At 41.7% G+C, this 71,007-nt stretch overlaps 6 protein-coding genes across 9 annotated transcripts in view; 1 reads left to right on the top strand and 5 right to left on the bottom strand.

The window, feature by feature from the left end:
- The window catches only part of LOC134184398 (uncharacterized), a 28,756-nt gene extending 12,258 nt beyond the window's left edge, over positions 1 to 16,498 (bottom strand). The window contains exons 1-14 of the mRNA XM_062652073.1: positions 16,475 to 16,498; positions 16,103 to 16,182; positions 15,899 to 16,049; positions 15,572 to 15,838; positions 15,311 to 15,519; positions 15,112 to 15,247; positions 6,998 to 7,041; positions 6,319 to 6,409; positions 5,293 to 5,342; positions 5,173 to 5,238; positions 4,804 to 5,112; positions 4,637 to 4,750; positions 4,499 to 4,574; positions 4,406 to 4,431 (exon numbers count right to left, since the gene is read on the bottom strand). Of these exons, the coding sequence (XP_062508057.1) occupies positions 4,406 to 4,431; positions 4,499 to 4,574; positions 4,637 to 4,750; positions 4,804 to 5,112; positions 5,173 to 5,238; positions 5,293 to 5,342; positions 6,319 to 6,409; positions 6,998 to 7,041; positions 15,112 to 15,247; positions 15,311 to 15,519; positions 15,572 to 15,838; positions 15,899 to 16,049; positions 16,103 to 16,147 (1,584 nt within the window). The 5' untranslated portion in view covers positions 16,148 to 16,182; positions 16,475 to 16,498. The remainder of the gene's footprint in view (positions 1 to 4,405; positions 4,432 to 4,498; positions 4,575 to 4,636; positions 4,751 to 4,803; positions 5,113 to 5,172; positions 5,239 to 5,292; positions 5,343 to 6,318; positions 6,410 to 6,997; positions 7,042 to 15,111; positions 15,248 to 15,310; positions 15,520 to 15,571; positions 15,839 to 15,898; positions 16,050 to 16,102; positions 16,183 to 16,474) is intronic.
- A 5,715-nt stretch (positions 16,499 to 22,213) lies between these two features.
- On the bottom strand, positions 22,214 to 31,231 carry LOC134184960 (uncharacterized). 3 transcript variants are annotated; one of them, XM_062652735.1, is made up of 8 exons: positions 30,723 to 31,231; positions 30,598 to 30,651; positions 30,486 to 30,543; positions 30,280 to 30,425; positions 29,999 to 30,211; positions 29,682 to 29,945; positions 29,480 to 29,611; positions 22,214 to 22,739 (listed from the first exon to the last, which is right to left on the bottom strand). In XM_062652735.1, exons 1-8 carry the CDS (start codon positions 30,843 to 30,845, stop codon positions 22,467 to 22,469), a joined length of 1,263 nt encoding a protein of 420 aa, XP_062508719.1. In that variant the 5' UTR covers positions 30,846 to 31,231; the 3' UTR covers positions 22,214 to 22,466. The 3 variants fall into 3 exon arrangements, with proteins under 3 accessions (XP_062508719.1, XP_062508720.1, XP_062508721.1); XM_062652736.1 differs by having other exon boundaries at positions 30,598 to 30,648; XM_062652737.1 differs by lacking the exon at positions 30,723 to 31,231 and having other exon boundaries at positions 30,486 to 30,544.
- A 14,814-nt stretch (positions 31,232 to 46,045) lies between these two features.
- Positions 46,046 to 47,579, bottom strand: LOC134184903 (uncharacterized). The gene is made up of 4 exons (XM_062652671.1): positions 47,285 to 47,579; positions 46,885 to 47,041; positions 46,552 to 46,824; positions 46,046 to 46,490 (listed from the first exon to the last, which is right to left on the bottom strand). Exons 1-4 carry the CDS (start codon positions 47,321 to 47,323, stop codon positions 46,054 to 46,056), a joined length of 906 nt encoding a protein of 301 aa, XP_062508655.1. The 5' UTR covers positions 47,324 to 47,579; the 3' UTR covers positions 46,046 to 46,053.
- Positions 47,580 to 48,203: 624 nt separating this feature from the next.
- On the top strand, positions 48,204 to 49,044 carry LOC134184405 (uncharacterized). The gene is made up of 2 exons (XM_062652084.1): positions 48,204 to 48,605; positions 48,671 to 49,044. The coding sequence occupies exons 1-2, from the start codon at positions 48,331 to 48,333 to the stop codon at positions 48,849 to 48,851; spliced, it is 456 nt and encodes a 151-aa protein (XP_062508068.1). The 5' UTR covers positions 48,204 to 48,330; the 3' UTR covers positions 48,852 to 49,044.
- A 1,399-nt stretch (positions 49,045 to 50,443) lies between these two features.
- On the bottom strand, positions 50,444 to 52,609 carry LOC134184760 (THAP domain-containing protein 1-like). Its single transcript, XM_062652503.1, has 2 exons — positions 52,382 to 52,609; positions 50,444 to 50,758 (listed from the first exon to the last, which is right to left on the bottom strand). The coding sequence occupies exons 1-2, from the start codon at positions 52,607 to 52,609 to the stop codon at positions 50,444 to 50,446; spliced, it is 543 nt and encodes a 180-aa protein (XP_062508487.1).
- A 13,010-nt stretch (positions 52,610 to 65,619) lies between these two features.
- LOC134185089 (aconitate hydratase, mitochondrial-like) overlaps positions 65,620 to 71,007 on the bottom strand; it is a 27,316-nt gene continuing 21,928 nt past the window's right edge. Inside the window, exons 14-23 of one of the 2 annotated variants that reach the window (XM_062652877.1) lie at positions 68,970 to 68,999; positions 68,866 to 68,915; positions 68,740 to 68,815; positions 68,586 to 68,683; positions 67,525 to 67,618; positions 66,455 to 66,587; positions 66,367 to 66,387; positions 66,027 to 66,127; positions 65,807 to 65,964; positions 65,620 to 65,754 (exon numbers count right to left, since the gene is read on the bottom strand). In XM_062652877.1, coding sequence (XP_062508861.1) covers positions 65,827 to 65,964; positions 66,027 to 66,127; positions 66,367 to 66,387; positions 66,455 to 66,587; positions 67,525 to 67,618; positions 68,586 to 68,683; positions 68,740 to 68,815; positions 68,866 to 68,915; positions 68,970 to 68,999 — 741 coding nt within the window. In that variant the 3' untranslated portion in view covers positions 65,620 to 65,754; positions 65,807 to 65,826. Of the gene's footprint in view, positions 65,965 to 66,026; positions 66,128 to 66,366; positions 66,388 to 66,454; positions 66,588 to 67,524; positions 67,619 to 68,585; positions 68,684 to 68,739; positions 68,816 to 68,865; positions 68,916 to 68,969; positions 69,000 to 71,007 lie in introns of both variants that reach the window. The other variant, XM_062652879.1, reaches the window with a different exon arrangement.

The following is a 71,007-nucleotide window of genomic DNA, read 5'->3' as shown; positions in this document are numbered from 1 at the left end:
ATACCGATCGATTTGTCTTCGTAAGATCTACTCATACAAGTTAAGTTCATTTTTGTTGGACTTCCCCTTTAAATACATCTGATTTCTGGTCTAATAAAGCTTGTCAACCATACCTAAATTTCTTTGATAGCAAATCCGATCTCTTTTTCATTTACCTATTGGTTACTATGGAAACATTTTTAATTTAAGAAAATGCTGTTTTAGTCAACTTAGGACACTCTGATGCTAATGAAACATCATTTTCGTAATCACCACAAAAATTACATAGGACAGGCTAGAAAGAAATGGTTTGCCAAGGGTGCACGGAAAAGTCACAATTCTGGACTTGGTCCACGGCCTATAGTCAAATTTTTGTTAAACACAGCTAGCCAACAGAACAGAGTGTGTTTAAATTCCATCAGTGCATCTCATGCAGAAGCTTGGTTGCGGGCTACACCAAACTCTAATCTTGGCCTCTCCATGTCTCCTCATGAGTTTGTTATTGCTATACGGCTCTCTCTAGGAATCAAAATGTTTCCTTCTCCTCCGGCATCTGTATGGTGCAGTTGTGGCCAGCACATTGATGCTTTTGGAGATCACATAGTTGGTAGTGGTTTTGGCCCAGAACACACACGTAGTCACAATGCTCTGGCAGAAGATAATTTCAAGCTTTATTGAATGAGAATAAAGACGTTATGAGAGAGATGAGGTGCAGTGGTTCTAATGAAGGCCACCCTGGTGATGTCTATCACCCTGATTTTGGAGGGTATAGGTCTGCCTATTTTGAAATAACAGTCAAGAACTCATTATATAGCTATTGTATGTGAAAAAAGCAGCAGTAAGAGCCACAGCCGCAGCAGAAGCAGTGAAGAACAAAACTATATTTACCATGAATACAAACTCCTTGCTCTGGGTGGTCTGTTTTACCCCTTGGTGATGGGGCTCTGGTCTTCATTCAGCATTAAAACTATGAAAGCCATTGCTTCTAAAACATCAGCAGTCAGTGGCCTTAAAAGTAACCAAGCTTTCAAATGTGACGGAATAACTGTAAATTCAACTGTGAGAACCTAATGCAAGAATGCTTCACAAGAGAATCAAGCTTCAAGTACAGGATGTTGATAGTTGGGATGTACCTACTTACTATAGTAGTGTAGTGTAAGACGTTGTTGGTTTGGAGATGTCAGGGAGATTGTGTTTGGGGGATCGGTGGTATTTGATGATATTGCATATATATATATATATATATATATATATATATATATATATATATATATATATATATATACCATCAGGTGTGTGTGTGGTGGTGTGGTGGTGGTGGTGGTAGTGTGTGTGTGTGTGTGTGTGTGTGTGTGTGTGTGTGTGTGTGTGTGTGTGTGTGTGTGTGTGTGTGTGTGTGTGTGTGTGTGTGTGTGTGTGTGTGTGTGTGTGTGTGTGACACTGGCTAAAGCTGGTTGGAGCCTTGAAGTCTTTTGATCTTGAGTACAGGGTGTCGAATGTTGGCATCACTCAGTTCATGCCAAGGTTTAGCAACCCTTTCCTGGGCGAGAAATCAAATGATGCACATAGAGCAAATTAGATGCGTGGAAACTGTGCATACCATTTTTTAAACAGTGTGTGTGTGTGTGTGTGTGTGTGTGTGTGTGTGTGTGTGTGTGTGTGTGTGCATGCACGTATGTATTAAATGTACCTTGCTTCTGAACAGCAACTTTTGTGGGTGACAGTTTGACATTCGCTCTACATGGCCAAGCCAAAGTAGCCTCTGATGTTTAGTAGTATTTTCATCAGCTCTCTTCAAGTTGGGACACTTCATATGAATGTATTCGATTTGAATACCTTTTTGGGTCACTGCCCAAGTCAACCATAAAGTAAAGGCTGGTTCACAATATTGATGCTGACGCATCAAAGACACCACCTTAACACAGACGGCATCTTTTGCTGTTGACGCTGACGATGACATAGAATTCATTTCTATGCCAGTGTCAGCATCAGCGTCAATGTCAGCGTCAATATTGTGAACCAAGCACAACACTTCACCAATGCAAGCATGCGCAGTAGATGATGGCCTTGAGCTGTAGACCGAACGCCTGTTGTGTTGCACAGTGTATTGGTTTGGCCTTGCTTCCCGAGGCCAGCTAGTAGCATGGCAGACCGACATGAGAGACGGATCTAGATGTTTCCGGTGACTTTGACAGCGAAAGAAAACATGCCACATCGATAGTTTCACATTTAGTAGACTACTAAGATCGAAGACAGCAATTCTTACTTGCAAGACCAAGAGATCGTCCCCCTGGATTGTCAGCGAGTGATCATATCCAGCATCTATGAACTCCATGTCCAGATCATCTTTCGAATGACTCAGTCGTTCCTAGATGTTGTGGACTCCACGTGGATCGTCTTGAACAACCTCCAGTCCCTTGAGCCTTTGCTGTGTTTTCCTTCATGTTTCTTTCTACGAAAGGAGGCCGGAAGAAAACAACAGTAAAGCACAAAATTGCTTGCGCGATGCAAAAAACACGGAAATGTGCTTCACTGCGCATAATCACGTGACACAAAGTGCCTTCATTCTACATTCAAACTATCGCCGTATGTGTGCTTTTAGCCATAGATTGCAGGTGAGTTAGTAATGTGAAGGCATGTTTTACTTTTACCTAAGCAAATATCAAAGTCTACACAAAGCGGTGAAACAAAACCCACAGCTAGTGGATGTTATTAGGAAAACAGTTTGTAGAATTTGTTTTTGGACGATCATGATGCTCAGCTATCAAGTTAGCTCAGAGAAAGTGCCAAACTTTCCAACTTAATGTGTGACCAGAAACGATTAGTGGTGAGAGCGGAGCCAGGAGCTGCGCGTGCCAGTGAAATGTTCCTCTAACGTTTTTGCTGAAACTCCTGTTGGTACACACTTTGTTTCCATAATCCAGATATTGGCCCAGATCCAGATAATTTGTTAGGCCTTTGGATACGATCCACAACATCTAAATGACAAGCTCCCAACTTTCTCATAATGCTGCAGGAAAAGCAGAAGAAACATTTTCTAAAATGTGACCATCAATGAGATGGATGCTTTTTCAAAACCAATACTTACAACTTAGGTTTAGTCTGTGTTGATTAGAATGCCCCATACAGCTATCATGATATGTATTTACCAGTTCTTGTAGATCTGTATTTGATATAGCCAAGTCACAGCGTGCACGGGACATTGACATTTATCATTTACCATCTTGAGATAGCTTGTAGTTGAGCGACAAAGCACTTTCTCAATCGTTTTCTAGTTGCACGTGACCCAGAAATGGGTAGAGCACAGAGCATCATGTGATGGCATCCAAAACTTGGTAGCTGAAAGAAGCCATGGAAAGGTGCAGGACGCCAGGTAACGCAGATGGCACATCTATCTTGACATAATAGCTACAAGAGCTGGCAAGAATTGATGAATAGCCTACCCTTAGCAACAGACAATGGACCAGTAGCAGTGTTTCTTCTACAGAAATTCAACAACTGCAAGTCAAATATATGCGTTGGTACTGATAAGCTAGCCTACAACTTAATCCATGATAGATGTCTGTCCGGATGCCATCGCTTTAGTGTGCGCTCTGTGATACACCCATTATTGGGTCACGTGCAACAAGGAAAACATCGAGAAATTGTTTTGTCGTTCAACAGCAAGCTATCTCAAACTGGTAAATGGATAAATAAAATGTGTGCATAGAGGCACGATTTCAAGTTTGCGTGAGTGTGTCTGCACGTGCGCGGTATATCATGAGCAGGCACCTTTAAATAACTTTGGTTACAGCAAACCTAGGCACCAAATGAAATGCTTTGAAAGATCAACAAAGCAGATATGTAAAGGTCTTGTGCTCCATCCTTTCTCAATGACTTGACTAAGCAACCATATCTAATCCATTGTACCCCTCTGTCGTCAAAAGCCACACTGTTCTTCTAAAACACAGTGTTCAATCACCTGTTTCAGCTAAATTAACAAAACATATTGGCTCAGCATTTGCCTGAAACACTGAGCAACAAAAATTCTTTCATAATTATCACACAGTAAACGATTTTTCTTCTTAAACAATGGAGGCAGAAACGAATCTTTCCATTCCTAAGAAACTTAATTTGTCAGTCCTTCCAACTAACTGAATAATTTCAATCAACCAAGAGGTAAGCATAGTCATCCAGCTTTAAGAAAATTTGCTAAAATACTGTCTTGTCCAGGTGCTACCCCATTCTGAGTGCCACTAATATTTCATTATCAGTAAAAGGAGTCCCAGGAATTGAACAAGACGAATCAAAAAAAGTCCAACATAATGGACCGAGACACATAACACACACACACACGTGCGCGTGTGCATGTGTGTACGCACGCACACACACACACGTATGTATACACGTATGTGTGTGCGCGCACACACACACACACACACCATACCTGGTCACTACTGCCAACCTCCAGACCTGCAACACAAAACACATAGCAACACTACACAGATGTATGTCTAACGGCATCAAAAAATCTTCACACCAGGTTCAAACTCAGCATATTCAATCTCAGGTATTTCATCCATTCTGATGGTCATTCCTTGATCTAACTCATAGAGCTACAAAATATAATTCTGTATTTTACTTCCTTTATAGACAGCAGTTATCTTTAAAGGCTGACTTCTTCATTAATGTTAATTGCAGATCTCATCACACAGCCATTTCTCCCATCAACAATAGCTTTCAGCCAACCTCCAGTACTCGATGTCTCAAGTAAATTTACCTGTTGCCCCCTCTACACACCAAATGTGATGTCACTTCACATAGTTGTCAATGAAAAAGACATACTTTAAGTTGCAGTGAATCTGGCGGGTCTTCAGGTCCTGGATTATAGCTTATATGAGAAACTGCTCTTGCCACCACATGCTCCATGTAGTGAGATGTCGACTGTGGTTCACGTTTCTGTTGCTTGTAACCAGTTCCAAATAACCCCTTCTTGTCTTTAAGGCGTCCATTTCTGTGTGGTAGTTCAATGTCTTCATAGGCACACTCATCATCATGATCATCACCATCATCATCATCATCATAATCCATGTCACAATAGTTAGCTGGGTTCCTCTCATCTGGAGTTGGTATTGGGGGCAAACGACGAGATGCCTATGATAATTCTTAGTAAGCTCTAACCATAATATAAACAAAAACTTCATCTGTGTGTACCATTCTCAAAGAATCTCTGCTGCCTGAGCGGGCCAAATTACCATGAAGAGCATTATCCTCAGAATCCTTCCACATCAAATTTACAAAAACTACATAAACACCTACATAAATTAATAATACCTTTGATGTCATCTTCCGTATCTTGTTCATAGTCTTTGCACCAACTTTACCTTAAACAGTCACCAGCACCATATCAGTTTAATAAGTGACAAATTGTCTTAAGACTACTACATAACTACTGCCAACCAAGTGTAGCTCTCATAAAAATTACAATGGATTCAGTAAAATATGACCACTCATTGGACTCTGCCCTCAGCTGTGCTTAGTGTTCCAGTGGCTTAATTGTCAGGTTGACTTTTGTGAATGCTGCCATACACACACTGTGCCCATATGCAACACAGTGGTATATAATGCAACTATTATTTTTAATATGTAAAGACACTGCATTTAATCAGTACACGAATTATCAAGTCTTCATTGAACGTGAGTCACTTGAAAAACATCTTAATAGTCGACTGCTTCAACATACCCCTGTTCTAAACAATGGCCTCTCCACTTCAGAGAAAGCTGAAGCCATGTGTAAATGCAACTTTCCTATGTTGATTCTGTCAGTGTCAACTGTTGAGCATAATGCAAGCATCTTCTTTAACTCTTTTTTGTTCTGCACTTTGCATGCACATGCTCAAGGTACTATTACACTAGTACTGCACTGTAGATGTGCCAAATGCACTGTGACAAGCCAAGCATCGGCTCTGTTTTATGATCATCACATGTCTCTGCGTTTCATAGGTCAAAATGCATCCTCAAGCCATAAAAATGTGTCCACAATTCATAATTCACAAGTGCCCCCTTTGTCAGATTCGAAATGCATGCAAATGCATAAATTGTTAAAGAACTGTTGCCAACTGTCTGCTATGTAGAGGTGCTCGCATTTGTTGGGTGGTCGTAAGGCAAGGTTCCACAGTAGTCTCATATTCATATCATTAATAGCTACAAAACAACCACAAAACAGATTAAGTTCTTCATTGGTTACCACATTTAAAACTCTGTTTGAGAGGACTAAATAACAAGGTAACATACACTTAAACGATTAAGTCATTAGAACAAGCATAAATCAATATGCATCATGTAGAACATGGCATATACCTATGTTCTTCTTAAGCTGATGAAGATCGAGTCGAGAAAACAAAGACTTTTGTTTAGTTCCACTCTCTTTGCTCTTTGGTTTCTTCCCTTCCTACAACAATGCCATAACCATAACATATTATTCTGCATTAATTAACAACTATAAAGCTACACTGAAAACTTGTCAGATTGGAGTAACATTCCAGACCAAAAAGTGGGGCAGGTGACTAGGCAAAATTTCTTTTCACTATCAGATAATTAATATCAACCGCACCTAAGATGTCTCAGCAACTGATGCTTTCAATATCTATGCGAGAAACAATGAACTATACCACATAAATCACTATCTTTGCTTCCCTTGTCCACAGTCTTTGTCTGCAAAATGCTGCACATTTCCATCTAACTCACCACCTTGTTTGAAAAACGTGGCAGTAGTGGTAGTTTCCAAGCTAATGGCTGCATGATGACAGGTACTGTACAGAGGATGACGGCACGAGAGAGTCTAATACAAGGAAAGACTTCACAAGACTGCAGTCTGCACAAAGCAAATCCTTTCCATTCTTCCCTTTCAAAAGACTAGCGCTCTCGCTTTTATAAAGCAACAAACATGTTCATTGCCAAGAAAACCAATGAGTGGTCTTCCAAGTTTGTGAGTTAACCAATCTAACATATTTTCCGTTCGACTTAATTAAACAATCACCTTTAATAATGATTTTCTCTCATTCACAATTTTAGCAAGCAGACCTAACACAAAAACATATTAGATGCAACTTACGCCTTTCTTGTCTCCGTTGAAAATCATAAAAGGTCAAGTTTTTCTCAAGTGCTTTAATTAAAAAGATTAAATGTAGCATAACATGTCCAGTTTTTCAACCCTGCACAAAATAATTGGAAGTCGGGTCATAAGAACAGTAGTAGTAGTAGTAGTGGTAGCAAAAAACAAGAAAAAGAAAAGAAGAGAAAATATGAAGAAAGCATTAGAAGGGTTGAGCAAGCATCATCTACTCCTCTGATTCTGTCTTGCACTGGAGGTGCCAGCCAATTGACAACAACATTCATCAAACATTGGCCTCATACTTTCTGAAAGAACGACACAACGTACAGCAATACAATCTGTTGGATAGAAGCCGGCTTGCTTTTGCCCTTTTGAGGTCGTCCATTATGTGCATATGTGGTTACAGAATACGAAGACGACATAAATTGAACATTCAAGACAACATTCTCTCAGCAACAGCAGAGAGCCGATTATTCCATTAGAAAACTAAAACTGTTTCAGTAGATAAATCTGAGTCTTTATTAGAGTGTTATTTACAGAGTAAGAAGTTGATTGCTGCCATGTTAGCTACTTAGCTATTATTGCATACTTAGTCTATTGTTGCATTTATCAAATACACCATGTCTTTCAGTAGTGGTAGGAGTAGTTAGAAAGTTTCCAAACATTTGAAATCTTCTTTGCTTCGACTGAGAGTCGCATGCTTTCCTCAACAGTGACTTGATGACATCGATTTAGCTATTTGTTATACAGATACTCTAATTAATACTGTTACAGTTGTAGTTACAGTAGCAGTAAGTGGATATTACATGCATAGGCGTTTAGCATAGTACTGTAGTAGTAGTTTTATTGTCAAACATGCCATGTGTTACATTTAAACAATACAAGAGCCAAGTAGGTAGTATAAATTGTTTCTAGAAACTTTTCCTATTAATTAATAGTCAACTAGAGTCTATGCATGTGGGATGTGTTGCAGTAGTCTCCGATGTTCTAAATAAAGCAGGTTTTGACATCATAATGCCAGCTAAACATGGTCGCAGCAGGAACATGACTCGCTGTACACTTTGGACGTTGATCTCAGAAATATAGTGCATCTATATTTCCCATAAGCTAAATTCAGAACCAAGTACACTGTATTGAGGTAGGATTTATGTCAGGTGTACTTAGTTTAAAAGCCCAGAGTTGCTACATTTGCACACTATTACATCAGTTAGGAGTGTATTTCTCTATTCCTTTTCTATTCTTCTTGAAGAGGTAGAGGAAAGAATCTGAGGAGCCACTCCCCTCAGAAAAGGTCAGAAGGTCAGAAGGACAAGAAATAAAGAAACAATCACAAGAGATACAATTTAAAATTGAATTTTACTTGTGGAGTCCGTTGGAGGGAAACCTTCATCAACAGCAGCATGGGTAACTAAGAGTACACCCTTAACGGATCTCCAGAGCAGTTTGATTGTGTTCCAATTGGATTTCACATCTGTGGCAAAGAGAGGCTCCAGTCAACGTTTCTACGAGCCTTTCCACAGCTTTGCTGCATCCTGCCACCATCTGCATTAAAGAAAGTGCCAATGTGCCACCTCTACCTCTGCTGCTCTTCCAAGTTTCTACCAGAAGAGCACAAGGGGTCTCATGACCTCTTGTGTCAACTTTAGCATGGAATAAAGAGACGGCCAAATCTCCTAACCTCTTCTGGAAGGGCAGAAAAATAAGACAAAGGCAAAGTTTAAAAAATTCTTTTATAGATAACTTGACAAACAACATGCAAGGCCGTGTGTTTGTGGTCCCTAACTATACTGAGGTCATTGGAAAACCTGAAAACCAGCAGATTTTCAAAGCCTAGTCGTCCATGAAGTTAGTGACCCAGTAGTACTAACATGTGACTGAGCAGCTGAAATGTTCACTTCACAGACGCAATAGAAACTTTCATAAGCAGTAGGGCTGTTGCATCAGTTGCACAAATTCAGTTGGCTGACCGTGTAAAACAAAGGAGACAAACAAATGAAGGCAAGAGTGGCACAGAACTAAAAAAAGTCCGTCCCAGATAACTTCAACCCTAGACAAATTGCAATAAAAACTCCCGTTACAAAGCCACAGCAACATGCTATGAACATCATTTTGAAGCTCTTGATGGTGCCGTTCTTGTCAGATAGATACCGTGGTAATTTGTGTATGTTAATTATTGCAACAAGGAGCTGACCTATGGACAGTCCGTATATGATTAGAGGTAACAACACCTTGAAACGCTTAGCTATCTGAGGAGTAACAACTGTTAAACGTAGCTGGTAATGTTATTGATAATAGTCTAAACAAGTCAAAAGCTTTGGGAAACCTTCTCCTACAGAGAAAAAACTCCCCAATTCTTGACTTTAGTCCATCAGTGTGTCATGTAGTCAATGCTGATGGTGGTTTCTACTTCTATGTAGTCTCTAGAAAAGCAGCCATGCTATTGGCACGCTAAACTGTTTGTTGATAATGCTCTCAGTGTACTACGTCTTAATCTAGTTACAAACTGCCCGTCCACAAGTAGCTTCCGGGGTTGAAGTCAGCTGGGACGAACTTTAAAAAGTTTAAGCCAGAGTTGTCTGAATAATAGTGCTGCACAGAGCTAATACTGACAAGATGTTGCTATTTATTACACAAACTAATATAAGACATTGTGATTTTGCCTGAGTTGCTTAATGCTTGTGAAACCAATCTCCAACTACTAAATTTCTACCCTATTCCATAACAAATTCTACAACATCAAAAAGTTATTCTATTATTAAACTATGACATCATCAAACATGTGACATCATTGTTGGCAGGTGGTAAAATTAGTAGTTAGGACACGGAGACTCAATCTGTGTCACATATTCATGAGTAAACTCCAAAATTAACAAGTATTCCTTCCTAGACATGTAGAGACAAGGAGAGACATAAATGCGAAAACTTTAGTTTCCTCAATCACTGATTTGTTTCAATACAAACTCAAATAAAGAAGCACTAAAGTGCTGAACCCTCAGCTGCTAGCTTTGGTTACGGAACATGCACCTGCTGCACACTTATAGCACTTAATAAAAACCGTTTATGGTGCAATTGTTTGTGCATCTCACCCCTTTTGTCTTTCCCGTAAAGTTTGTGTGTAGCCTGAATTTTCGCAAAGCGAGAGAAATTGCAAAACGTATTGTAATAGATTTACTTGCACATTTAGCAGCAGCAGACACGTTCCTGAACAATTGGCAAACAATCAACCTATGCCGGATTTGACAATGAATGAACGTGTCTAAATGCACGTGAACTATACTCTTGCTAAGATCTGTGCTGGTACGACGCCATTCAAGCACATTTTGGCTGTATTCATCAGCCATCAGTCTGTTTCTTGTGTGAGGAAATACCAACCAGATCGGTAACACATTTGCAAATCAGCACACTAGAAAAAAGATACGGACTATGACATGCACAGCATAATTTGACATATCCATGCAACTACTCTGTCTTGTAACTTCGGGTTGAGTCTGCGAAACAATGAAGCAGCTGTATTTGTTTAGAAACAACTAACTACTAGGATAACAGAGGCGTCCCCTCTTGTGGACAATTTACTATTTAAATTAGCACATACAACAGCGGACCTATGCACATACGCTGAGTAAACATGACCTACTACTGTAACCAGAGGCTCTGCCTCGGGTTAATTACACACATGCAACAAATCATTCAGATATTTGAAAAAAGCTTCTCTATTGAGACAGTATTTTCTATATACAATATAAAACCTCAAACAATTGCAAGACATAAATGTGCTGTATCTTAATTAACAAAAATAACTTAAACTACATGATTTCTGAACACAAAACAACCACTCTTCTGACTATACAACTTAAAATGCTCAGCTGAGCTATCATTAACTTATTAGTAACTCGGTCAAATGTTTACTGTATCCCCACACACTCTATAACAAGAATGACAGAAGTGCATACGTCCTGCCATTAACTATGCCGACCTCTTGGGACTACGCAGTAAAGTAGTACATTTCTGGTTTTGTTACAAAGCTATCAAATACGCTTGCTCAATGAGCAACAAGCAAGGATACGTAAAGACACAAGGAAAGAAACAGCTAATGCGACAGGTGTCCCTCCATCATGGAAGTTGTGCCATTCCATAAATACAGGAAGTAGAGATCTAGGGTCAGCTGACGTCGTCACAGAAGTTGCATCATTCTCTATATTCAACATGCATATGCTTGAATAACATTATTATATATAGTACTAGAATGAATAGTACTAGAATTAAAAGAGATGTAGAGCAGTGTTTGAAATTTTGCAACTGGCATAGCTTGACAACATCAAAAAAATTTTAGTCGTCAATGTTGCAAGGTCCTGGATGTGCTGAATATGCTGAATGAATTCGAATCTTGGCCTTCACGCTTCCTTCGATAGAGATCGACACACTCCTCATGTAGTGGTACAGAAAACGCATAGGTTGGATTCGATGCAAATGCAATCAGAATTTGGAGAAAAACAAAAGCGCTAGAAGAGTAGCTTCAGTTGGCAAGAAATAGTTGATCGCTTGAAGCTTTGCGAAGGACAATGACAAGTACAATCTACACAGGACTGCTGTGGGTGTGTGTTGAAATGAACTGGAATGTGTAGCATTTGCATCATCAAGAAATTTTACGCAGAGGTCAATCGCTGGAGAGAGGACCCTGTGCAGCTTTGATTTTATGCAAACCGTCACAATTAAGATTGTTGCTGTGATGTAGTTGGTAAGATATATACATATACATATATATATATATATATATATATATATATATATATATATATATATATATATATATATATATATATATATATGTAGATGGGGTTGTATAAGTACACGGGAAATATATATACAGTACTGGACAAAAGTTTTGAGCCACCCTGCAAATTAGTCTATTTTTGTGTGTATTACGCCATACTAATTATTAGGCGTAATCTGTTCTATTAAACACACTGAAATGATACAGTTTTGTGTTTTTGACTCTATTGATAGTGGTATTGTCTACTTTACTCATAAGTAAATGATTTTAAGGCCAAAGAAAAGGATTGTTGAAGGGTGGCTCAAAACTTTTGTCCAGTACTGTATAATTCGATTGACTGGACTACCTGCTACATGGTACCAGGAGATGGCGGTCAATCTAGCTATGATCCTCACCGGTTTGCCTGCCCTATGCCCAGCGACGGCGACAGAGCGACAGCATGGCGTCATAAGTGGCGTAAACAGTTTACTATTTTTTTTATCTCAAGGATACGAGCCAACTAGGGGAAGGAACGACTGACAAGGTCCAGACATCACTTCTTTTACACACACTGGAAAGCAAAGGCCAGGAGGTTTACAATTCCCTTCACTTTGAGATGAAGACCGACAAAGGAAAGATTGATATCGTTCTTGCTAAACTCGAAGCCTACTACATTTAAAACCCAATGTCATGTGTGAGCGGTATTGATTCTTCACTCGATGTAGAGACAGGACATATGGTGGGACAATCGACCATTACTATAACGCACTGAGAAAGTTATCAGAGACATGCCAGTTTGGAGATATCCAAGACTCACTTATCAGAGATCAGATTGTGTTGGAAGAGGAGGATGCAAGGCTAACAAAACGCTTACTTGCCGTGGGAGATCCAACTTCAGAAAAGGCTCTGGACAATTGTAGGGCAGAAGAAGTTGCGACAGAGCAGCAAATGCGTACGGAAGAGACTGCTCGCAAGTTTGAGACAGCCGCAACTACTGTCAGCACAGAGAGCAGAGAAAAAGGGGAAGAATGGAAACTGGCAGCAGTACAGAGCCAATCGTTCAAATTTGGTAAATGCGGAAGCAAACACGCCCCAAGAAGATGTCTGGCATGGAGAAAGACCTGCCAGAAATGTCAATCACATAACCATTTCTCAAATATGTGCAACACTAAGAGTCAACGTAATCGCAGTACAACATGAGCCATGGGCAAATGAGAGGAAAGAAAGGAGGCTGTCAGCCGACACCCTGTCATCGCAGCAAGGAATAATCAAGAGAGACATCAGTGTCGTCTGATACCTTCTCTACACTAAGCCAACTCCAATCCGGACAACCAGGACGGAAGATGGGCATGAGCCACTAATGACAAACAACACACTAGTGACATATAAGGTGGAGACAGGAGCCCAGGTTAGTGTGATACTGTAGTATATACATCTGGGAACTTGTATTGTATTACATTTCAGTCATTGATCGGCATTTATGACTAGCCAGTCATTCTTGAAATAGATCAACTTGAGATAACAGCAAGACCGGCTGAGCGCATGCTAAAGATGCAGTTACTTGTGACATCTGGCGACGAGGATGATGGCAATATTTGACAAAATAGCGGAGTTTGACGAATCAAAGGAAGAATGGCCACTTTACGCAGAAAGGTTAGAATACTTCACAGAGAACGACATAGACAACGCTGATAGACAAAAGAGCTATTCTTTAAGCGTGTTTGAAGCTCGTACGTATCAAACTCTACAAGTTTAGTGGCTCTGTTGAAGCCTAGAGAGAAGTCAGTCGACGAAATACTACAGACGTTGACAGAACATTTCGACCCAAAGCCATCAGTAATAGTACAAAGATTTAGATTTAACAGTCGATCGTGTCAGGAAGGTGAGTCAGTCGCTAAATTCACGGCTGAACTGCAGCGACTCAGTGAACATGCAAATTTAGGGCGGTGCTTAGTGATATGCTATAACACAGACTAGTCATAGGAATACTGAATGACCGTATACAGCGACGGCTGTTAGCAGAAAAAAGAGCTGACATTCAAGAGAACGTATGAATTAGCGATAAGACAAGAAACAGCCAAAAAATACTGCAAAGCTAAAGCACAAGGAAGCAATGAGTACGCTTTGCAACCCAGAAGGAGGGTCTGTATACCAGTTACAGAAGTAGCATGTACACCAGTTACAGAAGCAACGAGTACTCAAAGCAGGTAACAGACCGACTTGACAAGATATCTGGTTGTGGAAAAGCTACACCATGGAAAAGAAACGATCAATAATAGCAAAGCAAGGTTCAAAAAACCGGTCAACAAGTCCCCAACTGATAATCTCTGTCACAGGAATGGTGACTAGTCAAGCCTAGGAAGTCACCATGCCGTAGAAATGGTTCCAGATTTCCAAGTTTAGTAGGAGCTTGAAACTAGTACGACGTCATCTGGGTACACAAAAACCTCAACTTTGCCATCTACATGAACGTAAACTGTCCACACGTGTTCCACGATCTTAATGCACTGAAGCACGTGCACAAGGAATGACACTTACCTGCACCTGGGAAACACTTAGGTAATTAATTAATTAACGAAAATGCACAATAGGCTCAATTGTGACTGGCTTCCCGCACAATGGCGTGCATTCAGCACTTGCGAAACTTGAAATGTGCAACAGAAGTTGAAGCTAGAGCAATTCTAGCCAAGATCGGCGAATACCAATATTCCCGGAAGCCAGGTACTAGTTTCTTGTCTTGATGCCAATTACATTTGCTGGCTAGGGATCTGATACCAGACAATGCTCCAGCAAATCTGCTTCTAGTAGCTGTGGGCGCAGACGAAAACTGCCTCTATCAGGCCATTTCTTGCTTTTTGAGGGAAAGGAAAATTGCCATAAAGAACTACAGCTTTGCACTGTTCTTGAGCTCATGCTCAATTACGTCAGTTGCTGCAAGGAACGCGCTGACAAGGTGTCAATGGAGTCTGGCTTCTCTCTGCCTCACAATCTATTTGTCTAGTGTTACTTACAACTTCAAGTATGAGATAACGGAATAATTAGTAAGGTTCATGTGCATGATGCTTGCACAAAGAGACCATGGCCTGAAAACACATTCTTCGAACCCTGATTATGCATACTGCATAGTATATAAATGTCCAGTGTGTCACAGGCCTTACTTACTCTTGAGTGATACTACTATTCTAGCTGAACACATTCTATATTCATCTTGTGTGTGTAGCCTTGTAAAGAGCCAGCCTGCACCATTAGCAAAACCAACAAACTTTCCTAACATCAACATTTTTCTTACTTGTCTTTTTCTGTTTGGTGTCTTTAGAAGGTATGGATGAACTTGGTTTGGGTTCCACCTTCAAGTAGTCTGAACCCATCAGCTCTTGTAGATTGCTATATTCAACCAATGGTACTGCATTTTCTGCTGCAACATCCTGTAAATCAAACATCGCAGTTAGTACTACAAGGCAAAGTTACTATTGGTTAGTTGAGTGTACTTCAAAGTCAGCAAAGAGCCGCATCATCTCAACGTCTTCTTGTCGAGTAGCTATCTCTGCAGGAGTGAGACCCTCTCTGTTCTTTGTAGTAAGCGATTCCCATGCTCCTCCACTGGCAGCTAGAAGGTGACCAGCAAATTTAGTCATTCCTCGTTCAGCAGCAAAGTGCAACAATGTTCCTTGGCTACCCATCTTCTCATCAATATCACCTACCGAATCAACAATGTAAAATAGGATAAACAATCGATTCATGTCAAGTACTTCCAAAGAAATGCTTGAATGTCAAATCAACAGGCATGCTTCTCAGGCAGAAATCTGCCAGTTCATCATCATCAGCCCGAGTGTTCTCTATATCAACTGGTAGACATCGAGCAACTGCAACGGGTGCCTGCAGCAAGACATCCTCAGGAAAAAAGCTGCAGATCAGCTGAAATCGACTAAGAAACGTCATGGTGAATGGTTGAACTTTACTGCCACCTCTATTAATCCCCACTATCTCAACCTTCACTTCTTCTGATATGCCATAACCTACATCACAATACACTAACAGCTCAGACATATTACATACCGTAAATACACACTGCAAACCTCCAACTTCTCCAATAAGAGTCTTAGAGTCCACTGCCAATGCAGTTCCACAGATTCTGTTTCCAGTCTGCGTACCCTCAAAAATCAGAGAAAACTCTGCAACATCTGAGGGCAGCTGTTTCGAAAGCACCACCGCGAAGGCACCGCCAGTCTACAAACGGAAATTTGAGAAGTAAGCACAATCACACATCAATCAGATCCTACATCGCACGGCAGTTTATCTGGATAAACGTGAACAGCACTTGTCATGCCGCAGAACAGAACAGTCACGTATAGAATTTGACCTGTATATACATCAAGACATTAGACTATACATATACGTAGTTAGAGGTAGAGTCCACACCGAAACAAGACTTGTCTACCATTTATACATTAGATTATGCCAAACCCAAGATCGATTTCACTCTTTCCATTCCCGCAACTCGTTCAACAGACTACGTATTCACTGTGCCCCGAACACAATTCATGCAATTGCCGCTTTTTCACTGGCTGAAACAGCTAGACGCAGCGAGACTGTCTACTTCCAGACTGCCTGCGTACTAGCTGGCACTTACAAAACACTACCTAGTGTCTTACCTTGGACTTCCGGGGTTAGTGAAGGTAGACTCATGCGCACGAGCATTGTAGGCGGAACTCCCGGATAAACATCGTTTTTTTTACAGACGCTCGTGTGCACACACGCACACGCACACGCACACGCACGCACGCAGGCAGGCACGCTCGCACGCACACAGGCAGGCACGCTCGCACGCACGCACGCGCACCACATACACACACACACACACACACACACACACACACACACACACACACACACACACACACACACACACACACAGTCACTCTATGTACCTGTTGCTGTATTATTTATCTTTGCTGATATATATGTATATATATTTAGATCTAGCAGTGCAAAGCTGTTGTTCGCTATGTCCCTTTGGACCTTGAGTACTAACGACACAGGAATTAGTGGAGACCGGCCTTCAATGCTTCAATTAATTAGATTAAGTTCAGTGTATATTTATATATCTTTATCTATATGGGCGATCCGGTGTGTGTGTGTGTGTGTGTGTGTGTGTGTGTGTGTGTGTGTGTGTGTGTGTGTGTGTGTGTGTGTGTGTGTGTGTGTGTGTGTGTGTGTGTGTGTGTGTGTGTGTGTGTGTGTGTGTGTGTGTGTGTGTGTGTGTGTGTGTGTGTGTGTGTGTGTGGTGCAATAGCTTAGTTGGTTGGAGACTGCATTTGGAGAATAAAAACATCCGGGACCTTGCAGGGTTACAGGTTCAAGTCACAGTGATGGCGAGCTATGGCATAATTTCCTTAAGCAAGAAACTTACACACAATTGCTTTTCTCGACTCAGGAGTATAAATAAGTATCTGGTCATTGACTGGGGTGGACATGACCGCTCGCTTGACCATAACATCATGCAGCAGACGGGTACTTGTGGGCCTTGGTGCCCAGTCCCAAAGCTGCGCCATAGTCTGGCCAAGCTCCAGGTGGATTGCAGCGCTGGCCCTAAGCCTCCATGTAGCGCATGGAGGCCCTGTCTCTAGAGGCAGGGAACTATCTCCGCAACTGACCCTAGAGTTAACGTCATTCACGAATGACATGGAGGGCTTGACATTTGTCCATTTTATTGTGTGTGTGTGTGTGTGTGTGTGTGTGTGTGTGTGTGTGTGCGTGTGTGTGTGTGTGTGTGTGTGTGCGTGTGTGTGTGTCTGTGTGTGTGTGTGTGTGTGTGTGTGTGTGTGTGTGTGTCTGGTGTGTGTGTGTGTGTCTGGTGTGTGTGTGTGTGTGTGTGTGTGTGTGTGTGTGTGTGTGTGTGTGTGTGTGTGTGTGTCTGTCTTCTGTCTGTGTCTGTCTTCTGTCTGTGTCTGTCTTCTGTCTGTGTTGTGTGTGTGTGTGTGTGTGTGTGTGTGTGTGTGTGTGTGTGTGTGTGTGTGTGTGTGTGTGTCTGTCTGTCTGTCTGTGTCTGTCTGTGTGTCTGTCTGTGTGTCTCTCTGTTTGTGCCGGTGTGTCCGTGTGTGTGTGTGTGTGTGTGTGTGTGTGTGTGTGTGTGTGTGTGTGTGTCTGTCTGTCTTCTGTCTGTGTCTGTCTTCTGTCTGTGTCTGTCTTCTGTCTGTGTTGTGTGTGTGTGTGTGTGTGTGTGTGTGTGTGTGTGTGTGTGTGTGTGTGTGTGTGTGTGTGTGTGTGTGTGTGTGTGCCTCTGTGTGTGTGCCTGTGTCTGTCTGTCTGTCTGTCTAATGTGAAGGAGAGAGACACCACACCGTGAAGAGAACAAAAGTTGATGGTAAAGATATATAATGAGCAACGTTTCAGTAAAAACCTTCTTCTGGCTCAATGTATGGCTAAGATGTTTAAAAATTTCAAACGATAGGTGTTAATATTGATATCGATGATGTTGATATCAAAACCAGCTATTTACTGAAGTATGTCTGATTTTATATTTAATCCATATGGGTCGAAGGTCACCAGTTTCCTGATCCATTCGGATTCTCTGCACTTGCGGGATAGGTCGTCTTTCAATCCCAGATAGTCAATGATGGTGACTTTCATATCCTCTACAGCGTGCTGTGGTTTGTTGAAATGTCGTCCTACCGGTTTGCCTTCCAGTCGTCTGTTTGTTACGTCTGCTCTGTGATTGTTCATTCGTTGATGGAGACATTGTCTCGTCTCTCCGATATATTGCATGCCACACTTCGTACACTGTATCAAGTATATCACGTTGCTTGTTTTACAGTTGTACGAGCCTTTGATTTTGTAGGTCTTCTTTGTTGTCTTGCTTGTGAATGTATCAGATGTTGTTATTATTGAGCAGATCTTACATTCCTGAGATTGACATTTAGTGTTGCCTGGTGTGACAGTTCGTTTGTTTACGTCCGAGTGTACCAAAATGTCTCGTAGGTTCTTTGGTCTTCTGTATGACACTCTAGGAAATGACGGGAAGATCTTTTGAAGTGTGGTTGATCGTTTGATTAAGTGATGATGGTCCTTTAGAATAGTTGATAGGTGAGGAAGAAATGGGAGGTAAGTGACCACAAGTGGTATCCTTGAGTTGTTGGTGGAGCGTCTTGCGGATGGTGATAGACTCTTTTCTCTTGATACTTCTGTAGCCTTTCGTATATCTAGATCCCTCAAGATTTTCTGTCTGTCTGTCTGTGTGTCTGTCTGTCTATCTGTCTCTCTGTCTTGTGTCTGTGTCTGTGCCTTGTCTGTGCCTGTGCGTGCGTTCGTGCGTGCGTTCGTGCGGACGGGCGTATGGCGCGTGATGTGTGTCATAGTTCCGTCGGCTGGGCTGCGATATCATATTACAGGCAAAGTTCTCGTCCTAGCCCATGGACATAGCACGCGTAAATTGTGTCAAATTTTCCTCGGCTGGACTAGCCTAGTAGGTTCACTCGTCGGCTGGGCTATCCCACTTGTCATTTGATATCTCAGCCCAGCCGACGAGAAGCGCGTCAACTGTGTCAAATATGCCATCGGAAGTGAGAGCGCCGTTTACAATATGGTAACTGCCCTCAGAAACAGGGCTTGGGTTCCGATGACGCATGCGCACGCGCATGATATAAGGTTGCGCAGACAGTGCGTACTACAACGGTAGTGTAGCAGGTCGACTGCAAGTGTAAGTGTCAGTCGATCTCTTGTTTAGCGTGTAAAAATATTGTTGTCTAAAATCAGCAAAATCTTAATTAATTGTAAGTCACAGTGTAGAAGCATAAAATCATATGTGGACTTTGAGATACATTTTCAAGGCAAATAATGTGTACAATGTTCACTTTCAATCACGTATCTACCTTATTATAATTTCTATGGCTGTCTAGAAAGAAGACATGACTTTACGAAGGATCCGAGTAGATCCCAGAAGCACTGTTTTCTGTAAGTGCTGCAGGTTGTGATGACCTGGAATAATGTCCAGCCACCGTGCAATACCTGCATGCACTGTGCCCAAAGCTCCCAAGACCACCGGAACCACCAGTGTTCGACAATGCCACATGCGGCTTATCTCCACCCGCAAGTCACTGTACTTCGCCAACTTCTCAGCATGTTTCCTGTCAATGTTGCCATCAGCAGGACAGCTGATATCCATAAGAAGACAAGTGTTTGTCTTCTTATTTCTGGAACAGATGTCTGGACGATTGGCTTTGATCTTCTTGGCAGTGGGGATGGTGGTATCCCACATCATAGTAATGTCATCTGTCTCCACAAGCCTATTAGGATGATGCCTGTACCATCTGCTCTCCACTGGAACCCCAAAATGGCGACAAACATCCCAGTGAATGATGGATGCCACCTGATTGTGTCAATCAGTGTAGTCCATCGGTGCCAAAGCACTACAGTCTGCCACAATGTGGTCGACTGTTTCCAGGACTACACTGCAATTGCAGCAAGTAGAACTGACACACGATTAGAATCTTGCGCTCATAGTGCCGAGTCCAAAGAGCTTCGTTTTGAGCAGCAACAACCAGTCCCTCAGTTGCAGCAGGAAGATTCGCTGCCTTTAGCCATCCGTAGATCTCTTTCATGTCCACAGGCGGTTGCTCAGTGAGACGGCGATACTGCCCGTGCATAGGCTTCCCGTGCATAGGCTTCTCACTCCAGGACTGCAAACGAAGAGAACTGTAACACATACGGTAATGTCTGGCATCTGTTTCAGGCGCTTGCTCGAAGCTACCTTCAACCGAGATGGATGCATTCCTGTGTAAGCTCTGCGACTTGTCGTCCGAAGCAAGACACCTCTGCAGATGTGCAGTAAAGCGACCATGCGCTTGATCGAGTGTGAAAATTTTCCGGAGTCACACTCCCGTATAATTTGTATGAAAGGATCAGAACTGTCAGCACGGTAACAGTTCAGCCTCACAATATATAAGATTGTTATGTCGACTCAATCTTTGTAACTCCCTACCCCATCACTGCAAGGAGCGTACAGTCGGTCAACGTCTGTAGAAGGATGGTGGACACCGTGCATAGAGAGGAGCTTTCTGGTCCGTCGATCAAGCCGCTGCAGATCCGTGCACCCCCAATGAATGACGCCAAAACCGTAAGTGAGAACCGATAGCGCAAACCCAGTAATGGCTAGAATCTTGTTCCAACCATACAACTCAGCCCGGAGAACCGCCCTCACTCTGCGGAAGTACTCACGACGGAGTCTCTCCCACATCATGCTGTGCTGAATATCGTTACTCTTATCTACACCCAAGTACTTGTAGACTTGACCCGGTTCCAGACAGTTGATGGTGTTCGTTTTTCCTACCGTCACTCCAGAGTTGTGTCCAGATAGTCTGCCATTGACAAAGTGTGCAACCGCACACTTGTCCAGACCAAACTTCATCTGGATGTCATTAGAGAAGGTACGCACCGTGTGCAACAACCCATCCAACTGATCAGAGTTTCTGCCATACAGCTTCAGATCATCCATGTAAAGTAGATGACTGATGAGCTGACGTTTGGCAGTCGCACAATGGCCAGTGGTCATCCGGTAGCCGTAACCTGTTCTGTTTAACTCCTTACTCAGAGGATTGAGAGCCATACAGAAGAGAAGTGGAGAAAGTGAGTCACCTTGGAAAATACCTCTCCTGATCTGCATAAGCCTTGTCTTGATCCTACTGTTCCCGCAAGAAAGTACCATCGATGTCCTCCAACTCTTCATCACATATGACAAGAACTTGCACAAGACTGGACTGATCTTATGCATCTGAAGGCATTGGAGCAACCAACTGTGTGGCACGCTGTCATAGGCTTTCTGGTAGTCCACCCAAGCCATGCTCAAGCTTTTGTGCCTTGTCTTACAGTCTTCGGTAAGCAGCTTGTTGATCAACAGCTGATCCTTTGCACCAAAAGATTCCTGTCGACAATCCTTCTGCTCCGGAGCCATAAGATTTCTCTGAACCAAATGCCCTGCAATCCTCTGCTTGATGACTGAGGTGAGGGTCTTATTATTTTGCGAAGTGAAAATCAATGACTGCAAAGGGCGCGTGCACACACCATTTCGATGACATTTCGCGACAACAACTCACCTCGCGATGGCTGTTCCACGGTACAGGCCAAAAAACGTTATTTGTGGCTTGCCAAGAGTCGAAGATAGCATCGATGATTACATCCTGTAGACATCCAGCATGCAACCACTGGCATGAGAAGCGGTAATATTATCTTGCCTCTTTATAACATTTACAGGGTCTTTAGTTCACCAGAGTTTGGTGGTGTGGCAACATGGCAAGATCAAAAGAACCTCACCAAACCGTTTCCCTGCCGGAATGTTGAGGGCAGGGTTAAGGTCTGAGACTAATGCATGGCTTCCATTCACAACAAACACAAAAAAGGACAGATACACTACCTTTCACACATACAACACAATGTACCTGCAATAATTATTGCAATCATTGTCATATCATCAAAATGTCGAAGTCTACAGCATTTCATAGTTACTTCTAGCAGTCTTGTCATAAATGTTCACATTCACTCACTTATGTTAGTTACAAAGACAATTGTTTTTAACATTAAATTGTAATAAACATGTTGTTGACGCGGAACATATGTCTAAACACTATGAGTCGAACAATAAAAGCTGCACCTCTACAGATTGTCAAACCTGCGATTGACATTTTCTGGTAATGATGGCACCTGTGAGCCACGAGTAGGTTTTGAAAAGTGATGTTGACCAAACCCCTGAATCCGCGCTGCCCCACGGGGAGGTAGAATAGGAGTAGAACTTGTATGTGAAATATCATGTGTTCGACGTTGGGGCAAGGTTTGTGACTTCATTTCATCAATCACTTTCTGATGAACAGGCAATCTTACAGAATGAGACAGTGTTGTTGACTTGTGAGATGATACCTCTCGGATTTCCTGACAAATACAAATTGAAAGACACCAATTGCAACATAACTTAAGACTCTATCTACTTGTTAAGAATCAAAGCAGCTAAAACAGTTCAGAAGTGCCTTAAATTCAACTTAAAGAGACACATACAGCATTGGACAGAAGTCACACTTCATGATGTTCCTCTACTAAAGTTAATTACATTTAAGAACGGAAATAATGCATTCCTCTAATTAGATGTAACCAATCCAGTTCATGATATTCCAAAATCATGCCAAGTGCTAGTGATTCTCTTGCATGCACAGCTTGCATGTATCAATGTGACACTGTACATATATTCTAAGTGAATTCAAAGTGCAACTTCCTGGCACGAGTGCATGAACATACATGCATCCACACCTATAAGATGCAGTTTATATAGATAGAACTACAGTAATTTGTTGAACACTTTTGTAGTCTTGACTGTCTAGAACATCACGCAATTACCTGAATACATTAGGACCAATGAGTGTCAAACGTGATTAAAAGCATTGGACAAATTAAAGTTTGACAACAGCATCAGTAATACACAAGTTCATAAACATAAACACAGATTAAATCTTAAACCTAAGTAAACACAGCCGTTCAGTACTGACGATGCTGTTTCATCAATAGCGATGAGATTTAGAAGGAATGCATGAAGACTGCACACTGTTACAGAGACCAAATCTTCCATGCCTAATACGCAAACAACTTTGAAACCATGAATCAGTGTCTGAGACACCTAAATCCATGATTGAAAAAAAAGTTTGATATGTCTGGTCATCATCTATCAAAGCAGCTTTATTGAGTTGTTCCGGTAGGACAGCTTTACAGTGGTTGAGGCTAGGAACGTGACAATGCCTAAGTAGCAGTAAAGATCTGTGAATAGTCCAACTCTAGCAGCTTGAACGAAGATCAGTACCAGGCTTTGTCTTGTCTATGCAGCATGCGGAGAAGTAATCTGGTGTCCCAATTGGGGTTCCCAGTATGTCAATGCCAGAAGTGTTGGTGGCAGTGTCAGTAGACCACTCATCCAGATACGCCATTGCATATGCTTCACATTTCTGCTTAGAGACGAGTAGTCCAGTTGACTTATACTGACATCGTAGGTCTTAAAAGGCATTCATAGTTTCTTCAGGCAAACCAATCAAGAAGACGTCATCCAAGTAGGCCAGAGTTTGAACTTGAGGATGCTACTTCTTCACCTTCGAGAGTAATGGCTGTATAGCAATGGTAAACAAGAGGGGCCCATAAGGTCTCCTTGATGTAATCCTTCTTGTGACTGAAGGATGACAGTTCTATGGCTCATAGCATACACAAGTGAGCTGACATGACCATGTTAAAAGCATGTGGATACAAGTACGGAAAATGATTGCATAATTGCTGTAACATGTGTTGTCAACTAATCGAATTGAAAGTACAGACCTCTCAACGCTCACGATTTTGTCGTAAGACTCACGATTTACGGGCATGTCTCACAATGTCATGATTTCTGCCCAATTCTCATGATTGACAGTCCTTTCTCCCGACAAGCCTACCATGAGACTCTGACAGTCGCTTTGTGTAGCACTGTCTTTCCGGACATGGCGGATAGTTTGAATTAGACTCTCACAAACAGCTGTGCTTGCTTGTATCTGGAGTAGCTGGACAGAGTAGCTAACTGCAGTAAAAGTAACGTTTGGAAGTTCGAAGGGAATCCTTGACGTGTGCACAGAAATGTAACGCAGGCCAACACCTAGGCTGTTAACCACGCCCATTCTAGAAAGCTTAATGGGTGTGGTCATTTAGAGAAGACAATCTCGCGATTTGGTGCAAAGAAAAGTTGAAAGGTCTTTGAATATCTGATTTTCAAATTACCCAATCTGGGTGTTGTTCAATCAAGGCTTAATTCAGCATAGTGAACTATTAAGCTCAACTCCACCTTCAGCTGCCACGCCATGTTGAAATGGACTGAAGAAAGATTGGACTTCTGTCTGTTTTTCTGAGCAGATGACCTCATAGCTGTAATTCTTCTGAAAACTTCCCCAATAGCTATTGGACGCACATCATCCCAGACGCAATGGCACTGCATAGAATGTGAAGATAGTCACAGATTTGGTGATCAGCAATTAGGGCACATAAATGTTCATATCTCCACCCAAATGGACCGCCTCCAGAACCTCGGGGGGGGGGGGGAAGATCAAAATTCATCCGAGCAAAAGACTACTGATTCAGATTCAAACCTGCTTCTGATTTCGGTTCCTCATACTCAGGAACTTGTTGAATTGGGTGTTTAATTAGAAGCCAGCTTGTCAACAGTGGCTTGTCTAGCTGGATAGAATTCTAGTTGCACGAGACAGCTTACCACAACATATGAGACCAAGAGCACAATTTCTATGATGATTGTTTGGCACATTAGATTCATTCCTTGATCTAGGAGCGTTCAACTGCAAAGTTCTTCCCAACAATACTCCAAAAAATTTTGAAGCAAATTTCCTGACATCCTGCTCTTCCACCACGCTTATTAGGAGGGGTAAGAACCAGCCTTGGAACAAGCATCAAAGCTTCCAGCATCAGATATAAATCATACGCAAATCTCTCAAGAGAAATAGCACCATTAACATTTATAAAAACCGAGAGTGCAACGTTGGGAATTCGAGACACAGTACAAGACATAATGCCATTGACAGTCAAACTTGCAATAAGAGAACATGCTCTGACAACCAAAAACTCCGTATGTGAGTTTGAACTATACATGAGATTACTGCTGGGTTTTCCACTCAAGGAACAGCTATCTGTATTTCCTTTTGTTTTGTTTGCCAAAAAAGATGAAGACAAAGAAGATCCGACTTGTCCATAACATTGACTTTCACACATATCAATGGTGAAAGAATCCAAGGAAAAGGGGACCCTTTCTGGATTTTTGTTAGGTGACGATTTTACACCCAGGTGTATGTCTCAGAAGATGATGAAACAACTGACAACAGTATGGATATTGGTGTAAGTCATGCACAGCTAGGAACTCTCGAGTCATCTCACCTGGAGCATAACGCTAATAAAATGGTGCAAGATCCGTGTAACAGCTCCTTGGTACTCACAACCATCAGCAGAACAGACAACAAACTTCGATTGACTCAGGCGCATGGCAAACTTTGAGGTCATAATACTAGACAAGCATCATGTGCAACTATCCAGCAACCACTTATTGCAAAGTAGGCAACCCAAAAACTTTTTTCCACACAAATTTGAATGGTGGAATGCGTAAAGAAAGAGAAAACAGTAAAAATGACAGAGGAAGTTTACCATGTGGCAGATGCCATTATAGCTTGATATATTTATACAGAAAATATCCTATAAGCCAAAGGCTGGTCTTCCTAGGAGTCCTGTTAAAAGAAATTATGAAAGATAATAATAGATTGCTATAAATTACAAAATTTAAATTCAAAAACATACTTTCTTGTACTGAGGTAAATTGACGTAAAGTAGAAGACAAAGTGTTCCCCAATTGTGCTCCTCTATATGAAAAGCTCTTGTTAAATATCCACTTTAAGGTGTTGGTAAATGGCAATTGTCCTCATATCGGTGACTTCGAACTCTCATGACCTTGTTAGATTTTAAAATGCTTAGAAGCAGGGGAGGTGCTATCTTCTTCATGATCTTGCTTGATAGTCTCGTCTTGCCTGTGAATGTTTCGATTGCAAATCTTCAAGAAACAGGAGATCCAAACTTTTAGCGTCAAAAATCAATCTGACACCGTAGTTGAATACTTCGTCAATTCTTGATTTAAACTTCATTGAGGCAGTATCCCAAATCACACTACAATATTCCAATAAAGGAAAAAGGTCCTTTGAAAGCAATTTTTGTGCACCGAAAACTCCTTAGAACAGCATACACTTTGAAGCATATCGAGTCAATATGATCAGTCCATAAAATTAATGATCATCACTTAACCACATTCCTAGATATTTACAACACCTTACATAGTCTTTTAATTCTCCGTCCTCAGAGAGACACTTCAAAATTAGAAACTTCATTTTTTCCTTAGACTGACAACAAATAACAATTAATTCTGATTTTTTGTATGGTTGAGATTAAGATTATTGATTTTCATCCAACAACACACATTATTGGCATTTGCTGAAGTTCACTGGATGATTTAGCAGAACACTCAATTCAGAATACTCAGTTCGAGTATCATCTGCATACTAGATGGAAGGTCATTTTAATATAAAGCAAACAGCAATGGAGCTAATTTGCAGCCTTGTGGGACACCAATTTGGATCCAAATTTGAGAGACAGATTTCCCAGTTTGACACACTGCTTTCTATTCGACAGGAACACAGAGAACCAATGTAGGCTGCTGTTGCCACAACTAATGGTTGACAATCTCTTTAGCAGAGCACAATGATCAACACTACCTAAAGCTTTCTTGACATCTAGAAAAATACATGCAGTAAGAAGATTGTGGTCCCAGCTTGATGGGACCAATTGTTGATCATCTTGATCATGCAGTGCATCTTGGGTAGAGTAACCTGCACAAAAACCATACTGGTTGTCAGACAACACTCCACGAGGAGAATTCTTGAAACTGGGCAAAAGAATTCCCTCAAAATTTTTTGGTAGAACTGATACAACAGAAATAGGTTAATAGTTTGAACCAATTTAGCATTTCCTCCTTTAAAAACAGGGGTGACATTGACAGCCTTCCGATCAGCAGGCATTTTAGAATTATGTAAACATTAGTTAAAAAGAAAAGTAAGCCTGGCAGTAATAGCATTGGGCACAATAGACAGTGCTTTAGCATCAATTTCATCCAAACCTGCTGAGTTCTGTGTATCAAAATGATTGCAAATATCTGAAAATTGAAAACAAGAAGTTAAAGTCAGGCGAGGTCTAAATCTCATGCCACTCGTATGTAGTGAGTTGCTGACTAACAGATAGAAAGTACTTGTTGAAAAAATCACATAGGGCTTGTGTATCTGTAGCTAATACACATCCATCTGAGCTCCTAGACACAACAGGATTTTGGTGTTTGCCCATGAGGGAATTCAGCAACCTCCAGGAATTGCAACCGCATTTGTCATCTTTTATAATCCAATCACTTTATGACTTGCTCTTGAGTGCTCTCCTATGAAGCCTATTTCTTCTGACAATTGGACAAATTACATTCCCCTTCATCCAACGCATTGAATTTTCTTTTGCAAAGAGGTGCAAAGCTATCTCAGAATGTCAAGAAAAAAGTCTACCAAACGTGTAGCATAACATCAACAGTATCCTAATTTTCTAGAATATGCCAAGGATCGAACACTTTCAAGAGCAGCAGAAATTCATTTCTATTTCACAATCAATATTTTCTGTATGTGATAATCTTTGGCTGCCTTTGCAATTTAGCTTTTTGAATACCATATACAAAGTGATGATCACTGAAAGAGCATGACCATGAGCCATATGAAATATACCTGTCAGCCTTGCTGGTGAGTAACAGATCAATCAAAGTAGATGTCGTTTTTTTGTGTAATTCGAGTTGGCTCTCTATTTAATACTGACAGTCCATTCTGATCTAATAACTCACATTATGTTCCTAATTACTACCTGGCACTGTAGTTTGACCATCATGCATTATTATATAAAGTAATATGCCAGATGTGCAATTTAAGGCATCCAATATTTGGGCCATTTATATGCTGACCCAAAACCTCTTAATTAGTTAATTATGAAACAGTCTCTATCTCAAAGTGGATATGGTCTCCCAAAGGCAGACCCCACTTGAAGTGGTGCTTGCACTTGGGCTGGTCACCAGAGACATCTTCACTAGAAGAAGAAATCTACTTTAACCTTTACAGAGTTTGTCAATGCAGGTAAGCTGGTGCCTGTCACATAATCAGTTTTAGATGAATTATCCGATGACTTCAAACAAACTAGATCTGTTGTTTTAACTGACACAGCTTCAGGTACAGAAAGGTGAACATCAATTTTGCTTCTTCTGCTGCAGTAGGTATCTTTGACTGTCAAATTCATTCAACACCTTTAATCATACCATTTTCATAACGTATGCCTTCTTCATAACACATGACCTCAGTATAAAACCGCGTCCACCACATAGGTGACAAAAGCAGACCTTTCTACAATAGTGCTTTAAGTTAAACCCAATTTGGATTTCATGTTACATTTCAAGCCCAAAAATGCTGTCCACAAAGTATTCCCTTAACCTTTGCTGGTCATTTCTTTCCTTTGAGCTGCTTACCTTATGCAATTAAGTCTCAAATGAATATCTGGATGTAAAGGACTAATGCAAGTTTGCAGAACACAATTAAAAGCACAGATGAAGCCACATTCAGTGATGTGCAGAGTATTGCAATGTCTTAAAAATTATCCAGATGATATGAAATAGAAAAACTCGAAATAATTCATCTTCATGGCCATTTAAAGTGTGAACTAGCAGCTAGGTGGGATTGTGCTGACTTAATGTGTTCAATTCCATAACAACACAGTTATTATATCCCATTGTTGTTGCCAGTTATTCACGTATATAACGTTTAGGTAGTATAACACTACACAAACTAAGCAACACTCAACAGACGACAAGAGAATGGCTCAGTGCAAAACACTGGCACATTAAATCAGACACAATGATTACCCAGATAGTCAATTATGTGTCTAGCTGTAGAGTTTGGCTAATTGATGTGTTTAGTTGAATGAAATCCAGATAAGAAATGCTCTATTATACTTCAACTAATAATATAGTATGTACAGTGTAGCACACTTACTTCCAGGCCTGCATAGCTCTCAACTTCCACATCACTAAAAAGAAATTTTCCTGCTTTTCGTCCGAGTTTCCCAAACCACAAACCCGAACTAGTGGTAGATGGACTGTCAATAATCCCAATTCTGTCATTTGCCTAATTGTGAAATGACACATATGTTATGAATATATAGAGACACGCACACTGTTTTACAACACAATCAAACCTTAAAGTGGAGAGCATTCGGTCCTGTAAGAGAATTTGACTTTACTGCCCTACCATAAAACTTGACATGATGTGGTTGGGTGTAGATAGATGTAGTCCGCATTCGCCTTGACCAGTGTTCTTCTGCAGGTGCATGATCCCAACCTTTGCTCTCTTCTCCCAGTAACTGAAGGTCACTACTGTATATGTACCCCACACAACTGTCCTTCTCAGCAGTCCATAAACCACTATCAGGCATTGCCAGCACATAAACCTCATCATGCACCTACGTAACAGCATAATTACAATTTATGAACTGCTCTACAGCTTGCCTCATACTTTCACTTGTAGAAAACCAATATCATCACGATCCGGTGTTGAGTCTCGAATAACTTCAGCACGCTGTACTTCTACACTCTGCTGCCAATTTTCTTGCCATGTGATATTGTCATGATCAACAGATGTTATGTAAAAGAAACCAATCTGGTCCCCAGCTATACCATACCATTTTCCATCATCAGCATGTGATAGGATGTAGACTGTTTGTCCAACCTTTATCAAATAATGTCATTATTATATAGCCAAAATGTAAACAGTAATAGTTACTATATCTATATTACCTTCAACTGAAGCATCCCTTCTTCAACATTACTGTGATAAGAACGAGTAACACGAACCGTCCCAATAGCCCTTTCTTTCTGTTCTTTCAGTCCTATTTCAGATAAAGCACTTGCAATGCTGCATACACCAACACCTGAGTCAGCACCTATGACAAGCATTAATATAAACAGCAAGAATAACCTAAATACAAATAAAGCAGTCAAACTCTGTTGCGTTGCTGAGCTTGCAAGTCGATGTCTTGCAACTGGCAGTCTGTCATGTTCCTAAATATGCCCATATTCTTGCAATCAGATACATGAATTCTTAAATCAACTAACAGGGGGCTTGCGAGGCACTGCAGGAGGTGAATGCAGAAGTCCATACTGTAGCTGCTATGCACATCAAAAGATAGTACGTAATACATACCAAAAAAGAACTAACTCAGACTTCAATAATAACCTACAGGAGTTGGATGAGGCAATGGTGACTGGTGACGCGTTGTACCTAAAAAGCAATCAGAAATAGATGCAAACCTGACACAAATACATGACCAAATTCCAAATCTTCTACCTAGATGTTCCAACATATATTTAATTAAACCTTAGAATAATTCAGAACTCTGACACTATATTGAACAGCATGTTTATCAGCAAATGATCTGTATGGAACTATTGACATATACGTTGACATTGAGATCAACATATCTACCATGTCTGTAACGATGTTCAGACACAACAAGCACATTTAATTTATCTCTCATCAGTATCCGCAGCATTGGGCACATGTACATAAAACATCCTCAAAATAACAAATAGGCATTTCAACCACTTGATATTCGTCTGCCCAAGTGTATTTCTATCTAGACAACAGTTACAACGTATCTATGCACATACAAATAAAATCTGTTGCCCTGCATCACAAACCAGCTAACTAATTTGCTAACTAGCATGTATCCAGTATATATACTACCTACATTGCAGGTAATTTCAATTGTAAGCAGTTACAATGAAAGTATCTTGTCTAAATTTTAGTTACAGTTAGATGTTCTAAGAAATTAGTAGCGAGTATTCCATTTACAATTAGATTTCGTATGCCGCTTGTTAGCTTTCTTTGGATAGTGACAGCTGACACAAGTTGACATCAATTTAGTTCTAATTTAGAAAACTTGCAAGAAAGAACTGAAAGGCTACTAGACTGAACCGAAATGCACTCACAAAGTATAAAAACATTTTGAGAAAATTATGGGTATGTAGAGACGGGTATCACAATCGAGAATAACAGTGTTGAATAATAGTCTCTAATCATGGTGTTACTGTCATCTTGATTTAATTAATGTCCCATGTCTTCTAATCCAAATTGCCTCTTTGATTCGTCTAGTATAGTATTTGTTTTGTCTTGTTAATGTTTTACTTTCTTCTCAATTCATCATGTGGTCAGTTTCCCAGCAGTGGGCCGCAATGACATTGTTATGGGTGTCGCCATGTCGAATTGCTAATTTGTGTTCATTTAGTCTTAATTTCAGATTTCTTCTTGTTTCTCCAATATAAAATTTGTCACAATTCTTGCAACCAATTTTATTTACAGTGTTTACTCTTTCAAATGGTGTAAGTGGATCTTTTGAGTGACATAGTAATGACCAAACAGTTGTTGATGGTGTACTCCCTAATTTGATGTTAAGTTTATTGCACAGACGCCAGACTTGTTGTGTAATACCTGGAGTAAAAGGTATCTTCAATATTGGCATTTGCTGTTCTCAACTTGCTCTCTAATTCCATGATTTCAGCAGTTGTTTCTGTATGAATGAGTCTGGATATCCATTACATTTAAAGATGGTTGTCATTCTGTCTATTTCCAAAGTTTTTCTTTGACTGTACTGCATATGTGTTCTGGTCGGTGTTGAAGACTTCTAATAAATTCCGGTGATGTTGGATAAGCAGAACGATAATCTAGGGATCTGTTGATTGTGATCTGTTTACGATAAACTGATGTTTCTAGTGTTCCAGTGATGTTACGTTGAACAAAACAGTCAAGAAAAGGAAGCTGATAGTCTGACTCTAGTTCTGTTGTAAATTGAACTGATGGATGACAAGAATTCAAAGTCTCGACAATGGTATCTTTGTTATTATTGTGCACAATTGCAAATACATTGTAGACATAGCGTCTCCACAACATTGGTCTTGTTGACAATGGCAGGTGTTGGAATAATTTCTTCCAGTTTTTCCATACATAAATTTGCTACGATTGGAGACAGCAGCCATCTCATCGGCATACCTTCCAATTGTTCGTACAATTGATTTTTATATTTAAAGTAGGTGGTTCTCAAAACAAAATTGGTGAGGTTGACGACATCTGACAATGTAAAGTTGGAAGTGGAATTAAGATGGTCAAGGTTTTCTTGTAATCTAGATTGAACGGCATCTAATGTTTCTTTGATTGGAAGTTATGTTGTAGCTGATCATTATTTCGTTGCCATTGACATGGGCATTGCTCATTCGGTTGGCAAATTGTTTCAAATTTTTGACAGTAAAACAGTTACATCCAGTAATTCGTGATAAAATTTGAGTTTGTTCTTTAGAAAGTTTGCACGTCACCGAATCAATGCTTGAAACAACAGCTTGTAACGGAGCTCCTATTTTGTGTATCTTGGGTAAACCATACATTCGTGGAATGATGTGACCTCCACAACTGATATCAATTCGTTTACGTGCGTTGATTTTGTTTTGTTTTCAAGTAATTTAAGTATGTCGTATAGATCTCTTTCCAGTTACTTTGTGGGATCGTTTACAATTTGTCGATATGCATGATCTTTTAATAATTCTTTAATCTTCATGTCGTAATCACATTTGTTCATAACAACTGTGGAATTGCATTTATCTGCAGGTAGAATAGTAATAGAAGTGTCTTCCGTAGATCTCTAATTGCTTTCATATCTTTTGGTGATAATTTTTCTTTAATGGTCTTCTTGTTTTCAAATTTGTTTAATGGCTTCTCAAAGTTCAGTGGCCATATCTATGATAAGGATAAGCAGTTGTCTCAATTCCAACAATCATGTTGTCAACATCAACTGTTTTGATGTAATTGCAAAATTTAAGCCATATCTATCCTAAGACTTTCAGTTCTGTGTTGTCAAGTGTTTTGTTGCTCAAATTAATAACGGTGTTCTTCATATGTTTTGTTCTGGTATTCAGACATTGATGTTCTTTGTTCTATGATTCAATAGCTTTTGCAGTTTTGTCTGTTGTTTCTTCTTGATCTTTACAAACACGCAACTGAAACAACTCACAGTCCATTCAAATTGTTTGTTCAACGTTATGTTGTCCGATGTCAACTCCATGATATTATCTTGATATTGTTGGATGTTCTGGCCTAGATGCACCAATTTGCAGCGTACCTTTTTGATACATCAAATTAGTGAGTACACCAACAACAACTGTTTGGTCATTACTATGTCACCCAAAAGATCCACTTACACCATTCGAAAGCGTGAACGTTGTATACAAAATTGGTTGCAAGAAATGTGACAAATTTTATATTGGAGAAACAAGAAATCTGAAATTACGACTAAATGAACACAAATTAGCAATTCGACATGGCGACACCCATAACAATACTATTGCGACCCACTGCTGGGAAACTGACCACATGATGAATTGGGAAGAAAGTAAAACATTAACAACACAAAACAAATACTATACTAGACGAATCAAAGAGGCAATTTGGATTAGAAGAAATGGGACATTAAATCAAGATGACAGTAAAACCATAATTAGAGACCATTACTCAACACTATTATGATGTAACAAAACTGACAATTTAAAGCGCAGTTGATAAACGTCTTTTATTATTTTCGGTTGATAAAGACCTACGGGTCGAAACGTCCCGATTTGTCAAATTTTCTATACGGTGCACATTTCTTGCGATATATGTAATATATATATATATATATATATATATATATATATATATATATTATAATACAATACATTATATTTTCGATAACATGTCTATTAAATGCATGCCTACATTTAAACATTTAACTATTTCCAACAACTATTTAGTGCTAAACATCCTAAAGTTAGTCTAACATTAAAAAGCCAAAGCTTGACAGAAAGCTGTTCATAAAGAAACATTAGCGTTCTACTAACAGTTTGACAACGATGAAATGTCGTCTTCCTTGCTATTATCTTCAACATGCGCATGCTGTGAGGAAGCCATAAACCAAGAGTCTCAACGAGTGGTTCAAATAAACTCCCAGTAGCCTTCACTATGTCTTCATGACAGCTGCCCTTCTCCAAAACTCCCACTTCTGCTGTTGCTCCAGCACGATTCACTGCCTGTATTATATATGAAGGCTGGAGAGAATTTCTCACTGAAACATCAAAGTTGGCAAGCCACGCTGGAAATCCGAGTGAAAAATGTCACCAGGTCTACTCTTAAATGTAGTGTTACAACCCTGCTCCCGTCAACATCGAGAGTCATCAACAAGAAGAGTGTGAAATAGTGTGTCACAAAGGGCGTCGTGTTGTTTGATAACCAAGTTGGTCTTCTGATCACATCCTAGGCGATGGTCACCAAATTCGTCTAACGAGGATCCACAAAGACAAAGATCAGAATTAGGTGAAGAAGTGAAGATGCCTACACCAAGCCAAACTCGTAATGCTATAATAAACTCCCTGCTGGGCATGGTAAGGCCTAGGTTAGGATTAGGTAATGCCCACAACCACGCCCCAGCATGTTGAGCTGAAACAGCATTCATCCTTGCATGATCACAAATGCTGGCTTCTTGCTTTAGGTCTGACCAAAGCTGTTGTTATCTAATAATACTTGTAGATGAATGTTGGATGTCTATTTCTGGTTTGAACTCATGGTCAGGTAATAATTCTTGTAATAATTCTTGTGCAAATACCTTTCCAGAAATATCTGGGAATGCGTTCTGTGAACTGTTGAAAGTAATGCTCAGATCTGTATTCATCAGACGTTGTGAGAGAGCCTGAGTTGCACTACAGCTTCCCAAAAATGCCACAAAAGAGGATCTACAAGATTCTCGCAAACCAAGTCCACCTAAACGAATCAAAAGCGTCGCTTGACCCCAACAACTGTCTAATATATACATATATATAACATATAGAAACTGCTCTAACAAGTTCTTGAAAGTGTTCCAGAAAGGAACAGCTAGCACAGCAGATACTTTTGAAGCTATTGATTTCAACATTTCTAAACTATCTGGCAACCAAAGTCCAAGCGTTTCCACTACCAAGAGGAAAAACCCCGCCAGCAGAAGTCACTCTTGTGTAGTAATGATCATCCTTGTCCATCTCAGCCACTTCTGCCATAATTCCTGATGTTTCAGCACGAGGGATGTATAATGATTGCAACGTATTCCTACGTGATGTCAAAGTATCCAAGTTGTCCATTCAAGAAATTTGGATGGAAAACATCTCCTGGCCGATATTTGGTTTCATCCGAGCTTCTCTGTTCTACGACTTGTTTTGAATCAATAAGAAGTGATTGCCCAATAGTCTCACACAAAGCATTGTAACAATTCCAAGGATGTCAACCATAATCACATCCAACAAGGTGATCTCCACATAGGTCTAGTGGTTGACTACACAAACATCTGGTGCAAAAGGACACGAAGGCAAACCAGCCAATATCTAGTTTCTACAACAAACTCAGGAGGTGACATGGTGAAGCCAAGGTTACAGGTCCATAACCATGCACCTGCATGAGGAGATGATATACATGTAGTCTTCAGGCTAGTAGGTTAGAGAAAGAAATGTCATCTAGTTGACTTTGAATCTGGTGTTGCGTAGCTGTCATCAAATCTAAAGAAATTGATTCGCTTTTAGAAAGTAGGTTACGCACAATTCCTTGTGGTTCTTCTTCTCCGAGTAAAGGTTTGACTAAAGTGGACAGAGAAGGTAGATTGCGTTTCAGTAGACAATTAATCAACTTTGATTTGAGTTACAGCTTACGATAAAGCAGTGGGCAAAGTAGATAAACCTTCCCTAATGCCTCCTTTCCAATTGGTAGCAGTGCTAGTGACCATGCAAAGTCACAAACAGAAGATCTTGTGATCTGGCCAAGTGATTGTCGCAGAACCTTCACCAAAAGTAGACAATGGACCATTAGCAATACCAGGTCTCACTGAATGTAGCAAATGGTTAATTCTACATATGGACAGGCAACTTTTCAACAACTGAAGTTCACTTGTGGATTTTCAAGATCTGGAAGTGGGAATGGGCCTCAGCCACTTGATCAACTTGCTTCTTGAAACAAGAAGAGAAGAATTCAGATGTTCCAAGCACGGGCAAACCAAGCAATTCCATTCCATCTGACAACCGGTGTACTTCTGGTGGAAATTCAGAATGTGTTTATTAATGACCCAAAGGCAAAAACACTTCACACTTTGATAAATTGACATGAAGGCCCAAGGACAGGCCTTTCTCCGTGATAAATAAGACTTACCATCTTTTGATAAGGACTTTCTTGTACCAGCAAAGGTTCCATAAATTCAAGTCCAAAACCTGGCACTTCTCCAACTTCATCAATTAGTTCTAGAATGACCAAAGAGAACAGTAGTGGTCCCAGAGGATCCCCTTGTTGTACTCCTGCTGTAGACTTAATGTGGTGATAGCCAAACCGCAACTCAGCTGCACAGTGACAGCACCATTGTACCCATTCTACCAATTTCGGAAATTCCTTGTCAAGTCTCTTCAGAAAAGAACTGCGATGACACTCATTAAAGGCATTCTTCATGTCCAGCTTGAAGCAACATTGATCTTGGCTTTCACCCTCTTGTCAATGTATGACTGCAAAGAATGGACACTTGTGTCTAACCCTCCTCATATTCCAACACCTACCTGACCACGAGGTAACAATTAAATAAGGCTTAATGGCAGACCAGCAGAGCCGAATAGCCAAGCAGTGCAACACTTCCCCAACAGCAATGGGTCGAATTCCACATGACTTCTTTTGGAGAGTAGGCAATACGGCACCAGACAAAAGGGAGAAATGTTGCGATCAAGTTTCTCAGACAACAAAAGACACATCAATTGTGTTATTCTCCAAACATGACTGTGCTTCAGGAACATTGCAATCCCGTATACCATCTACACCATTCCAGATCAAATTTGTTCAGTCACTTCAAATTTGGGTTATATATCAATTCAAATTCGTACTTCGTCAGATCAAATTCATACGTTGTCAGTTCAAGTTCATACTTTGTCATTTCAAACTGGCATTATGTCGAATCAAATTCATTCACAGTCATTTCAAATTGGTCACTTGTCATTTCAAATTCTTGATAAATTAATTTACTAATAACTATATCTAATCTGCGCATGCCTGTGCCGAGAATGGGATACTAGCTCACCATCCAGTTCTCCGCACTAGCTCACCATCCTGTTCTTTGCACGGGCAGATTAGATATGAATACTATTAATGGTTCATAAAGTCTATTATTATTAGCTGTTTATTAATTTATTGTTGTATGCATTCATGAAGTATATCTCATTCACCCCGTTCTAATCTATTATGAAGTGTATCTCTGAAAAATGCTCATGAAGAATTTCGTTCGGAGTTAGCAGCCGCCAACAAAATTCTCATAAAGTTAATCAATTTAAACGCTGTCATTCAATTAGATCCCGTTCTGAGAAAAAACAGAGATTGAGTATCCCAAGTATATATGTCATTACAGATTCCCTTCTTCGCCCGGAGCTGATTACGAACATATTCATTGTTAGGTGGTGCATGAGTATCCCATTCTACGAATTTACAGAGAATTTTGTTCAGAGTTCTATCCCGTTCAATTAGCAAATTTCTATTATTATTGGTTGTAGTTAATTAATTTATCAATGTATGCATTCATGAAGTATGTCTCATTCACCCCGTTCTAATTCATTATGAAGTGTATCTCTGTAGAATTTCGTTCAGAGTTATAGCCTGTTATTAATTAGCAGCCACGGACAGAGTTCTCATAAAGTTAATTTAAAAGTTGTATGGAAATTTATGTGTTGCATGAGTAACTCATTCTGACAATATGTCATCACTTTAATTTTAAGTATATCTTGCTCACATGCATTTTTACCCTGTTCTGAAAAATGTAATCAAGTGTCACAATATGGCGTTCACATGCCTTTCTACTCCCATCTTTACTCTATTTTGAAAAATAAGCAGCCGAACAAAATCCTCATGGAGAATTTTGTTCAGAGTTATTATATCCCATTCAATTAGAGAATAGGGATCAAGTATCCCAAAGTATATATGCCATTACAGATCCTCTTCTTTGCCCTGGGCTGATTACGTACATTATTGCATTGTTAGGTGCATAAGTATCCCGTTCTAGAAATGTACAGAGAATTCCGTTCAGAGTTATATCCCGTTCTGTGAAATTAGAAGGGATTGTGAATTCCATACGGGCAGCAAACTCTTGGAAGTCACGTGTATGTACTTAGTCACCCGGATATGACTTGACACGCATGCTAAATGACTTTAAATCTTGCACTCCTCACGTTTTTCGGTGGAAATCGACACACTCCCCATGTACCGCTCAGTGCAGGAAACACATAGGTCGGATTCGGTGCAGATGCAATCAGAATTTAGAAAGAAACGTGAGCGCTGGAAGAGTGGCCGCAATCGGCAAGGAATCGTCAATCTCTCTGGAAGTGTTGCAAAGAACGATGACAGATACAGTCTACACGGGACTATTGTGGGATTGTGTTTGATAAACCCGGAAGGTGTACTGTAGCGTTCACCTCGTTGAAAGGTATTACGCGGAGGTCGACCCCTCAAAAGGAGACCCGTGCACTCTAAAAATTCTGGCAATGTCACTGTCCGCCTTTACCGATTCGGCATGCGCAAGCCAAATTCAGCGGATATCAGACACGAGACGACAGAGATACGTTCCTACTCACATACAGATAGACAGCTCTCCTTTATATATATATATATATATATATATATATATATATATATATATATCAATCTATGGAAGGCTCTGGAATCAGTAATTGATTGTTTCTTATCAAAAAGCTCACGGCAACAAGCTGCACTCCCCATTCGCCTGGGTGGCTTGAGTTTGAGGGAAGCTTTTCAATGTCACCCCGCAGCCTATCTTGCCAGTTATAACTCTTCTCGTCACTTGGCATCTTACCTTCTATCCATGAGCAGCCAGAGGGACATGTCATATTCCAATGACGGCCACATGATTGTGTTTCCAGGGGAGACTACGGCCCAAGATTTCTTGCAGCTTCATTTACCAGATAACAACCACAAAATTGATTCCACCAGTCAGCATCAGTTACAACTTCTGTTGGACTCTGCGTTATGGTCATCACTCAAAGACTCAGTGAGCATAAGGGATCGAGCTCAACTGAATACCATTTCTGGTCAACACACTGGGGCATGGCTACAGGCTGTACCAAACTCGAACCCTGGCCTGTCCATGCCCAAAAGAGAGTTTAGAATTGCATTACTTATATGGTTGGGTATCCCAATTTTCCCATTCCCAAACTCCAAACGCTGCCCTAGTGGTAGCACAGTTGATAAGTTTGGGGACTAGCTACTGGGATGTAATCAAGGACAAAGCTTTACAACAAGACATCATGATGCTCTATGCGAAGTGGTGTATAACGCACTACTTACAGATGATTCTCGTTGTCGTAGGGAGGCAAGATGTGGCAGTAGCAACCACACAAGACCAGGAAATGTTTACCATCCCGATTTCGAGCGCGGTTTGCCTGCCTACTTTGACTTATCCATACGAAGCTCTTTACAACCGTCTTTTCTCACTCAAGCGGCAGTCATCCAGGTGCAGCATCTGAAGATGGAGAGATGAAGAAGGACGAACGGCATCACCTAAATGTGTCCAGCACAGGCAGCATTTTTCATCCGCTCGTGGTTGAGACTCTGGGTCTTTGGACAGCTTCTAGCCTTCAAGTGCTCAAGATCACAGCACGTAAAGCTTCATTTAAACTTAATGTTCCAATTAGCCAATTTGTTCGTCATTTCCATCAGCAACTCTCTACTAGACTGTAGTGTAGCAATGCTAAAATGATATTAGCTAGATGAAGTTTAGATGGTACGGCTAGTCCCTTGTGGGACCTATAAAAAATAATATATCAAGGGCTAGTCTCGCGTAGCCAGACCATCTCTGCCTACATCATTCCGACGAGAGATAGTCTGGGGAAATGCCTATACAATTCTTGTTCTGCGCTACCCATGAATCATGGAGGATAAAGACCTCTTTATAGATAACAGGAAGTCTAGGTAGGTGTCACACAATCGCATTCCGCTCACTTTGCTTGTGCTGATTACCGTCATGTCCGTGAACATACACTAATTAGATATTCTTTCTTCGACCTGTAGACCTTGAACTACTGTCTTGTTGCAGGAGGGACGTATGTTTTGTGGCAAAATTGTCTGCGAGGCTGTGCTTCTTCACCAATCGACGACTTATTTCTATATCTATTGCCGTGATCTTGTGCGTCTGACGTAAGCATGGGACGTGCCTTTGTTTAGTCATGACGCTCTATCGGTGTCCGCTAGTCTTATTCAGTTGCTGCTCGTTTTAGCGTGTTGTTTAAATGCAGAGTGCCACTATAGCGCCTTGTGTTCTTACATGTATTTGTCTGACGTGTCGAGGGACAAAAAACGCCTCTCGATCAAGCAGCATGATCATCGTGGCTGTGGGAATTTATGCTTTTTTCTGTCTTGTTATTGCGTTACTGTGTTCAATGCTCTATTTAAAGTCCACAAGATTGACGAACGAATGTCTTCCCTTTTGATTAGTAGGACGTCCGTTCACAGGCATACATCTTTGTTAATTAATTACAATTGTAACTAACCAGTAATTACCACATGCGAGACGAGCGGAATGCAATTGAGCAACACCTACTCAGACCTCCTGCTATCTATAAAAAGGTCTTTATCCCACGATTCTTGGGGAGTGCAGAACAAGAATGGATTAGGCATTTCCCCAGACTATCTCTCACCGGAAGGATGTAGGCGGAGATGGTCTGGCTACGCGAGACTAGTCAAGGGCTGGTCTGGCATCCCATCAACGTAGCCGAAGACAGAGAGGGTCATCACCGATTACAGTGGACATACTATCATAACATATTGTAGTTCAACGTGTATTACACACATATGTATGCGCCTAGCAGTCTGCATGCGATGTTTCACAATGCATGTGGTAAACTGTAAAAGGTAAAGCTAGTCACCATGCCTCATTCACTTGCTTAATTCTTTCAAGATAAGTTTCAGACCCAAACTTGATAGTTTGCTTCTTTTAGCGTCTGTTCAAGCAAAAAAAACACTCACGTTGGAAACTGCAATCGACAGCTCTGTTGAACTATTTTCAACAATTTTCTCATTGTCTTTATTCCTATCACATGCACGATCACCAACATATACTGTAGCCCAAAATGTTGTAAGTAACAATTACTGGGTGTTGAAAAACAGAATGAGCTACAACGACTACATGAAGAAAGTATCAAAAATTTCTGTCCATTGTGCTTGGACAGCTTCTTGACTGAGAACAGCATTAAACAACTAAACAAAGTGAATGACTAAACTGCAATCTTCCCCCAGCAGTGTTATAGTTAATTAATAATCTGTCACAGTATACTCTCATAGTTTGAGTCAGGCATGATGAAGTACAGCACTAGCATTGTACAGCAACTCACTTAACCACAATAAAGCAACTAGCATTTGGAATGATCAAAACTGGATGACGCAGCTAAGAAATCAGCCTTCAATGTGTGTCTTCTGTTTACTTCATGGATGAGAAACAATCCTGCATTGTGAACTAAATTTATGCATTTTATCTTAATCTTAGAAAACAAACTGGACAACCACCTAGTCATGAGCTACCAAATATATTAAGCACGTCACTGGCGCTCTACTGAGAGCTAGACAGCTTATAAGTCACCAACAAATCACAATAAACTTATGATAAAATTAAACATTGACAAGTTTCATAAAAAGCAAAAGTCGCTTCTGCATTATATCCTTTATTATCTGATAAGAATACAGTCAATGCCTGCAAAGAAATGCTGAAACATTGAGAGGTATGATAACTATGACTAGCACACTGCAACTAAGATAGAATAAGCTAAAATACTTAAATAATTAAAACAATGTTATTTTTGAGTAACAGTAGCAAGTTTTCACAGCACACAATAACGTTAACCATTCGATTTTATTTGCTACCTATAATGGAGGCCTGAAGAATTTCAGTCTTGTGTAGTCGCAATGCTCACTATCTGATGTGCACCTAGTCTAAAAAATTTTTGTACATGTATAGATGCATGTTTATAATCCCTGTATATGTTACAATGACACACACACACAACACACACACACACACACACACACACACACACACACACACACACACACACACACACACACACACAATGTTGGACAAATGTTAAGCCTTCCACGTCGTTCGACGTCGACCTTGAGGTCAGTTGCGGAAATAGCTCCCCTGCCTCTAGAGACAGGGCCTCCATGCGCTATGTGGAGTCTTGGGGCCAGCGCTACAATTCACCTGGAGCTTGGCCAGAGTCATCCAGGGGGACTGACAATGGCGCAGCTCTGGGGCTGAACACAAGGCCCACACACACCCGTCCGCTGCATGATTTTGCTGCCAAGCCAGCGATCTTGTCCACCCCAGTCAATGACCAGGTACTCATTTATACTTCTGAGTCAAGACAAGCAAGTGTGGGTGAGTTTCTTGCTCAAGGAAACTGCAACAGTGTCGCCTCCACTAGGATCGAACCTTCAACCCTCATCACGGAATGCAAGATCCTGGATGTCATCACCAACGCTCTACCATCTGCTCCACCGCGCCACACACACACACACACACACACACACACACACACACACACACACACACCTCCCACTCTTTCAATTCTGTCACATGCCTGACACATGCCGATGTTCCTCAAAAATGGCAAATAGTGTAGCTTGCATTGGTGGCAAGCTTGATTAATACCAACAAGGATACGAAACAAGACTAGCCATCTACTGGTGCATATCGGTGTTGCTCTAAGAAACAGCCAGCACGAGCATGTGGATATTAACACTCAGCTCAGTGCATTGTGCCATACAGGTGACGTTATCCATGAACTAGGCAGCTGGCTATAGTGTAGGCACGAACTATAATATCTAGTGTCAAACAGATTCAATCCAAACAGGCCTCTACCCCTGCCACCCACTTTCAACCATTGTTCAGATTGGACAAAACGTCCAGTATTTGACGATGCCCTCTTAAGCAGTCACTAACCTCAGCATTCAATCAGCCTTAAGTCTGGTTCACAATATTGACGCCGACGTTCACATTGACTTGTTCACAATATTTGTGTGACGTGACGCACAGATCAGATGGTCCGAAACTCGAGTCGAGTGCACTCAACATAAACAACAAAGAGATGTGACTTTTCTGCAGCTTCTTCTACTGCGTCGTACATGCAAGAGAGTTCAAACAGCTGGAAGGCGAAAATGAATTAGAAAAATATTTTGACGCTGGCAGCAAGGACATTTTCACAGGCATTTTCGTTCAGTCTTAAGTCTTTTTAATCATTTGACGAGCTTTGCCAATAACATGAGTAGTTCCTAACAGGTTCCACCAGCGCATCATCCATTGCTGTTCTCAAATATGTTATATAGTTTCGGATGTGTGCTTTTGATTGGTTGAAAATGGTGACGTGCTTGTAGAATTGGGTTCAATTCCAGAGTCAACGTCAATGTCGTGACACTGGGATCAACACTGACGTTGACCTCTACGTCAGCGTCAATACTGTGAACCAGGTTTTAGTGAGTAGACACACACTACAAATTGTACAAATTTGGGTTAGTTTACTGACTTCTTTCAGTACAAAAAGTTGTAGATATACAGACTTGAACAAAATTATAGAGACACCCCGCTGTGGGTATGTAGTAACACAATAATTAGGTCACAATTTACCAACTATCAATATTGTTAAGAACTTAATAGTTACCGCGTTGATTGTTAGGTTTCTTGAGAATACTGTAGACCCTAAATTGTTTTCTTTACGTTTCGCATTGCGGAAAACAAGACCTAAAAGTGTATGACATCATGACTGCATAGGCGTCGTAAGTTAGACTCTCTCTGATTTTGTTTAGTGGCTTTTAAAAAAGCCGGTTTAATAACGCGAAGGAAAATTAAAGCCCTTCACCAGTTCCTCAGTACCGAGTGTTCCCGCCTCTCGCCCTCCTGATTGCGTCCAAACGTCGCGGAACACTTTCTGCCAAGTTCCGGACACGCGCGGCTGGAATCTGCTGCCACGCCTCTTGTAAAGCATTCCAGAGCTCAGCTGCAGTTCTCGGTTTGCGACAGTTGGCAGCAGTTTTGAGTTCATGCCACAAGTTCTCGATTGGATTCGCATCAGGCGATTTTGGCGGCCAGTCCAACAGTGTGACGTCAAGCTGGCATAGCCATTGTCTTGTTGACCGAGACGTGTGGATTGGCGCGTTGTCCTGCTGGAAGGCAAAGTCGTCTCGTATCAGTGCCGCTGCGTCTGTAAGCATGTGCTCCTCCAGAACCTGTCGGTACGCCGTGCTGTCCAAACAACCTTCCAGTTTCACCAGAGACCCCAAACCATGCCAACACATCAATCCCCACACCATCACACTAGCCGCGTGCTGGACCGTACGATCACAACATTCAGGGAGAAATTCCTCACCTTCGCGACGCCAAACGTACAGAGCACCATCGTTTCCTATGCTGACTTTCGACTCATCTGTAAAAAGAACAGATTTCCAGTCATCCAAAGTTCATTGTGTGTGAGTGGTTGCCCATCCCAGTCGCAAACGCCGATGGTTTTCTGTTAGCAGTGGTTTTTTTCTAGGCCTCCGAGCGTGCACTCCTGTCTCACTGAGACGACGACAAACTGTTCTACTTGATACCTGCTTGCCGGTTTCATCAGCCAGCTGATACGAGAGCAGTCGTGATGGTGCTCTGCGGTTCTGCAGTACCATTCTCTTCAGTCGATGATCTTCCCGGATTGTCGTTGCCTTCCCACGTCCAGGTCGTTTTTCATAATCGCTGCTGCCATGGGAAAGTTGTTGCAGGCGCTGATGAACCGAATTCCTGGAGCGGCGGACAAAAGCCGCGATCTGACGCACAGAATGGCCAATTGAGTGAAGGACTTCAATTTTCCCTCGCGTTTTTGGACTCAACTGTTTGACTCGAGGCATCGCCACAACTCGTGAAATATCGCACGGAACAAGACTCTGCAACTGCGTGCAGCTGAACGTTCAGGCTAACTTATTGCCTAAGTTTGGCGGTCTCAAGGGCAGCGGTTTTAGTGCAGCTGACATTTTGGCGGTAGCAGTTTGAGATTTTGCTACGTAAAACGTGGACCGGAAGTGGCATGTCAACGTTCTTTTGTTGCCATAACTCTTTTAGTTTTTGCCTTAGCAGGATTTCTTTGTAATTAATTAGTGTCGCATGATTTTTGAATACGTTGAAGTTTGTTTATTGATTAAAATGGCAAAACAATTCAAATTGTGATGACATGCGCGAAATCAATGCGCAAAAACAGATGATTTGCCTTTTTTTCATAATGTTGATAAAAGGACCCACAAAATTGCTTTCACTCTCTACTACAGAGCATTCTTAGATTGTATGCCAAGAATGAGCATCCAAGAGCGATGAACATGTACAAAGACAAGAAAAGTAGGAATGGCCGTCTTCCTTGTTCAAAGCAAACTAGATGCGCAGTAGGTAGTAAGTAAAGCTGCAGTCTTGAACTCAAGCTATGTTACATACTAACAATGGCGCAATCCATGAAAAAAGAAATTTGAAAAACATTTGGTTTTGCTAGAGAAAAATTCAGTGCCAAAGTTAGACTACACACAAAAATGCCAGGTGTCCCTATAATTTTGTCCAAGTCTGATAGATGTGCAGTAACACAAAAAACAAAGAACAAAATTAAAATATACGCACCATAGAGCATCTGCTCTTGCATTGGCTCTAGAAGACTTCGAGCTTCAATATGACCATCATGACATCCTGAGTCTGCTGGCATGCATGCTCTATATCTTGCAACATCCAATGGAGTTCGTCCCTTCCAGGTTGCCTTCAGAGCATCAGATGCATCAGAATGATTATGACATATATAAGCCAAAAACTGAGACAAGCCAAGATCAGAACAAATATGCAGCAAATTCTCATCTTCTGTCAGTGCATGAAGATCATCTGTAATATAGACAACAAGCCATAAATATAGGACTTCCATTGGATAGCCAAAGCATCTTACTTATAACTGATCTAAACAAAAGACTAGGAGGAATATCCTCATTGTAAAAATGAACAAATGCCCTATCCATCGCACCATAGTCAGTAGTGTCATCACGTATCCCCAATGCCACAACAAGAGGAACAGCCAGTGGAGTCTTGTTCACGGGTAGAAAGTCTGCAATTTTTGCGAAGCCGTCCACAAACTCATATTCAAATGAAGGAATGCAGCATTGATTGAATTGATGGTTAGAACACGTCAAAGTCACAGTAACAGTTTCAGCCACACCATGATCTGTGTTAGATATACAAACACATACAACACATACACGAAACACTAGGTCACGACAACTACCTGGAATAACAAATTGAAATGTCCTCACATCCACTCTAGTTACTTCTGCGAGACTTGTAGCTCTAGATCCTCTGAATTCCAACGAAAAGCCTCCCCACATATCTGGAAAAAGATTGAAGTCTCCAACCACGTAGGTGACGCTCGCTCGCTCTCCTCCCTTCATAGAAAAAATACGGTTCATAACACGTTGCCTCAAAAATTGAAACAAATGACAAAACGACATAATGGACGTTGTATTAATTAATTACACAAGCAGTACGAGTCCACACGTCAACTCCCAAACGTAGGCCACCATGGAAGATGTACGGAGTGACTAGAGAACAACCTTCCTACTGGCCACGATCCATTTGACACGTTTCTAGTGTTAAGCAGATCAACAAAACTGTAAACGTTTACTTACACGAAGGTATCCTCTTCTAGGAACTACGCGCGCGTTCATGACAGGCCTTCCGCATCAACCAGCAATGCGGAAAAAGAAACAACACACCAATCTACAGCTAGAAGCTGCACAAAAAGCGCTGGAAAGTGCTGTAGCCCTGAATCTGATAAAAACAGCCAGTTCCTAGAAGAGAGTGTACAAGAACGTGTGCCGTATTCCACACTCCACCAAAGTAAATTCGCCTGACTGCGAAAATCACGTGAACGGACATGGCGCCAATCATTCGTTAGCAACTTCCGCGTGTTAAACACGTAGGTAAAGGTCCCGGATGTGTAAGCAAAATATCAAGTAATAACAGTCCTAGCTTAGAACTAAGAGGCTTGGGAAGGCGAAGAAGAGCTACTATTCTCGTCTAGATCAGATTTATTTTGTCTTTGGTTATGGTAAGTAAATCCGGTTCTAGTAGATATCCTAGACTCTCGATCTGCAAGCCGATAGTCCGCTCTTTGTGTCCGATTTGATGGGCGTGTCCGGACACGGGAAAGTAGCGGAAGTTCTATTTTGTCAATGTGAACAGCAATACGCCAAGTGATCAAGCTGAATCTAGCACGTCGTGTTAAGGTGTGACTACTCTCTACATTCATACGTTAGATACAAGAAATCTTCGTCTGGTTTCTGTACGCGAGTGTCCGATATTGGGGAGTGTCCGATAATTGATGTCTCTCCCACGATAATTGACGTAACTCCCACGATTTTGTATGTAAGGTTCAGATGATAGGTATCAGTGTGAGCGATCCATCTATCAATGATTTACAGCGCTCACCCTTCTTTGATTGCCAGTAGAAGCCTGTAAAGTAGGGGGCGTAACTGTGTAGTGCGCCGCCATTTTTAGTTATGACGTCATGAGTTCATGATGCGTACAGTATGCGTATAACGCTAATATACGTGGGAGCTGCCAGATGTAGACTTGGACAAGGCTGACATTGAACCTTACCGTTTTGAGCCTGAGCGTAGAGTAGTTGATGATTCTTCGAGTACGGAAGATGCAGATAGTACGGAAAATCTAGATGGCGATGACGGAAGAGGATCAACTGAAGATGGAGAGAGAGTGGGCAACACGGAGTGGTGTAGCTGTGGAACGTGTGGTTTCATGCCTACCGGTAAAGAATGCCTTTGTTGACAAGGAATGGACGAACTATAGACTGGATGTTGCATGGTTTACGTTGCATCGCTCAGCACGAGATTTTGCTTCTGTGTGCCTAAATGGAGGGGTGCTGCGCACAGCGGTGGTGGCAATGGTTTACGTGAGACTGGATTCTATCACGGAGCCACTAACGTGCAGGCTAGTACTGTGGTAGAGCGTACTGATGAAAGTCGTTTGTGTAATGTAAATACTTGACATTCCAGGTTGTTGAGGTTGACATCTTACCGGCAGTTTACACACTGGGTACACAGGAAAATGGGCAGGGGAGAGAGAAGAGTGATACCATCATGTGTTGTGACTTCTATCAGAGGGCACTTTCCTGAAGAAGCTGGGGAATATATTGGATTTCAAGGAAGTTGTTATGGGCCACAGTGGCCAGTGTAAATTTTTTAGCTAGCTAGCATCAGAATCTGCTTTTGTAGTTTTCTATAACCGTTTGCTTTGGTGGTCTAGGGCATGTTGCAATATTAGGGGTATAGAGGCTTGTGGTGGATAAGCTTTCTTAGTCTTCAGTGACTGAAGACTTGTGGGTGGTGCTCCTTCTTTTTTCAAGAACTGCAGCTAGCATATCATTAAGGTATCCATAGGACTTTGGCTCCATTATGAGTTTTGCAATCCATTGCTTTTTGGCTTTAGGAAAGACAAATTTGTACCTCTTTTGTTCATGGGCTGTTGTAGCTTGGCTTCTGTCAACATTATTGTTGTGATCCAGAGCTGCCAGTTGGGTTCGAGCAATCATTCCTTTGTAGCCAATGTGCAGCCTTTGGAACAGTACTTTAGTAAAAGGAAGTGGTACACTTCAAGTATTCCAGTATGACAAAATTGATTAAGTTTGCCAATATCTTTTAATAATTTTTTGTTAAGGGCAACTGACTTCAATGTTTCATGAGGAGGAGAACCTTTTTAACCACTCCTTGCCTTGTCTCTTTTCCTCAGAAAGTTGCTGGTGGGCACATTCTAGAAAGTGGTTTGCACTAGCCCAAGTGTGTACATCAGAAATGTGATGAAGAATAGACATCCATTTCTCTTTCAGGATTTCTCTGTTACCATGGCAAGATGAAGCACACCACCACAAATGATTGCAAATTGATGGTATCCATGGAAGAAGGCTCTGACAAGCTTTTTGCTTTCCCTGTTTGGCGAGCTTCTTAGAAACCCATTTAGAGACATGCCATATGTCGTACTGATGTTCAACTGATGGATAGTGTTTCTGCATAAAGCTAGTGATTTGTGGATGCCTGTCTGTAGCTAATTGATGTATGGAAAGACCTTCAGTGAACAAATATTGAAGTGACCTTTCAAGTCTTGTCTTTTCCATAGCAACAGAGGTGGCAACTTCACCCACCTGAACCAACTGAAATTCAAGTATCTTGACTGTGTTTTGGTCTATAATGGTGTATGTTCCATATTTAGCTGAATAACCTGAAAATCGCATCTTCCATCCCCAATAATCGAAAGTGGTCCACTTACAGACTTCAAAATTTCTTTTTGATGTTTCTTCCAGATATCATTTGTAACTGGGAAAACATACTCATCCTGTATCCTGTAGTATGCTGATTCTGACAAAAACTGTAGTTTTAGAATTTCTGCAAAGTGAGAAATTTTACTGTAAGTTTCTCCAGAAAACAAAATTGCTGCAGAAACCATCAGGTTGCCAGCAGGCATTCCTGCAATGGATGGTTGTGATCTCCATTGCCTTTCATGTCCTTGGGAACAGATGATGTTCACTGTTAAAAGTGTACCTGTGCAGAATTGAGTGTGGCTAACGACAGGTGAGCCACAGACTGGACAAAACTGAAACAGTTCTTGAAGGCAGTCATTAAAAACAATAATTTTTGAAACATCAGTAGAATTGGTCCTTTCAGTTGAAAGAGTTGAGTCGTCATACTCAGAATCAATGACATCAGACAGGCTTTGATTAGAATCACTAATATGAACACTGAACGATGGATCAAAGTCCCTGTCTAGGGCAGTCTCTACTTCTTCTGATGCTTCACTTTTTGACTAGCTGGAAGAACTTCTTGGCTATCATCCGTGATTGCAAGCTGACTTCGGCTGACATCAAATTTGACTTCCATGATATCTGCTGTTACTGCCCTGACTGGTGATGACGTGTGTATGTGGTAAGAACGGTCATCAAAGTTTCCCAGTATGTCATCCAGGTCATACTGTGTTCCTACCTCCCGAGTAGACTTACGAACATCAGCACAAACAATATTTTCTTGAGGTGCTTCTTCATTATCTTCCTTGGACTTTTTGCTAGATGCACCCAAGAGAATCTCTTCAACCGCCTAGCACATGGTCATTTACTGCTTTAGTCTATTTACTAAATTTAAAGTGTTGGAGTGGATTATGCTCCACAAAAATAGAATAGTACTTGGTTTGCATGTAAGCACAGTGTGTAACAGTATACAGGAATGTTTGCATGTTCAATTAAAATTTAATGTTACTACTGTAGTGTGTAATGTTGTGGCCCTGGCTTTTACAATAACAGAGTGTTGTCTTCAGATCTAGATTCTTTGTGTAGGTACATGTGTGTGTGTGTGTGTGTGTGTGTGTGTGTGTGTGTGTGTGTGTGTGTGTGTGTGTGTGTGTGTGTGTATATATCAGAGTTCGAAAAATCCAGTCGCCAAGTCGCCAAATGGCGACCACTTCTAGGTGGTCGGCGACTAAACCCGAGGTGTGGTCGCCAATTTGGCAACTAGAAATATTTGGTAGTTTTTATTTAGTCTTTGTGGCAGCGACTCTTGGATGCGAACCACCTGCTCAGCAGATATGTCTTGCATTACAATATGTTGCCGCTTTCTAAGTCTACCATTTATTGGCACACTGCGAAATAGGCCGTCTTACTTAGCACCTTCGTACATATCGTGTAACAATGTATTACCTACAGTAGCAATTGATCTATTGCAAGTTGTTGCTATTCTCTTGAATTGAGACAAATGAAAACTATTACGTAGATCTGCAAACGGCGGGCATCGGAAGTGGCAAAACAAACAGCTTTTTCCACAGCAAGCTGCTTGACTGTCTTTCTATCAGAAGAACTACCAGGTACGTCCAGGAGCTCGTACGTCTCCTAGGGCTACTAGGAAAGTTCGTTCAGACAAAATTTTCTGCATGTCCAGTTCTGAAATCTAGATGTTGAATGATGCCACGTGCTATTGAAGCACTACAATAACAAAAGTTTATCATTTGTGTTCCAGAGATTAGCACAACTAGCCATAAGACAGGTGGGGTTACAAGCTGTAGCTGGATGTACTGTTCTCAACAACAATAGTGGCACTGAGTTATAAGAAAAGAAACTCTCCTAGCTACTCAACCCAAGAATGCTCATGTCTTATTGGATGGATTGCCAGGATGTTGATGTGATGACAAACCACATTTTTGTTTGGTTGTAGCTATACAATCAGTTGAAAGTTAGAATAAAATATGAATACTCATAGTATTACATAGAAAGAATCCCAAGCATATTACTGTAGATTGATGCATATACTTGCCATCTACAATGTTCATCCAACGTTACTGCAAATTCCTAATTAATTAAGTCTTGACGAAATGTCAAACATGATAATCTGAGAAAGGGTCTCAACAGTGATATTAATGACTTGTTTACTTCTGGAATCTCTGCCCTAGAAACTAGTGAAAGTTTGGCGACCAACCGTTCCTCTACATAGCCAAACTGGCGACCAGACTCAAACACATTTTTCGAACCCTGATATATACTTTCTGTCTACATCTTGTGGACGCAATGCTACAATACGTTACGTGTTGGTACACTACATGCTTAGTAAGGCGAGGCGTGGCCTGACAGTTCTTCGTGCTCTCTTCCTGCCGGTGGTACAGTACGTTGTGGCCGGTTTTTGCTCCGTGAAAGAAAAGATTGTAGGCAACGCGTCTGGCTTGAGACGTCTCACGGTCTTTGTTCCGATTAGGTCAGCTTTTAGGTCACGTTCGAAACATTCTGGAGTAAAGTGCTCAGAACAAACACGGCTGTGCTTGGATACGGGTGGGTCTTTCAAACGCAACTTGACAAGCCATTGCTTCAAGGGATCTGGCTTCTTGAGCGGTAGAGTAAAGAAACTCACCCCTCGCTTGATGTCGATGTCTTTGTTACAGCAACCGAAGGCTACACAGTGTACCATTTGCACGTGTACTGAGGTAACTCCCCCTCTACTGCACGTGAAGCAAAGAGCTCATGACGTCATCATTTAAAATGGCGGCGCACTACACAGTTACGCCCCCTACTTTACAGGCTTCTACTGGCAATCAGAGAAGGGTGAGCGCTATAAATCATTGATAGATGGATCACTCACACTGATACCTTTCATCTGAACCTTACATACAAAATCGTGGGAGTTCTCCTCTAATTAGAAACAAACAGTGCAACTCGTGTGGTTGTTAATTAAAAGATACCACCAGCTGCTCTAACTCGATCTAGCCATCAGCGTGAACAAAGTCTTTTGCAAGCTTCCGCAGCAGCTCGATCTGCCTCCATCCTGCGTTGCTGGCAGCTTTAATAATGAATGAAGGCTGCAGGGTGTTGGCTACAGTAACATCGAACAAGCCGGGTGAGCCAGAAAAAAATTAGGATAAAATATCACCAGGATCGACGACTGTTGTCATATCTGTCAGTAAGTAGTGCTGCGGTATACGGGTACTTGATATCCGGGACTTAGGTGTGTAATAAGCACGTGTTGTGTTGTGTTGTCTTCTAATTGGATTTGCTACATTACTACATGGTGACAGGATTGTCAACTGGCAACCTCAACGTTTCCTTCGCCACCCGCTATTGACTTCTCTCACCCAGAGGAATGGGTGAGGTGGAAGAAGCGATTCCAGAGATATCGAGAAGCTACCGGACTTGACAAAGAAAGATGAACGTATTCAGGTCTCCACTTTGGTCTACTCGATGGGGGACAGAGGAGAAGACATCTTGTCCTCGTTCACACTCTCAGAAGACGACAAGAAAAAGTACAATGTTGTGCTGGAGCAGTTCGAGAAACACTTCATCAAGAAGAGGAATGTGATATACGCGCGGGCTAAATTCAACCAGCGCCACAACCAGAAGGAATGTGACCCAGTCAAGAGTTTTATAACCTTGTTGTACAGTTGGCAGAACATTGCCATTTTGGCGCTCTTCAGGAGGAACATACTGGTGACAGAATAGTAGTAGGCTTGCGTGATGAGCGTCTATCGGAAAAGTTACATCACAACTGTTCGTCAAAGTGAGATAGTGAAATCTCAACAAAAGTCAATATGGAGCCATTTTTCAAGACGCCCCTCAAGAAATCGGAGCTCTGAAAATGAGAAAACCGCTATCCAAGAAATCAACGCAGCAAGTTACCAGAAACCATATGAGAAGAGGCCAGACAATCAGAACAAGTCAAAGGAAGTTTGTGGATGGTGTGGGCGTACCCGAACCACAACAGAGCACAATACCCTGCTAGAGAAGCGAGGTGTTTTATTGCAAGAGAACAGGACACGTTGGGTCTGACTGCAGATCCAATTCAATGGATATCATTTATGACAACAATGATGTACACGATGATGTACAAGAAAACCTTTTCCTTGCATCTCTTTCAGCAACGAGCAGCAGCCCATGGATGGTCACTCTCAGTATGGACGAAAAACCCATCAATTTAAAATGGATACGGGCAGACGTCACTGTGTTTCCAGAGAAGCTGTTTTGTACTCTTGGCAGAAGTTTGCTCTCCAAACCAAAGATGACGCTGAAGGGTCCAAATTGAGAACCTCTGGAAGTTGCAGGCCAATTTGAGTGTCAACTTAGAAACGACGAGTTGGTAGCCAAGGAGACTGTCTACGTAGTCAAACCTGACTCAACCTTTTCTGGGGAGTCCGGCGATCGAAAAGCTTGGCTTGATATCCCAGATACTATGGTTGCTGAGGAATCCCAGTTTTTCCAACAATACCCTGATTTATTCAAGGGCCAAGGCAATTTCCATGACACGTATACAATAACGGTTGAAAGAAGATGCCAGACCATATTCTGTATGCACGGCACGTAGAGTTTCCCTTCCACAACTACAAAAAGTCAAGGAAAACTGGCTTGAATGGAATCTATCCAAGTCATACCAGACGGACAGGTGCGCGTATGTGTTGACCTGACCAAATTGAACCGTTAGAAGTGAGAGACTGATCTTCCCATCTGTTGAAGATGCTCTGGCACAGCTTCAGAACGTAAAGGTCTTTAGTAAACTGGACGCTAATAGCTGTTTCTGGCAAGTCCCTTTGACGCCAGACTCAGCTCTTCTGACTTCTTTCATCACATCGTTTGGGCGATATTTTTTCAAATGCCATTTTTCGGAATAACTTCTGCTCTGGAGTACTTCCAGAGCAAGATGTTGGAAATATCGGATGGTCTGGATGTAGTCACTTGCATGATGGACGACATTCTTGTACGCGGTGCCTCTCAGGAAGAACACGACAGGCGACTACACTGGGTATTCCAACGTCTTCGGGCAGCTCGAGTAACGTTAAACAAGAAAAGGGTATCTTTTCTGTTCCCTCAGTAGAGTTTCTGGGACAGATTTGGGAGAAGGAGGAGTTCGCCCTTCGCCGCAAAAAGTCAAAACTATATTACACATGTCATCTCCGACTGATGTTGCGGGTGTCAGAAGGCTTCTCGGGCTAGTGAACCAACAATCAAAATATATTCCCCTATTGGCTGAGATAACAGAGCCACTACACGCTTTACTGCGAAGAGAAAATCAATGGGTTTGGGGACCACAGCAACAAAAATCATTCGACCGAGTGAAGAAAGAGCTAGCAAAAAGCCCAGTTCTTGCATTGTATGATGTGGGTCGCGAGACTGTAGTGACTGCATACGCCTCTTCATTTGGGTTAGGGGCTGTTCTACGTCAGGACAACCTAATGGAGAGGAAAAGATACTAGCGTATGCTTCGCGGTCCCTATCAGCCACTAAAAGGAGATATGGTCAGAGAGAAAGGAAGCACTGGCGATCACCTGGGCCGCTGATAACTTTGCTTCTTTTCTCATTGGCAAGACTTTCTTCGTGGAAACAAATTACAAACCACTAGTTCCACTTCTGAGTACAAAAGGGCTCGATGAGCTCCCTACAAGGATTCAACGTTTCCGTAGTGATCTATTTCGATTTCAGTATCATATTATGCACGTTCCAGGCCAAGTTTTGATTGCAGCAGATACACTCTCTCGTCAACCACTGCCTGAGTACGATGACGCCGAACGCATCCTAGAATGTGAAGTCGAGAATTATACAGACAGCTTTATGCGTTCACTACCAGCTTCTGAGGAAAGACTGAAGCGAATCAAACAGTTACAAGACCAGGATCCCACCCTCTATTGTGTCAAGACGTTCACATCTACCGAGTGGCCGAGCACTTTGAGGAGAGACATGAGACCGTACTGAAATCTACGCGACGAGGTATATGTGGAAGACGGGTTACTTCTGAGAGGGTCGAGAATTGTTACTCCTTTGTCTGTGCGACAAGATGTACTATCCGCACTGCATTCAAGTCACCAGGGAGGCACAAAATGCCGTGATCGACCTCGCCAAGCAGTATGGTGGCCTGGGATAGGAGAACATATCAAGGAACTGGTCTCCTCTTGTCCAACTTGCTGCATAGATCAGAAACTCCCGTGGAGCCGCTTATACACGCCCTTCCCAATCTACCCTTGGCAAAAAGGCCCTACCGACTTGTTTGAATGGAAAGGAAATGACTATCTCCTGGTAATCGACTATTATTTCAGATATATGGAGACAGCGCTAGCGCTGCTCACGAGTACGACATCCCGTGCAATTATCAATCATTTGAAAGCAATGTTTGCCCGGCAAGGACCGCCAAAAGAAGTCTTCTCCGACAATGGCCCTCAATTTTCGTTTGAGGCCTTCGCATCATGTGCGAGCGAATTCAGGCATACAACATCCAGTCCTCGCTTCCCCCAGGCAAACGGGGAAGCCGAGAGAGCAGTTGCAACAGTTAAAGCTTTTATCAGGAAGTGCGAAGACCCTTACATGGCTTTACTGTCGTACCGATCCACTCAACTTTCAAACGTATAGCCCAGCAGAATTGCTGATGGCCAGAATGATTCGAACAAACGTTGCTATGGTTGAGAAAGAGCTAATACCCAAACTACCAGACCTAACATCACTGACAGATTGGGAACGAAAGATGAAAGAGAAAATGAAACAATCGTTGGACCTACACCACAAGGCTAGGGAATTACCTCAGTAGTCTCCATTTACTGGATTATGGGTTCCTAGCCAGAAGCAATTCGGATCAGTAATCTCGAGCTCAAGCAAACGATCGCACTTGGTAAAAAACCTACACATCTCATACGACGCAACCGACTTAGTCTAAATCCAATCTCTTTGCGTGACTCTGAGCAACAATATACTGAAAAATTTTCTCGTGAGTCTGAGCCACAATGGCAATACGAGGAGCCTGTTACGTTTGTACATGGAGTTCAGCACTGGTATTATATTTCCTTACAATAAACTCTATACGCACAGACGCATTAGGCAGTAGCTCTACCAGGCTCGCTACAGCTCTTCTAATCTCTAACAATCAATACAAGCCTTTAGTAGTGTAGCGTGTTGCTTAGCGTGCACATGCAGTAGATAAGTTAATTATGCCGTAGATACGCCTACTTCCGTATTGGACAGTATACAGTCGACACTCTGCTATGAGTAGCGGTTGCGGTGTTGCATTGGTTAGTAGTTGCTTCTTTCTCAATAAACTGTAGTAACCTACCCGCTCGGTCTTGTTACATTCTGGTGTCAGAAGTGCGTCGTGGCTCAAAACCAGGAGCAGGAACAGCAGCAACCTATCCTCCCTGCAGCAGGGTATCGTCAACTGTGTCTACCAGAGCCGTTTGGTGATGGCGATGTAGAAACCTGACTCCAACGGCTTAATTTGTGTGCGGAGGCCAACCGTTGGGCAGCTGATGACAAACTCCTTCGTCTCCCGACGTTGCTGCGCGGTAGGGCATTTGCTGTATACGAGCGCCTTGAGGATGACCAGAAGGACACATACGCCCATCTGGTTGCCGCACTGACTGCAGCATTCGAGCCCAGAACGGAGGAACGGCGCCGCATAGCTACTCGTCAATTGACCAGTCGCATACTGCAGCCGGAAGAAGATCTGGACGTGTTTCTTCGCGATTTGGAGTGACTGTTGGATAGAGCACAGCCAGGTCTGGCACGGGAGTTGCGTCAGCAGCAGTTGATCGATCGCTTTGTTGCTGGACTGCCAGAGTCTATTGGAGATTAACTCTATCTGCTTTCTCCAGCTGGTCTCAATGAGACGGTGAGCAAGGCAAGGGAACTAATGCTTCTGCAACAACGCAAGGAGGACCGACACCGTGCGAAGAGTCGTGGTACCGTCGCTGCCGCTAGCACGTCAACGACTAATCAGGTAACTCAAGTGTGGTTCGTACTATGGAAGCATTAACTGCGCGATTAGAACAGATAGAGAGGCAGACGAAGAGGAATTCTCCCAAAGATGAATCTTCAGCCAGGCCCAGGTCGGCCTTCAAGCAGCGTGGCACATGTTTTCATTGTGGTGAGCATGGTCACTGGAAACGAGATTGTCCGGTGTTGGCGAGACAAGGTACCGCAGCAAACAAACCAGTTGGGGTTTTGGGTACCAGCAATCGTGCGGAGTCGTATTCGTTATTGGTGCAAGCGTCAGTGTGTAGACAGATGACGCAATGTATGGTGGATACCGGGGCATCTGCGTCTCTAGTTCCCAAATCGTTTGGCCAAACAAGGACGTAGCAATTAACCACATTGACAGTGCTTTGACGTTGAAAGGTGTGGATGGAAATGCCATTAGCATTTGTAGCAAAGTTGAGGTACCAGTCACCATAGAAGTATGGACAACAACACATTGGTTTCTTGTGGCCGACAGTGTTACTGGTCCAATTCTGGGAGTAGACTTTCTGCTCAAACACCACGTTACCTTAGACATAAAGAGGAAGCGGTTAGAATTGCCAGGAAATTCAACAGTGGAACTGCTTACCTCAGGAGAAGCAGGTGGTCAGTGTTCTTGATTTTGACTGATAACGTGGAAATCCCCACAATGAATAGAACCATTGTGAACGCGCATGTGGTAAATGGAAATACAGATAGTGGGGAAATGCATAACAAAACTGTTGGAGCCCAATAATGCACTGATGACTGCATCAGATGTGATGATAGCACGTTCTCTTCTGACCACAGACCAGGATGTGGTACAAGTACAACTGATGGCGCCTGGTGGTGTGGTACGTCTCCAGAAAGGTGTGGTATTGGGGAACTGGAGGCTTTGGACACAGGATGTGTGGTCGGAACCATTGCAAATGAGGCAATTAATTCAGGGAATTCCCCACAGACAAAGGTGGACATGGGCAAGGAGCGGAAGTTATTGCAACAATTCCAGATCAGTCAGTCATTGACAGCAGCACAGAAACTTGAACTGCATGCATTACTGATTCAGAAGACCAAGCTGTTTGCAACAACACTAAGCGGCATTGAATGGACTGACTTAGTGCAGCATCATATTTCTACTGGAGGAAATGCGCCAGTCAGGCAGCACCCAAGACGACTGCCACAGAGTCTCAAGAAAGTTGTGGATGTTCAGATACAAGGCATGCTGGCGAACAAGATTATAAGTTCATCCACTAATCCCTGGTCGTCTCCGGTAGTCTTATTCCAGAAGAAGTCTGGACAATCCCTATTCTGCGTAGACTATCGGAAGTTGAATGCCCTGACAACGAAAGATAGTTACCCCCTGCCAAGGATCGATGAGACACTTGATTCATTGTGTGGAGCACGGTATTGCTCCACGTTAGACCTTGCATCTGGATATTGGCAAGTGGAAGTTGAACCAGCTGATAGACCAAAGACAGCCTTCACTACATCTCATGGCTTGTATGAGTTCAATGCGATGCCGTTTGGACTCACGAATGCACCGAGTACATTTCAGCGGTTGATGGAGGCAGTGTTAGCAGGGTTGACATGGGAGCAGTGTCTTATATACCTGGATGACATTGTAGTCTTCTTTGCAACATTCGAAGACCATTTGAGCCGACTGAAAACTATTCAACAAGTTACAAGCAGCAAGATTAAGGTTGCAACCAACTAAGTGCATGTTCGCACAGGAGTCTGTCAAATACCTAGGCCACGTGGTGTCTTCTGAGGGCCTACAGCCAGATCCTGATAAGGTCAGTGCAATCAAAGGATTTTCTCGCCCTGAAAGTTTGCAAGAGCTGAGATGTTTCCTTGTGTTGGCAGGATACTACCGACGATTCATCCAACAATTTTCTCAGACTGCAGTACCACTGTTTGCGATGCAGCAGAAAGGATTGGAGTTCAAGTGGACACCAGCATGCCAGTCTGCGTTTGAGACTATCAAGCAGTAGCTGATATCAGCACCGGTCCTGGTGTATCCCAACTTTGGGTAGCCATTCCTGCTGGCTACAGATGCTAGTGCAAGTAGTCTCGGTGCTGTCTTTTTTCAAATGGTGGATGGGCAGGAGAGCGCGTGGCATATGCTAGTCGGGCACTGCACAAGGCAGAGAAAAATTATGCCACAGTGAAGAAAGAAGCCTTGGCGATCGTATGGGCAGTACGAGTCTATAAGCCATACTTGTACTGTTACAAGTTTGAAGTCATAACTGATCACTGCCCACTCTCCACTCTTTTGGTTGAAGACGGTCAAAGAGCCAACTGGCAGACTAGCTCGATGGATCTTGCAGCTGAGCGAATACGACTTTAACATCAAGTATCGAGCTGGTAAACAACACATCAATGCTGACAGTCTGCCAAGACGTCCCCATCAAGAACAGGGAATTGGAGCAATAGGCTTCCAGCCTCAGCGGACGCAAGAGGTGATGAAGCTGCAAGCAGATGATCCAGTTCTGTCTGTGGTGCTTCAACAGCTGCCTCGAGGTAGACCTCAGTTTGTTGGTCAATGGAGAAGCAATCCAAAACTGAAACAGTTTGGAAGGGTGTGGCACCAGTTAATGCTTAAAGACGGAGTGTTGTAACGCAAGCGGAGCAAGAGTCGCTCTTGGTATAGATTGACGGAATTTGTACTACTTAGAACACAAGGATAACCAACGAAAAAGAGTAGCACTAGCTTACACTTACGTGATCAACTCTTGGAAGAGCATCATCGAAGGCGCTACGTTGGTCATTTCTTTGCATCCAAGGTATGTAACGTACGCTTTGGCAAAGAGATGGTGGTGAAAGGGCATGTACACCTCCTTTACACCCTATTCCTATTAAAAGACCCTTTCAGATAGTAGGAGTAGATGTAATGGACTTACCTTGCACTGAAGCAGGCAACAAACAAGCAGTCGTCTTTCAAGACATGTTTAAGAAATGGCCTATGGTCTATGCGGTGCCGGACCATAAAACACAACGATTAACGAAGCTCCTGTGCGAGGAGGTCGTACCATTCTGTGGTGTCCCAGAGACCTTACTGTCTGATCGAGGAACCAACCTTCTTTCTCACCTCATGCTGGACATTTGCAAGTCACTAGAGATCAACAAACTGAACACGACGTCTTATCACCCCCAGTGCGATGGCATGGTGGAGCGATTTAATCGCAGTCTTAATAGCATTCTGGAAGTCTACTTTAACACAATTAATTCTTCTCTGTCATGATTAACATATGTAAGCGTATATGGAAGGAAAAGTGCCTGAAAGACGAGATTAGACTGAAACCAACTGAAACGACTAGCCAACCGTCAAATGACATCACCCACAGCTATTGGGCTTGTGGAGGGCGGTCAGTGGAGCACCTGACAACCAGAGAGCAATATTCCGATCGAATTTTCCACTTAGCATGCAAAGCATTCATCAAATGAGTGAGGTTTTCCAAGCATAACTGAGCATCAGGTATACAGGTGCCTTTTGATGACATCTAACTGTTGAGTTCGAAGTTGGGAGTACCCAAGACTGGATCTTCTTGGGAAGGATTCTAATGCAAATAGAACCGTCTGTGATTTCAATAATTAATGGCGGAGGAATGTCATTTGACCAAACAGGGAGACTGTGCAGGATGGCGATTTTTCAGTTCCTCCATAGCAAATGGATCAGATGTATATTTTACAATACCCCAATACTCCAACTTCCCTCCCAACATCTCTCCCAAGTCACGTAGGCAAGTCCCAACTGCGAACATCCATCTAAATTTCTAATTGCGTACGTGCATGTAACATCTTGGCATGGTAGCACCATAATTTAATTTGCAGACAACTGTTCTAATATGTTCTTGAAAGCTGGAGGGAACGGTATCCCACTGGTTGATGATTTCTTTCAACATATTCCTCTCAAAGTCTCTAGAGTGAAAGACGATATGAAGCCCAGAGATTCAAAAACTAGTGGATAGAATGACCATCTGCTGCGGTAACATTAATTGGCTTCATGCCTGGCATCTTTTCACATTCTGCTGCTTCGATCTGCTGCTGGGCCAGACTGATCGCTGCTTTCAATATATAAGAAGGTTGTAAAGAGTTACGGATTGTAACATCGAAATATCCTGTTCAATCATCCATGAAATTTGGATGATAGACATTTCCTGTTCTGCTTGAATCATAAAACCTGAACAGTTCCCTTCTGTTCTTTTTTGACCTGCTTGACCTGCTTGTTTTCAACAAGCAAAGCTTGGAATACATAGCTAGAATTAATTCACATCTACATTCTACATTCATGTTACTTTCTATCAATTTAGCAATGTCAGAGAGTATTTACTACCCAGTGCTTGTTGGTTGCTAATTATATCTTCAAACAGCTACTGTATAGGCAATGGTTGTTGTTAATTTGCGTGTGATATTTGCTTGTATTAACGGTATTACTTTGAGCAGTTTTCTTTTTTCCGTTGTTACCGGTAATTGTTGTTGTTGTTGGATTGTAGCTGTACGAAAACACTTTCGTTTGAACTGTTCGATGAAAACACTTTCGTTTGAACTGTTCGATGGTTCAACAATACTCTTTTTCAAAATATATTGCAATTCCCATTTGTACTGTCTAACTATTATTTCAGATATGCATCAACACTGCCACGAGTTCCAAAGCGTGATGATCACCTTTAAGCCTTATGAACGCTACAGACCAATTCGCTTGCTTTCCAGGCGTGTACATGAGATGTGTTGGCAGGAAAGCCAGCAGGTGATATATGTATTAAAGTCTTAGTGTTAACAACGATTACATGTAGTAGACGAAATCTGCTGTATCAACAAGATGACAGAGTACTTTGATGAATCTATTGTCGCAAAAGGGCTCAAGCATCTTGAAATTAAGAAGAGTGACTGCGCAGATCAAAGCAGCTAGCTTCAATTCTTTGTTAAAGTCATTATTTGTATCTTTGTCTATTAATTTGTTGTTTTTGTTGAACAACATTTGATAGCATTTTTCAGACCTACAATGCCACCTCATGGATATATTTTCATGAAAGAATGCACTTTACGTTTACCAGTGGACGAAATATAAGCTGAGGAAGTTAGAATTTAAAAACAGGCCTTCTGCTAAAACTAGAACCAAGGTAATATATGAGCTTCATATTACATGGTAGATAAACACGAGACCCTCAGTGCTCGGGTATGCATAAGAAGAACCCTTTTGTAAGTAATTATTCAGCTATGAGCCTATTAAAAGGGACTTTATGTGAGTAGCGTACTCGTGAGCCAACGTTGCTCCATGACCACAACCACACCATGGTGAATTCTTGCTCAAGCACGTGCTCGCCACGTGTGAATTGGAACACTGAAACTCACCCACAACCGAAAAACAACCGAATACACTGACACAGAAGACATAAATCCAGGTCACAGTTGACACTTGCGACCATCGAAACACATACTGCCTGAAAAACTGCTTACAAACCAAATCAAAAGCCGGACATGTACAAGCCCAAACTGTACATTTGTTATTTGTTATTCCACACACAACAAGATGGAGGACCCACCAAAAGTACACTCAGTATGCAAAAAATTCTACGTAGACCATACTACCTCCATAAACTACAATATCTCTTTCAGCTATTGCATTAGATGCTGAAAATTCCATGAATGAGCCGAAGATAAACTAAAACGGCAGTTTCATCTAGGTTGTGAGCAAATCGGCCTGTAGATGATGTGTCCAACAGATGGGACGTAAGACAGCTTGATCCTGGAAACATATCTGGTAGAACTTGAACTGTATGCGCCCAACCAGCTATGAAGGCAGCAGGTAAAACTTTCTTGAGAGATGCAATGCCAAAGCCATCATCTTTCACAGGTAGCAATACCTGTTGCCAGGAAGCTGGAGACAGATAGTATGTGCCCGGAAATGTTTGGTGTGTACGGTCATCATGCCTTAAGGCGGCCTGCTGATATAGAGATATACAATTGTTTTTGCCAAGTGGTTGAGACGTGTAAAATGGCAATGACGTAAGAGCAGCATTGAACTGACAATTGGAACAAACTCTGCTCCAGAATCTGCTGATGATATGCACGATTTGCAGACGAAGGTCTCAGTGCCAACAGCACAACTCAACACAATACACCCTGATACAGATGTAGGAATAGGGGATGACTCGTTAGTAGTCTCATATGACAACAACTCGCATTTTGACTGATTAATCTTCAGATTGAGAGATAAGAATAACTCTTTTAGAGTCGTAAAGACCTGCTTGCATTCCAAAATGATGACATCATCTAGGGTTATGCGAGAATTACTACTTCCAGAAACTGCTTGCAAGTTGACAAGCGTAGAGTGAATTGATTAACAAAGGAGCCGAGCCGAATGGTCACCTTGGCGTACACCCTGTTTTGATAAAAGAATAACAGGTTCTTTGCTTTTTACTGCTTGGGGTTCTACACATCTGTTTGACTTGAAGAGCTTGTGGAACTTGTAGTTTACCTCTGAGACACGGCGTTGCCTATCAACACTGTTGAAAGCGTTGGAAACATTTCACTTGCGTAGGACCCAAGGTAGAGTGGCATCAAGCATGCTTGATACGATGAACAATGAGCTCCAAGCCTGAAAGAGTGATAGTCCATGCTGGACAGAATCACAATATGACGAGATCGATGCTTTGCAGTCGAAAGTAGATAGCTTTCGCTGTCAAACGTCTTAAACATTCACCAACAGCAATAGGGCAGACGTCTCAGTTGCTTTTGGGAATGGTGATGAGTCCTGATCAAGTCGTGATCAAATGACGTCTTCAGGATTGCATCCTTCAGCGATAGAGCAAACTGCAAAGAGACTGTCATTGGTAAGATTGTTTTGAAATATTTCTCTCAAAAGTTCAAAGGACCAACCAGAAGGCCCTGAACAAGGGTTTGTGGGGCATTTTGTACACAGAGAGGTAAAGCCATTTGACAGACTGAATTGAAACACTATCAAAGTCAAGTTAGTTCGTCTATTTACATGTTTGTCCTTCAACTTCTAAATAGTTTCCTTTGAGGCTGGCTAGCTATCAGGCTACGTCTGTCGCGCTCAGAAATGTGCCCTGCCCTTAGTGCGGTCCAATCACCAATTTGTCATACATGGCCACCAGAGACAATGGCCGCACCACAAATCAGATGCGCAATATGTTCATGAATTAGTTTTTACCAGAACAACGTAATTAATGTTTGCGATGGCAAGGTCTTGTTGGAAATACACAGAAATTACCCTTGTGCAACAGGTAATGCGAAATCAATTGCTTTCGAGGGGGGGGGGGGAGAAATCTAGAGAACACTACACAACCATGAGCGATATCTATGTCCCATAATTGACTCTCATTACTGTACTTTGACAACTACAAACTATTTGCAAACTTTGCAGCCACATGAACAACAGTCACCCTGATAGACTTCACAAGTAGCGTGCTTGGAAGAAAAATAGCGTCTAAATTCATAATTGTTCGTGACAATCCTATTTTGGTTTTCAGAAGGTGCATACCTGTGGAAGTGACGGTGTAAACACAGCTTCAATTTACTAGCATAGAGAATAGTACACAAGAAATGAACAGAGGACCTGAGGTGAACCGTGTCGACTGGTAACATGAAGATCACTCTTCCCTATGCAATCAGACAAGGACATATGCTCATGCTGGTACATCAGCTACTAGTTACAAGCAATTTTAGTTCAGCACTGTGAAGAGAACTACTGGCCGAAAGCATTGACAAAGACACCCATCCAGGACCGAGACGTTCTTGATTTAATACACTAATCTTGACTAATACACATTGCTATAAAGCATTCACGACACATGCAGTAGTCTTGAAAGTCACTCCTAGCTAGCATTTAAGCTGACCACCACAATCCATAAACTAAACAGGTAACATGTAATAGAATAAATCACGACCCTAATACTGAACGTACATCTCAGTGTTGTTAGCTAATTATTTCCTTGCCAACTCAGCCATGCGATTCAAAGCACTGCCAGCCTTGAACCATTCAATCTGTGGTTCATTTAATGAATGAAGTAGTGAGATTTCTTCATGCTTACCATCACTGTGTTTGACTATGCAATGTACAGGCTAAAAACAACAGCACAAACAACTGCACCTAAGAACAAATAGGCATCATCATAGCAGGTCACCTTTCCAGGAGAGAGCTGAACAAGATCAACTAGTGAAAGCTTGTCATCAGGATAGATTTTGTCATAATCAGAAGGGTCAGCAAACGTCAGTGGTAAGAGACCTAATATACGAGCATGAATCTAATACCATGCTCACACTAGAGACTTTAGAACCGTGCCTGGTACAGTAGAAAGGGATCTACATGGCCAAAATTAAAATTAACACAAGGCCATTCATTATCAAGTATTTAGTAGATCAAAACTAAAGGCAGTATTGAAGAAAATCTATCTGATCCAGCTCGGTTCTGAAGTTGCTAGTGTAAATGTAGCATAAGTCATACTTCATTCTAAAAAGACTCACCTTGTTTCTTCAAATTAGTTTCTACACAAACACAATAATAATGCTAGAAATACCATTGCCACAAACCAAGATATGACGTCACTTATACCATGAATTCTAGCAAAGCTTTTCACAATGACAGCACAGCCACCAAGATGTCTTGGCTCCAATGCAGCATGCTCTCGACTACTGCCTTCTCCATAGTTCTCACCAGCAACAACAACCCATGGAACACCTTGAGCCTATCAGTGAACAACATCCACAACCACTCTCAAAATAATGGAAGTGTGCACACAAAACCGAACGCAATAAAATTATAGCAGACACTTTGACAGAAAAGCTCATCAATTGAAAATAATTTGAATTGGGTGCAAATTATGTCTAGTGCATTAAAAACTCAAACACTGAAATATAATTAAAACAACACTGTCCAGATTTATGCACATTCTCACCATCATGCTCAAGCTTTGCACTTAGGCATCCTGACAGACTACTTGCTCATTTGCTGATATGCAAGTTTGTCTTGCTTCCTGCACCACCACGACATCCAAACATCTTACAGGTACTGTAGGATCTAGTTAGTCCAAACTTCCAGGTCAAGTGACTCAGAACAAAACAATGCAAACCTGAGGCAAGCAGCTTGATCCTAACCTACAAAGCTTAACTACTATCAACCTCCTGGTTTGTAGCTATGTAAGCAAGGTTTTTACTAAAACTTTACTGTTTCCTAAACTTAAGAAAGCTTAGGTCTAAATGCAGCACCAAATGAGATAGGCACTGTTGTCAATAGGTTTCAGTTCTAACCCGTTCTTGACATTTTGACACTAAGTACAAAAGACTGTTAACTGAGTACCTGTGAGCTAGCTATCAAGTTATGTACAATCAAAACAGCAAAATATCTGTTTGCTGCTGTACCAATTGAAGCACCTTCTGCAATGCAAATGAAATCACACACACACACACACACACACACACACACACACACACACACACACACACACACACACACACACACACACACACACACACACACACACACACACACACACACACACACACACACACACACACACACACACACACACACACACACACACACACAATAGCAAAACAGGTAAAGCTGAAAGTAGTAGTAGGTCTATAGCTGGTCGAGAATTTACAGTAACAAAGTTTACCAACCTTATAGTATCGTGCTACATCTGGAACTTCTCCAAACTCTCCTGTCAACTGGTTTCTTACAGAGTTGGTTCTGTCATTTTCAGCATTCACAGCTCTTGAAACACAATCAAACTTAAAGACACACTAACACAACACAGCAGGCAATAGAGAATGAGCTATTCAAAAAAGTGCTGGGTGGTCATCATAGGAGACTATTTGAACTATGCTACTACAGTAACAATATCTCAATTAACCTTATTATGCAAAGAAATGTAGAAGTGGCTCTAAAAATATTCATTCACCCACCCATAAACTCTCAAAAGAGTTTGAATCGAGTAAATTCATCAATTCATAAACATCAATAGGTAAAAACTCTCATGTTCAGTACCAAAAGAGAAAAACAAGAAAATGACCACGTAATAATAATACAAATTGCTCATTTAATTAATAACCCGGAGTAATAATGACAAGCACATCATAATGATTAAACCATAATTTATAAGCTACAAAATGCTACACACACTTAACCTTAATGCAAGAACTAGTCTACACCTATTTCCACAACACTAAACTCTCTATAGGTAGGTACACATATCAAGATGCTGAACCTACGGGATTCACATCTGACACACTATATCAGCATGAATTATGGTTGAACTACTGCCTTGGTAGTAAATTTACAACAACACCGACTACTTGCTAGAGTCAGAAAAGTGCATTCAGACTCAATTGACTACTTGCTGTAGTCAGGCAAGTGTATTCAGACTCAATTGCAGAAAACTTCCACTAATGATATTAAATAATTGCAATGATACCAAATTCAGCAACAATAAGCTTCATTGGTTATAAGATCCGTGTAATTATAATTTCTTAAATATTTGTGATAAGATCTAAACACTCGTGAAATTCTTTACAGTGTACAGAAACGGAGCTGCAAATGATGCACAACACTCATCCATTCTGCCAACGCCCCTAACTGCAACTGCTCAACAAAACCTTAGTACCAACTTCCAATTTCTGGTAGTGTTATAAGGCTACATTCAAAAATAGCAGCTTAGCATACAATGCGATAGAGAGCTTACCCAATGAGCATGTTGTTTGATATGTTGTCCAAATGCCCTCGATATTTCAGCCATGGCCCAGCAGCACTGATATGGTCAGTTGTACATTTTCCTTTCACCTACACAATAACTGCAGTCACCCTAAAATTATCTTGTCAGAAAAGTAGAACACTACCTTAATCAAGATAGGCACGTCAGTCAGATCCTGACCATCCCATTTATCAAATGGAGATAACAGAGCTAGTCGTTGGCTATAACAAGCACTTAAAGACCAGAATAAACAACGATTGATAACATCTACCTGGTAGGATGAACATTTACAGATATATTGCTGGAATCTGCAGGAGGTGCCTATAAGACCATTACTGTATAAGAACAGAAACAGCAAGACCGAGAGATTATCACCTGATAAGTGTCCTGTCCAGGATCAAATCCCTGTAACACAAAGAAAGTAACATTATGACACATGAGAATGTGACAAATACCATATCAAGAATGTCACACAACACACACGAGTTTAAAATTCTCCAAATTTGTTGGTCACCAGAGTAGTTAAATGTAAGAACACACCTACTTTATTTACAACCACGCTTACTTTCCTATTTCAGTGTGCACACATTACATTTTTTATACTGAAACTGGAAAAGACATCCGGATTTTGTACGTGTGAATTTCTTTGTCCTTGCTGGCTCTTGTATAAAATTGGCTACTCCAAAAAATAGCTACCTATAAACCTAGCCTCTTGCAGTCAGACCTTTCCCACCTACATGGCTACGCGAGACTACTACGGTATGTAGGCAAGAAGGGTCTGACTATGTAAGACTACTATAAACACTCCTAATCTTTATTCACGTTGAGCTGGCCGAGGGAAGTACGAGAAAAGACCAGGCTTTTAATCATATCTCGTCACATGATAACGTTTGACATATTGAGGTAATTAGCCCAACCCAATGTTCTCAGCTAAGGTTTCCAATTGCTTCCAGATGTCGTGGGAGAGTAAACAGGAGGTGGTAGGTTAACGCTGAGCTGTAACTTACAGCGTACAGCAACAGGTCAGTCGCTTGGTCCGACAAACTGAAGCACCATCGTGCACTATGCATGTTCCCCTTTGCAAATTCCCGTTTGTGATCGGTCTGTTTCTTAGATACCGTCTACACTAAACATCAGAACTCTAGCAAAGAACTATTGCCATGTACAGGATAGAGAACCTGATGGCCGAATTCTCGTAGCAGATACCAAGCAAAGACAGATGGAGCCCTATGATGACATCATGTACGTCTATTGGTCGGTAATGACATCACATCTTGTCTATTGGTTAGAATATCTTCATTAGCATCTGAGCTAATCGACTATAAATATGGTCGATCAGTTGGTCGTACGTACATTGCAACTAGACTACTGTATCCTTAGATATCTGGAACTCAGATAACAATTTAAACAATTTCAGGTGTTCATCTTAATGTCTTATTGCTTGCTTGTCCTACTAAATAGATAGTCTTTTCTGTTGTTATTAATTGAAATGGGAGGTTCTGCGTTTCTACACAATTGGCCAGACAACTGCACACAAAAAGTAAGATGACTTTGTGCAATTTCGCATTGAATCTTTAGGAGACAAAATTGTCTACATTTACCCACCAAATCGCAAGTGGTAGTTGCCAATGGTGAGGAGGCGACAGGAAATTATAAACACTGCAAACACACACACACACACACACACACACACACACACACACACACACACACACACACACACACACACACAATCAATCGATAAGAAGCTGCCATTAGACGATCATGCTCCCAGCCAGGTGGTTGAGTCCTGTGCACCACGCAGGAGCTATGGACTGTGCTAAGCAATCAATCTCCTGGAGTCTGGCCAGGTACTCACAGCTGCTCAACTGCGACGCCAACTGTGGTGTGGGTACCCAAAGTCCCACCCAAACCACAGTGGCTGGTGGACTTTGTCGCAGTCGGGGCCTTTGCCACCCCAGTCAAAACCCGGTACTCATGCATAAGTTGAGAGAGGCCATTGTGTGTGAGTTCCTTGCCCAAGGAAATTATGCAATAGCTCGCCATCACTGTGACTTAAACTCAGAATGTACTCACTCCATAAGATGGCTCTCTAACCAACGAGCTATAGCACTACAAGTCCTGTCCTGTTCAAGAGCTACTGTGAAAACGATCATGCTTGCCTCCAAGAGGCAACATACACACACCACACACACACACACACACACACACACACACACACACACACACACACACACACACACACACACACACACACACACACACACACACACACACACTAAACACACTAATCCACCTAGATAATGTTATATTAATTGAGTCTCCAAGGATGATCTCCCGGAACATAAACATTAGGGGTTGACAGGTATGCTAGCTGCAGCGGCCACACCACTAGAATGCGCAGTGTTGATTC

This window comes from Corticium candelabrum, chromosome 9 (assembly GCF_963422355.1).
Source record: "Corticium candelabrum chromosome 9, ooCorCand1.1, whole genome shotgun sequence".
Taxonomy (NCBI): domain Eukaryota; kingdom Metazoa; phylum Porifera; class Homoscleromorpha; order Homosclerophorida; family Plakinidae; genus Corticium; species Corticium candelabrum.
The sequence above is the reverse complement of the archived record's forward strand: the minus strand, read 5'-3'. Positions and strand labels throughout refer to the sequence as shown.

Coding starts and splice junctions, on each gene's coding strand:
- LOC134184960 (XM_062652735.1), bottom strand. CDS start 30,845: ATGTTGGAACATCTAGGTAGAAGATTTGGAATTTGGTCATGTATTTGT. Junction 30,426..30,485: donor AAGCTCAGCAACGCAACAGA/GTTTGACTGCTT, acceptor TGCTTGTCATAG/GTGCTGACTCAGGTGTTGGT. Junction 29,612..29,681: donor CGAATGCTCTCCACTTTAAG/GTTTGATTGTGT, acceptor TTTCACAATTAG/GCAAATGACAGAATTGGGAT.
- LOC134184760 (XM_062652503.1), bottom strand. CDS start 52,609: ATGGTACACTGTGTAGCCTTCGGTTGCTGTAACAAAGACATCGACATC. Junction 50,759..52,381: donor ACCTAATCGGAACAAAGACC/GTGAGACGTCTC, acceptor ACCATGTGCTAG/GCGGTTGAAGAGATTCTCTT.
- LOC134184405 (XM_062652084.1), top strand. CDS start 48,331: ATGGCGATGACGGAAGAGGATCAACTGAAGATGGAGAGAGAGTGGGCA. Junction 48,606..48,670: donor ACGGAGCCACTAACGTGCAG/GCTAGTACTGTG, acceptor TTGACATTCCAG/GTTGTTGAGGTTGACATCTT.
- LOC134184903 (XM_062652671.1), bottom strand. CDS start 47,323: ATGAACGCGCGCGTAGTTCCTAGAAGAGGATACCTTCGT. Junction 47,042..47,284: donor CTAGAAGAGGATACCTTCGT/GTAAGTAAACGT, acceptor TTTTCTATGAAG/GGAGGAGAGCGAGCGAGCGT. Junction 46,825..46,884: donor ATTTCAATTTGTTATTCCAG/GTAGTTGTCGTG, acceptor TATCTAACACAG/ATCATGGTGTGGCTGAAACT.